At 35.3% G+C, this 72,089-nt stretch overlaps 5 protein-coding genes and 1 long non-coding RNA gene across 9 annotated transcripts; 4 read left to right on the top strand and 2 right to left on the bottom strand.

Annotated features, from left to right (window-relative positions):
- Positions 1-4,978: 4,978 nt before the first annotated feature.
- LOC108345435 (SNF1-related protein kinase regulatory subunit gamma-1) lies at positions 4,979-6,318 on the top strand. The gene is made up of 4 exons (XM_017584033.2): positions 4,979-5,119; positions 5,230-5,346; positions 5,744-5,910; positions 6,021-6,318. Exons 1-4 carry the CDS (start codon positions 4,979-4,981, stop codon positions 6,316-6,318), a joined length of 723 nt encoding a protein of 240 aa, XP_017439522.2.
- Positions 6,319-21,231: 14,913 nt separating this feature from the next.
- On the top strand, positions 21,232-23,641 carry LOC108343885 (pentatricopeptide repeat-containing protein At4g11690). The gene is made up of 2 exons (XM_017582315.2): positions 21,232-23,032; positions 23,180-23,641. Exon 1 carries the CDS (start codon positions 21,279-21,281, stop codon positions 22,971-22,973), a length of 1,695 nt encoding a protein of 564 aa, XP_017437804.2. The 5' UTR covers positions 21,232-21,278; the 3' UTR covers positions 22,974-23,032; positions 23,180-23,641.
- A 287-nt stretch (positions 23,642-23,928) lies between these two features.
- LOC128193622 (ATP-dependent (S)-NAD(P)H-hydrate dehydratase-like) lies at positions 23,929-26,632 on the top strand. Of its 4 annotated transcripts, none has more exons than XM_052867550.1 (7): positions 23,929-24,068; positions 24,246-24,308; positions 24,422-24,585; positions 24,981-25,042; positions 25,364-25,430; positions 26,109-26,303; positions 26,380-26,632. In XM_052867550.1, exons 2-7 carry the CDS (start codon positions 24,264-24,266, stop codon positions 26,405-26,407), a joined length of 561 nt encoding a protein of 186 aa, XP_052723510.1. In that variant the 5' UTR covers positions 23,929-24,068; positions 24,246-24,263; the 3' UTR covers positions 26,408-26,632. The 4 variants fall into 4 exon arrangements, with proteins under 4 accessions (XP_052723510.1, XP_052723513.1, XP_052723511.1 ...); XM_052867551.1 differs by having other exon boundaries at positions 23,963-24,102; XM_052867552.1 differs by having other exon boundaries at positions 23,981-24,111.
- Positions 26,633-28,364: 1,732 nt separating this feature from the next.
- LOC108344409 (stem-specific protein TSJT1) lies at positions 28,365-30,521 on the bottom strand. The gene is made up of 5 exons (XM_052867592.1): positions 30,252-30,521; positions 29,046-29,282; positions 28,847-28,971; positions 28,637-28,746; positions 28,365-28,542 (listed from the first exon to the last, which is right to left on the bottom strand). Exons 1-5 carry the CDS (start codon positions 30,452-30,454, stop codon positions 28,507-28,509), a joined length of 711 nt encoding a protein of 236 aa, XP_052723552.1. The 5' UTR covers positions 30,455-30,521; the 3' UTR covers positions 28,365-28,506.
- A 1,098-nt stretch (positions 30,522-31,619) lies between these two features.
- Positions 31,620-32,010, top strand: LOC128193811 (uncharacterized). Its single transcript, XR_008245112.1, has 2 exons — positions 31,620-31,715; positions 31,797-32,010. It is a non-coding gene; the product is annotated as an uncharacterized LOC128193811 (long non-coding RNA).
- A 13,654-nt stretch (positions 32,011-45,664) lies between these two features.
- LOC108345482 (putative UPF0481 protein At3g02645) lies at positions 45,665-52,475 on the bottom strand. The gene is made up of 4 exons (XM_017584067.2): positions 52,388-52,475; positions 46,334-47,612; positions 45,946-46,250; positions 45,665-45,864 (listed from the first exon to the last, which is right to left on the bottom strand). The coding sequence occupies exons 2-3, from the start codon at positions 47,598-47,600 to the stop codon at positions 46,243-46,245; spliced, it is 1,275 nt and encodes a 424-aa protein (XP_017439556.2). The 5' UTR covers positions 47,601-47,612; positions 52,388-52,475; the 3' UTR covers positions 45,665-45,864; positions 45,946-46,242.
- Positions 52,476-72,089: the final 19,614 nt, after the last annotated feature.

Below are 72,089 nucleotides of genomic sequence, written 5' to 3' on the forward strand. Positions count from 1 at the left end.
TTCACTACACCAGTCAGGTTATTTGCCAGACTTCTGCCATCTTACACTTAAAAGCACTGATACTTTAAATCGATCATCGTGATGATATTTGATTGATTGAGGCATGTTGACCACTCATCAAATTCTTTGGAATACTTCTAACCTTTAAATTTTAGTAGACGTTTGTTATTATCAGAATTAGATAACTAGGACATTAAAACATTAATCTATTACTATTAATGATTAAGACACATGGTATTATAAGGTTTATTTTCTCTAAATTTATATCTATTAAATATTTCTTTAGCCAAGTGTAACAACCTTAAACAGAAAACGAAATAGGAAAGAGGGAAAGTTCAATAATCTTCGTATATTCGATATAGTTTTTAGAATTTGATTTAATCATATTCGGAATTGTTTCATTTGACTTATCTTTCGTAGTGTTTACAGTCATGTTTCCTAAATCTTACTTGAAAAGGAATAAATTAGTTACGCAGTGCCAGAGTAATATATCTTTTCTGAATTCACACATTTTCTGCTTCACACATTTAGATAATTAGAAAACATGGTTCAGTTAAGATGAGATGTAGTGTATGTAGTCTATGTAGATACCTGATAAACGGGGCATATTCTTCCGTATTTGTGGACGTGATCATAAAATACCATGTCTGCTTTGTTTTCTGCAATCCTTCGCATTGGAACTTCAAATGCTCCCAACCTGACCAAGCGTTAGATGAGTCTCCAAGGGGATCACGAGCTGAAAAGATTAACCATGGTTGTTGCTTTCTATCAACTGTTGCAATAACATGCTCAATTATTTGTATTCTTCTGTTCCTTCATTTTAATCATGCTCACTCTGCTATACAGGAACAGAAAAATGCCATAATCTGCTGCATAACTACATATTTCCAAATTTTATCTTTGGTTATTATTATTATTTTTTTTTATAAAAAGTGATCCTAATTGAATAGTGGGTTAACGTTCTTATTGAGCTTAGAAGTGTATTTTTTCATGTTGTTTTTTTATATTGATTTGTAGTTGTTTTTGGAAATATCAATCATGACAATGTATAAATGTTTCTATTCGATTGTTGTTACTTACGCTTGATATTGAAACCGTGTTATTTACATGTGTAAATTTTCAATTTTGAATATTAAAATTAATTTAATACTATTGATTAATAATAGATTAATGTTGATATTTAAAACTGAAATTTAAAATTTAGGAATAGTAAAAGTTTGAAGCACAAATTAATTATTTTAGTTCTACAACTGACTTAATTATTAAGTCAATATTTGCTTATAGTTTTAGAGATTAAGTTATAGATAACTTATAGAATATATTTTAGAAAAATTATACGAACAAAATGTAGTTTAGATTGATTATAGAAGTAAGATGTATTGTGGTATGTTTGGATGATATTGTATAATTTTGTTGTACTAAATTTCTTTACATTAGGTATTACTCATCATGAAAGTCTAATAATGAATAATGGAAGGAGGTTCATGAAGAGGACTGACACTTAAGGAGGCAAACATAAATAGCTCACAATAACTTTCTCGTCGAGAGCCAACAGAGGTGGCACTTAGTGCTGTAATTCACTGCCAACATTGAGTTTTGCTTATAACCTTTTCCACATACCTCTAAATGAATGGATTTTTTTTTATTAGAAACTAGAATTTTGCATTGGAAATAAGACTTATGGAACTTTAATTTCACTACAAAAGCTTAATTTTTGGACTTTGAGAAACATATATGTATCGTATGAAATATTGAACGAGCGGTTATTGAATAAGGTCGATCGGTCTATCTGTCATTGGTCAAATGATTTGGGTCGTAATTGGGCCTACAGTGCTAATAAGCTACTTCAAATGGTAATTGGGCCAACGCTTAAGTTGTTACTAGGCCAATAGTCCAGTGGATGATAAAATAATTAAAGATATCAGGTTAAAGATATTTGACAAACCAAATCCAAAATATTTGGTTGAAGATATTGATAAAGCCGTTTTTGGGTAACCAACCGGATCTCCAGGTAAGGTTGTTTATATTTGATCTATGAAACAATTATAAATATATTGACAGGGCCAGAAGCCAGGTACAAAAGCCAAGTACGTTCCACTTACATTCTACTGACACTTGATTCACTCTCCAATACTCTCAAATACTCAAACAGTGCCAACCATTCACTGAGTGTTTCATTAAGAGCTAAAGCTCTTCAACAACATGCCTAACTTGAGCATCAGAGTGCCTTTTGCAGGTACATCCTCCCTCGTCAAGAAGGAGACCGATCGGTTCGCATTAATACCGAACGGTCAGTAGTAAGGGATTGAAGGTGACCGAGCGGTCCACACTGAAGACCGAGCGATCCCGGCTGAAGGAAGGTAGGCGATCTAGGCGTTCGGAAGCGGGAAAGACACGTCAGAAGGTTAGGGTCTCGGTCCTGAAAATATCTATCGAAACATTTTGGTGTCCACCGTGGGGCCGAGAGCAAGCAGAAGAAGCCCGATGGTAACCACAAGGAGTATGTCAGATCAGCAAAGCACCAGATGATTGATAGAGCAAGTGCAAGCGCAAGCACTAACACTGTAGGAGCAAATACAGGCTCAGATGCAAGCACAAGCGCATGCCATATAAGAACAATTGCAGGCGCAGGCGCAAGCTCAACAGGAGATGCAGCAGAAACATGAAGACGAAATAGCGATGCTAAGAACCGGACGGTATAACTGACCACCATCTGAGCAGTTCTCAGTATCGTCAGCCCATTATGGTCAAACTGACAACGGTAACCCGAACGGAAACCCGAACAGTAACCCGAACAGAAACCCAAACGGTAACCCGAACAGTAACCCGAATGGCAATCGAATGGTAACCGGAACGGTAATCCCAATGGTGGCCCGCACGGCAATCCCGTAGGAGAAGATCCCATCGAGTTACTACCATTCACGACAACAATCATGCAGGCTCCAATGCCCGAGAGAACTCCTCCAGTAATGGAAAAATATGATGGATCCACTGATCCTAATGATCACATCAGGGCCTTCCTCAACTCAATGACGTTTTACACAAGCAGTGACCCAGTTAAATGTCGGGCCTTTTCATTATCACTAATGGGTAGAGGCACTGTCGTGGTACAACACTCTTCCTCCCGACATAATAGATTGTTTTGCCACTGTAAAATCCCTCTTTAGGAGCCAGTATGCATCCAGCCGGGTGCAAGACCTAACACCCGCAGAACTCGTCAATACCAAGCAGAGAAGGACAAATCTCTACGAGCCTTCATGAGGAGATATAATGAAACTGCTCGGCAGATTAGGGACATTGGCCACACCTTCATCATCAACAATCTACCCTCTTGCCTGAGAGCGGGATATTTCTCAGAAGATCTATATGTAGAACCTCCCAAAACTATGGAGGAACTCTAGGAGAGGGTGGCAAAATTTATTCGCATACAGGACATAAGGTAGTCGTTGAAGAAGCAGCAACAAGAGGTTGCGGGTGGAAGCAAAAAGGAGGGAAAACAACCATTCCACGGCAACGGAGACCATCCCCAAAAAAGTTTCCCTCGCGCTCCCCGTTCAACCACTATACGACCCTTAATGCACCCCTAACAAAGGTTCTAGAAGAAGCCCTTACTGCCGATTTGATCACACTCCGGCGGAAGTCTTCTCCTAAAGACGCTGACGAAGTAAAAACCTGTCAATATCATCTAAATAAGGGCCACACCACAGAAGAATGTACCACGTTAAAAAACAAAATCGAGAGGCTCATCCAAGAGGGCCATCTACAAAAATTCATAAAGGAAAAGGATACCAGGAGGAGAAGCCCAACCAAAGAAAGGTCGCGACACAGGCATACCGAACGGTCTTATGAAAGACCCAAACGGTCTTATGAAAGATCCGAACGGTCTTATGAAAGATCCGAACGGTTCTCTGAAAGAACCAAACGGAAGCGAAGGCACAGTCACACTCGCGAACGCGACCGATCGATCATCAGGCGGATCAATACCATTTCGGGCGGTTTTGCTGGAGGAGGAGCATCCTCTTCAGTAAGGAAGAGACATCTGAGGAGCCTAAAGACCGTCTACATGGTGGATAGGAAACCTCGATCCATGCCACCCATTGTCTTCAATGATGAAGACTTTCACGCCCCTAACCCTGATCAAGATGATCCCATGGTCATCACGGTCGAGATATCTCGGTGTCTCATTAGCAAGGTGCTGGTTGATCAGGGCAGCTCGATCAACATTTTGTATTGGTAGACGTTCCCAAAAATGACCTTGTCCGAGGACCTAATAGCCCCCTTCAATGAACAAATTGTAGGGTTCGCAGGAGAAAGGGTTGGTACCCGAGGATATTTAGACTTGAGAACTTGGCTTGTAACGGGAAAAGACACAAGAGAACTCAGAGTCAAATTCTTACTAGTAGAAGCAAATACTTCATATAATGCATTATTGGGGTTCCCTTGCCTAAATGCGTTCGGAGCTATAGTGTCCACCCCTCACCTAACCATGAAGTTTCCATCAGAACGGGGAACCATATGTACCATTCGGGCAGATCAGCTAACTGCTCGACAGTGTTATGTTGCAAGATTAAAACTCACTCCTTTTGTCCCCCAGCGACCACCTAGAAGGCAAGAAACTGCTGTGATCGATCTGGACCCGCGATCTAACACTAATGATTGCATACAACCCCTGGGAGATACCAAGCCGTCTGTGCTCGGTAATAATGAATCATAGGTGACGTCCATAGGAGACTGATCAGCAAAACCGACCAAGATTGATGAAAGTCTTGAAAACCAATGCAGATCTGTTTGCCTGGACGGCTTCGGACATGCTTGGGATTCATCCAAGCGTCATGACTCACAAGTTGGCTACCTTTAGAGAAGCATGACCGGTTGCTCAAAAGAAGCGAAGATTCAGTGAGGAAAAGAGAAACGCCATACACGATGAAGTCACTAAACTCCAGAAGGCCGGATTTATAAGGGAAATAACCTACACCACATGGCTAGCCAACGTGGTTATGGTCAAGAAACCGAACGACCAATGGAGAATGTGCGTGGACTTCACGGACCTAAACAAAGCATGCCCCAAGGATTCATATCCCCTACCAAGCGTAGAATGTCTAGTAGATGGGGCCTCAAGGCATGCAGTGTTAAGTTTCCTTGATGCATATTTGGGATACAACGAGATTCCCATGTATGCACCCGATCAGGATAAAACGACATTCATAACCGAACGGTCCAACTACACAGTCTTATGTAATTCACATGTTGGCAGAATGTGTTGGTCTTCAGTGGTTTGAGAGTTGGGGAACCAAGAAGCTGTCTCAAGTTGGTCTTCCCATGGTGACACATAATCATATTATAAAGGTGGATAATTGTCTTATGTTTAATTTCTGATTCATGGTGGAAAATTATGAATTTCAGCTTATACTTTCCATGTTGTATACGTCTGCTACAACATTACTCTATGATATACTAACAAAGTCTTACTAAAACATGTCACAATATATCAACTACAATCCATTCCATTATGCCTTCTACCATCACCATACACCCAGGCTTGTTTGGATAACTTTTTCATAAACATGTTTTATAAGAGTAGAAAATAATAAGATAAAATAAATTGAGCTATCTGCATTAGTTAAAATCTACGTATCCGGAATTAAATTTTGTAGAAGTTATTTTCATTTAACTTCAATAAAAGCTAAAGTCGAAGGGTTGATTTTATATTTACCAACTTTCTAACAGGTTTAGTTGTTTTCAGGTCTATGAAGATGAACCAGTGCTTCAAGCATTTAAATTGATGAGGAAAAAGAGAATTGGGGGGTTGCCAATGATGAAAAGAGGTGGTGGCAGCAGGGCAATTGGTAACATAAGCCTGCAAGATGTTCAATTCCTCCTAACTGCTCCAGAAATCTACCATGACTATAGGTTTGTCATCACATTTCTGATAGACAGGAACTAGGAACTTCTTTATTCCCCATATTTCTTTGCTGTTCTATATCCGTGGCATGCTAATTTATAAGTTCTCCCTATGATAGGTCTATTACAGCAAAAGACTTCCTGACAGCCGTTAGAAGCTACATAGAGAAGCATGAAGGGACCTTTCCAATGTCAGATGAACTGATTACATGCAATACGGACTGCACAATCAAAGAACTGATTCAACTGCTTGACAATGAGAAGATTCATAGGGTCTACGTTGCTGACAATGATGGGAATCTTAAAGGACTGATCACGCTAAGAGATATCATCTCAAGGCTAGTACATGAGCCCCGTGGCTATTTTGGTGATTTCTTAGATGGGGTTCTCCCGATGCGTCCTAACAGCAGGGTTTGACATTCATTCGACAAGAATGACTTATAATGAATCAGTAACAAATTGATCTATTTCTGCTAAATGGGACCGGGGAAACCTCCTGCTACCTCCGTCCGGAAACACTCCTCCTCCTCCGATCGGTCTTTCTTTTCTTGCCTCCTCTGCACTCGGTATCAGTGTAAATGGGTTGACCTGCAGCAAACACTCCGACGATCAAGTCAGAATGGGCTCTCGCAAGTCTATAATTATCAAAAGAACAGAGCATTTACCTTTCCCTTTGACTTCTATTTATACAACTACAGGGAATATTATTCATTAATTTACCTTTTAATGGCTTTCAATGCTCACTTTAAGTACTCGACAAGGACCGTTACCTCATTAACCACGCATTCATGAACATTTAACGGTTGTCTGCAATCTCCTTTCCTCGTGCTTACCCGATTGGTTATGTTATCAAACACCCAATCGGTGGCCTACCCTCGGTAATAATAATAATAAATATAAAAGTAATAAAATTTTCTAGTATTTTAAGTTGTTAAATGTAAGACCTTGGAAAATTAACCCAAAAACCCACCTGTCAAATCAACATTAATGCACTAAAACCCTGCTCAGACATTTAAAACGCACTTAGAAAACCCTTTGAGCGCTCGCCAGGTGTCAAAAATGGAACGTTCGAAAATCAGTAGTGGAAGACAGGTGTCAGTAAGAGAGTGCGCGTTCGTTTTGCCTGGGAAAGAAAAATGATTTTTCTGAAACACTTCTTTCCACTCTCTGCATGCACCCTTCTTCCTCCTGAAACCTGACTTTTCATTTTCTCATCCTTCTCTCTAGAAAGATTCCATCTTCTCTCTACTGTAACTCACCACTCTTTTCTCCGATCAACATTCAGAAACCGTAGGATCGTTCCCTTAGTCGTGAGCTTTAATTTGGACCGAACAGTTTCAGAATCTGAAGCTGGTAAGTTCCTTCCCTTAGCTGTTCGTTCTTAGGTTTCATGCAACACCAAGTTTTGGCTGCATGCAAGGGTATAGTCTAAGTATTTCAATTTTCATGTGTTTAGATTAAGTTGGAATTGTTAAGTGATCGTGTGGATAGAAAGCTGTGAGCGGACGAACCAAAACCTTGCATATTGAACGTTTCAGTCACGAATCCTGGTAAGGGGAGCTTATTTGATTTATTTCATATTTTGTTTTTGTATGAATGATCGCTGTTTGATTGAACGAATATGGTGTATGCTGGTTGATCTGTATGATAATGTTTGATCTTTATGGATGTGAATATGAAGCATCACTTTGAAGTATGAAAAGATAATGTGAATTCTGAAGTATGTAAATTGATATTTTAATATGAAGTTATAAAGTATGAGCTGATATGTTAAATCTGGAATTTTGATAATATGGACTATGATAAGAAATACCCCTTAAGATTGTGTACGTATGTTACTGGACGGTCTTTGACCGTTCGGTCTTCCAGTGAAAATGATTTGGTAAGGGATTCTTTCATTCGGAAAGAATCCTAGATGAGGACGAACGCCCTCTTGTATTAATCCTACGTTTGAGCGTTCGGCCGAGCGTAGATATCCGAGTGTGATGTAAGGAGTTGAAAAACTTATAATTATACCTTTGGACATTTAGTCATTTCTACATTCTATCTTCACCATCTAGTATTACCTTGAATTCCATTTGCTATTTTGAATACAAGTCTGCGATGGGTCTCGACACAAAGCGTTCGTTATGAGTGGCGCTCGGTCTTATACCGAAACGCTCGTCCTAGTAGTAAATTACCAAATTGGTGGAAATAGCGTTCGTCCAAATTTCAGTAAATCCGTATACCGCGTTCGGTCATTGACTGGCAGTCGGTTTTTTTTTTTAAAATTAAACTATTCTCGGTATGGTCAGCTAAACGTCTTGAAGGACTTTATCTATTTTGGATTCGGCCTGGAGCCTTCCTACTTAAATTATTCTTTGATTAATGATTTGAATTCGTCCTAGAGTCAGTTCATTTAACTGATTCGATTAGGAAATAACGTTCGGTAAATCTGATGTGTCAGTTGTATTCGTTCCTGAAACGAGAACCTCTCGGTCTACTCTTTCCCGTTCGTCCTCGTTATGAAGAGGGCTGAACGCTCGTTATTTTATGGAATTGAAATGGAGGATGAAAATGAGTTTAAAGTGAAGAATGATAATGAACGAACCATATATGAGATGAAATAATGAATGTGGAATTTGAACGAGCGTTCCAGGAAGGAACGACTCATGTATGAAAGAATATAGAATTGTTGTAAAGTATGACTGTGGGCATGCTAATGCTGGCTGTCCATCCTGATGTTCCATGGGTACTCGTCCTCACGTAGAGGAGGGTAGGTCATGTGTGGGAACGGCAGGAGGTCCTAGTCCGTAGGGGTACTTCGGATAGGGCTAACCTCAGGTGGCAGCTGATGTGATATTCCAGTTACTACATCACCCGGGTGCAAGGGACGCCTGTAGCTACACAAATTCATACAGTCCGGACGGTCTGTCTAGTAATTAGTTTTTGGATGATTATGCATGTTGAAATATTTTGGTGTGTTTGAAATGTTAAATTTCTATGTTGATGTATGAATTAAATTACATAAGCTTACCCTTCGTTTTCCTTGTGTTGTCTCTCGTCCTTGTACGTTCGTCTTGTCTTTGCAATGATCATCTGTGTGGATGTGAGCAGATGGAAGTGCGCTACTTGAAGAGGCACTGGAAGAAGAAAATTTGGAAGATGTGAATCTGGTAGACGTGGAAGTCAAGGCCGAGCCCTAGAGCGTTCGTTGGTTTAGATCTTAGTTGTTTAGTTTTGATTACTGGGACGTTCGGTTATTTTGGTTTTGTAAAACCGTTCGTCCCTGACTCTTATTCAGTAGTACTGTAGTAGATTTCTATACTTAAGCCGTGTTGGTTTATGAACTCTGATCTTAGTGTAAAGACTGCCTTGTTTATTTATGAAATGTAATTAATTCTAATTTATGGTTATTACTGTATTTTGGGATGTTACATTAAACAAACTAAGTGATTTGTCCTCTGTCTAAATATTAAAATATTGGCTTAATTAGGGTGAATACATAATAAATTTTTGAAAGTATTAATTGAACACTTATAAATTGCATTTTTTTTGTTAATTATAAAATTATAAAATTGCAAAATTACAAAATTATAAAATTATAAAATTACAAATTTCAAAATTACAAAATTACAAAATTAATAAATTATAAAATTATAAAATTATAAAATTATAAAATTATAAAATTATAAAATTATAAAATTATAAAATCATAAAATCATAAAATCATAAAATCATAAAATCATAAAATCATAAAATCATAAAATCATAAAATCATAAAATCATAAAATCATAAAATCATAAAATCATAAAATCATAAAATCATAAAATCATAAAATCATAAAATCATAAAATCATAAAATCATAAAATCATAAAATCATAAAATCATAAAATCATAAAATCATAAAATCATAAAATCATAAAATCATAAAATCATAAAATCATAAAATCATAAAATCATAAAATCATAAAATCATAAAATCATAAAATTATAAAATTATAAAATTATAAAATTATAAAATTATAAAATTATAAAATTATTAAATTATTAAATTATTAAATTATTAAATTATTAAATTATAAAATTATAAAATTATAAAATTATAAAATTATAAAATTATAAAATTATAAAATTATTAAATTATTAAATTATTAAATTATAAAATTATAAAATTATAAAATTATAAAATTATAAAATTATAAAATTATAAAATTATAAAATTATAAAATTATAAAATTATAAAATTATTAAATTATTAAATTATTAAATTATTAAATTATTAAATTATAAAATTATAAAATTATAAAATTATAAAATTATAAAATTATAAAATTATAAAATTATAAAATTATAAAATTATAAAATTATAAAATTATAAAATTATAAAATTATAAAATTATAAAATTATAAAATTATAAAATTATAAAATTATAAAATTATAAAATTATAAAATTATAAAATTATAAAATTATAAAATTATAAAATTATAAAATTATAAAATTATAAAATTATAAAATTATAAAATTATAAAATTATAAAATTATAAAATTATAAAATTATAAAATTATAAAATTATAAAATTATAAAATTATAAAATTATAAAATTATAAAATTATAAAATTATAAAATTATAAAATTATAAAATTATAAAATTATAAAATTATAAAATTATAAAATTATAAAATTATAAAATTATAAAATTATAAAATTATAAAATTATTAAATTATAAAATTATTAAATTATAAAATTATAAAATTATTAAATTATAAAATTATTAAATTATAAAATTATAAAATTATAAAATTATAAAATTATTAAATTATAAAATTATAAAATTATAAAATTATAAAATTATTAAATTATTAAATTATAAAATTATAAAATTATAAAATTATAAAATTATAAAATTATTAAATTATTAAATTATAAAATTATAAAATTATTAAATTATAAAATTATAAAATTATAAAATTATAAAATTATAAAATTATAAAATTATAAAATTATAAAATTATAAAATTATAAAATTATAAAATTATAAAATTATAAAATTATAAAAGTATTAAATTATTAAATTATAAAATTATTAAATTATTAAATTATTAAAGTATTAAATTATTAAATTATTAAATTATTAAATTATTAAATTATAAAATTATAAAATTATAAAATTATAAAATTATAAACTTATAAAATTATTAAATTATAAAATTATAAAATTATAAAATTATATATTTAACCAATAATCTTTATCTAAACTAAGTATATTTATTTATTTTAAGCATTACTAAATAGTTATAATTATAATAATTATAATAATTATTTAAAATAAAAACATTATTAATTTACTATAGAATTTTCATAATAGTTGTTATAAAAATAAATAATTAATTATAGATTTTTTTATTTTACATTATTTTTTATTAAATTAATTATTTAAATTTAAGAAAATAGATATTTAAAAGATATATAAAAAAATTGCGTACCAATAAAAAAGATAGTTAAAAGTAGATATTAGTAAAACCTCTTGGCCTAATTAGCCCGACCCATCATTGAGTCCCTCTCTATCCATTGAGAAATTCCCAAACAGAAAACCTTCTAAAATACATTGAAACACAAACGCCTAGTGCGCGCCCCTCGGTTTTGAATCCCTCAAACTGACAGTAACTCTGCCATGCCACCGAGCGATCTACGCCGTCCGTTCAAGCGACTGCCGATATCTGATCAAGAGAAGTGCAGGGTAGAGTCTCTTCTCCGCCAGGCACAGAATCGCCAAGACGCCCAGCGCCATACGCGTTTCTTAGTCAGCACGGTCCTCACTCTCCCCTCCCAATCCTACGTACCAGAATCCCAACCCGAACCCAAACCAGAACTCGAACTTACCGAATCCGTTTCCTCCTCCGGCTCGAACTCGATCGAGAACCTCGACGTCGTCGGAGCCTCGAAAAGTTGACAGAGTTGTACATTTGCGAAATAGTGAGATTGCATGATATACCTGATAGCATTGTCTCAGATCGAAATCCAAGGTTTACATCAAGGTTCTGACAGATGTTACAAGAAGCTTTGGGTTCAAGGTTGAGGATGAGCTCAGCATATCATCCTCAAACGGATGGACAGACTGAGAGGACTATTCAGTCATTAGAAGATTTGTTGAGAGCTTGCGTGTTGGATCATCTGGGAGGTTGGAGCGAGGTCCTACCATTGGTGGAGTTTACATACAATAATAGTTATCACTCTAGCATAGGGATGTCGCCTTTTGAAGCTTTGTATGGGCGAAGATGTAGAACTCCTTTGTGTTGGTTTCAAGATGGAGAATCTATAGTGGTGGGCCCTGAGTTGTTACAACAAACTACTGAGAAAGTGAAGCTTATTCAAGAAAGAATGAGAGCAACTCAAAGCAGGCAGAAGTCGTACGCAGATCAGAGAAGAAGACCGCTTGAGTTCAACGAAGGAGATCACGTATTTCTACGTGTGACACCGATGACCGGCGTAGGTAGAGTTATCAAGTCAAGGAAGTTATCACCAAAGTTTCTTGGTCCTTATGATATTATTAGGAAGATTGGACTAGTAGCAAACCTGCATAATGTGTTTCACGTATCGCAGCTAAGGAAGTACGTTTATGATCCAACTCATGTATTGGAGGAAGACAACATTCAAGTTCGTGAAGATCTTACTTTTGAAGTCGGACCAGTAAGAGTGTTAGAAGTACAAACGAAGGAGTTGCTGGGGAAAGAGATTCGCACGGTGAAAGTACTCTGGAATGAGAAAACTCAAGAGATAACTTGGGAGCTAGAAGATTTTATGAGAAAAGAGTACCCACACTTATTTGAGTAATATCTTAATTTTCGAGGCCGAAAATTTTAAAAGTCGGGGAGAATGTAAGACCTGTGTAAAATAAAAATATACTTTTATTTTACTATATTTTGTGTTACTAAATAATTAATTATGATATGTATTTGTGTAATGAAAATATTAAGAAAGTGAATAAAATAAATTAATTAGAACTAATTTTATCTTAATTTTCGAAAATTGTTTGAAAGAATAGTTAAGTAATGTTTCCTAGTTGTTTTATTTTCATTGGTGGGGAGGTGTGGGTCTTATAGTGATAAAAATAAAATAAAGGTGAGAAGGCTTTGTTGGGTAGAGCACGTGAAAGTGTAAGAGGCTTGAAGGGAATTTTCTAAAGTTTTTATGCTTTTGGCTTTTCATGTTTATGATAGGAGAGAGAACATAGATTTATACTTGTGCTTCCTCTTTTTGCATGATTCGAGTTTCTGAAGGTGACATTGTCGGCAGTAGGTGTTGAAATATTTTTCCATAGCTTGGCTTCTTTTGTTTTGTAGGGTTTTGGATAGATTATAGAGTTAAGTAAAAGAAACATATAGTTAAGTTGCATGGTGCGTACAAAACATGAGCAGGACTTAATGAGAACCCTACCATCTTATATAAACCATATTATGTGTGAGAGAGTGGGAAAAATCTACTAAATAGTAGGCTTGGAGGATAGTTTTGGACGAGTGGAGAACATTGTTACTACGCAAGGGAAGGAAGGCATCTTGGTGGTCTTTGCTTTGAAACTCAAAGGATTTTGGAAACTCACTGGAACTAGAGGTAAGGGGGGAAACTAGGATTTATATAACTGTATGCATGTTGGGGTGGCTTTTGCACCAAAGTAGGCAAATATGCCTTCTTTATTACCAAAATAGGCAAAATTTGACCGAAAGTGAAGTCGTGGGGGGCCAAAACGACTTCAAAAGAAGAAGTCGTGCCCCCCCTGCACGACTTCACACTGTTCATAGGTACAATGTTGAAGTCGTGCACCCCAAAAACGACTTCTGGGTCCTGTAATCGATTACATTGATTTGGTAATCGATTACAGAGTGTTGAAATGGTGACCAGGCAGAAAACGTACTGGTAATCGATTACGACATTTCGGTAATCGATTACCAGCTTGATTGTGTAGCAAGAAGCACTCTGCGCTCTGAGCGAGCAGTGGACGCTCGTCAAGCGAGCAGAAGAGGATGCTCGTCCAGCAAAGACGCGCAGTGGACGCTCGTCTTGCAAGCAGAAGTGGACGCTCGTCCAGCGAAGACGCACGAGAGGACGCTCGTCCAGCGAGAAGAGAACGCTCGCCCTATGGACGCAAGAGAGGACGCTCGTCCAGCTAAAAGAGGGGCGCCGGGCGCCAGTTTTTGCGAGAAGCTCGCGCCCGGGCGTCATGTAGGGTGGTCACGATTTCAACACTCTGTAATCGATTACCGTTACGTTGTAATCGATTACCGTCGTCAGAAGTCGTTTTTGGGGTGCACGACTTCAACACTGTTTATATCAACAGTGTGAAGTCGTGTAGGGGGGGCACGACTTCTTCAATTGAAGTCGTTTGGGCCCCCCACGACTTCCCCATTTTCGTAATATAGTTTGAATTTGCCCATTTTGGTAATATTAGAGGCATATTTGCCTATTTTTGAATTTCCCCACTACTTCAAATTTGTCGATGTCTCTCGGCCTCTCTCTAGGTCACACTCTCCCTCTCAACCTTCGTGCTTCTCTCTCTACAATTCTTCCAAAAATGAATTTCAAATTTGAAAGGCACGTCTTGAAAACCCTGCCCACCCCCTTTCCACGTCAGATTTCATTTTCAAATTGATTTTCCACGTGGACCACTCCCATTTAGACACCTGTCCCGTGTCTAAATGTTGTAAAAGAGGTTGTTCAAGTATCATTTTCCGAATTATTATGATGAAAACCATGGGTGACCCTATGTGTTTTCTATGGATTGTAACAGCAACTTGAGACTAAATTAAGAAGGTCGTGTTTGATTAGCATTAATCTAATCATATAATATTTTAACACTTATTGATGAGACATCGACAAATAGTTTAAAATAAAATTTTACTTTTGATTTTAAATAAGAAATAAAAAATAGTTTTGAACAAAAGTAATACAGGTTTACAATTGAAATTAATTTAAATATATATTTAAGGTTTAGTGTCTCAGTCCTTATTTTATCCAGAATTTTAAATAGGTTCCTTTCTTTTTCGGCATCTCAATTGAGTCCTTATTTTTGTAAAATTGAATCAAATAGGACTTTTCTGTCAAATTGAAATGATGCCGTTAAACCTCCACTGCAGTGAAATGTCTTAACGGCGTTATTTCAAATTGACGGAAAGGGCATATTTGATTCAATTTTATAAAAGTAAGGACTCAATTGAGATGCCGAAAAAGAAAGAGATCTATTTGAAATTTTGGGTAAAAATAGGGACCTATAGAGACATTAAACCTATATTTAATCATCTGTAATTGTTTAAAGAGACATTAAACGTATATTTAATCATCTATAATTGTTTAAAGATGACTTTTCTTTTAAAATTATAGAAATAGATGTATTTAATTGGAGAATCTGAATGACGTAGTTGAGTGAAGGTTGAAAAAGTAGAATAATAGTTGGAATAAAAAAAGTAAGAAAGTGACGTGGAGGTTGTTCTTTGTGGATAAACACACCTTGTTTTCTGTTCCTTTAATAATCTAACTAACCCCACGCCCACCGTTTTATCACACGCCCACAGATTTAATCTTCTCCAATTTAATTCTTCAATATTTCTTTAACCTCTGCTTTCGTTTTTATACATTCTTTATCATATGCTATCTTCATGACAAAATAACTTATAACCACTAAAATTAAATAAGGATTAAAATAAATAAAAAGTCATTTTTTTATAAAATGTAAATTAGAAAATATTTTTTCTTTAAAGATCTTGGGAGGAACAAAATCATTAATTTTTGCACAATTATTTATAAAATGTTTAACTATTATGAATCAAGTCTAAGTTAATGTAAATCAATTTTACTGTAAAATCTCATTATGTTTTTGTAAATAACTATCAAGAAAAATACATTACTTGTTTTATAAACATTTATTTCAAACTTTAAAGAAACTTAACATTGATGTTAATTTTAGAGAAATTTTTTTCAGTCATTTAAATTTGTATTTGTCTAATTATTTCAGAAGAATAAAATAGACATTATAAACTTTGTTACGCTTTTATAGATTTAACTAAAGGCAGCTACATAATTTAGGATTAGATGTAGTGATAATTAATACGCTTTAGAATGAAGTGTATTTGTTTATAATTTCATCCCTTTTACTCGAATTTTCTTTTTCAATTTTGTTTCGATTGAATCCGTGAGGACCCTGTTAAAACACGTTTGTTTGTCGGAGACCAGACGAACGATCACGAACGGTAGAGACTGGCGGACGAGCAACGAAACTGCTACGGACCGAGCGGATGTCTGGTCGATGGACGGACGCTTTCTCGCAAGCTGAAACAGACCGAGCGGCTCTGTCTCCAGTGGCTCTAGGCGCTGCTGAAAACCGGACGGACACAAGTCGAGCGGCTTTGGCGCTCGGTGGCACTTGGAGCTGGCGAGAGCTGGGCGGACGCTGCTGAATCCCACGAGCTGAAGAAGGCCGGACCAAAACTGGACGGACGGTCACCTCTCTGCCGAGGATTGGACGCGCTGTGTAGGGTTTCTCCCTATGTGCTCCAGATGGTCACCCTCCTACTCCAAGCCGGGTGGTCGGGTACCTGCCAAAGGCACTCCGACGCTCAAGTCAGTTATATGACAGAGCATTCTATAATGCATGCATATGTTGCGTTCTAAGCAATCTGTCCAGAACTCATACCTGAAACCTTTATTTATACTGATTGTAATGGGCTTTTACCTTTCGTGGGCCTGATAACGGCCCAATCATACCTTAATCTTCATTAAGGGCTTTAATGAGTCATTAACGTTTAACCATGTAGTCGACAAGGTGCGAGTCGGTTGGGAAGGATGGTCGGCCAGGGATGTCAACCTGGGTGGGCGTCCATCTGGTTCTGCTGTCTGGTCACACTAGACGAACGCTCGGCCCTGATTGCCATCTTGGGCGGACGCTCGGTTCATGAATGGCGGGACGCTCGGTCCTGATTGCCGTCTTGGGCGGACGCTCGTTTCATGAATGGCTGGACGCTCGGTCCTGACTGCCATCTTGGGCGGACGCTCGGTTCCTGAATGGTGGACGCTCGGTCCTGATTGCACACCTGGGTGGACGCTCGGTTTATTACGGGAGGACCTGTCGGTACAAATTTGTTTTCTTATTTATAAATTTTCAATTTGAAATCCTATTATCTTTTAATTACGATATTTGAAAATCCATTTAAAATTGGAATACATTAAACTGCAATTAAAAGTCTCGTATTTTTCTAGAAGTTATAATAGAACTTGTCAGGACTAAAAAAAAAAAAAAAAAAAAAAAAAACGTGCGCTAGTGGAGTCAACGTGGCGATCGCAGAACGAGCCACCTCAGCCGCGTACGTGGAGACAGCAGCGCCTGTCGGATGCCAGGGTGTGAACGTGCGTCCGGCAGTAGTGGATTACACGTGTCCGTCTCAGAGTGGACGACCGTCCGACATGGGCTGTCAGAAACGTAGTGGAGTGCGCTGGCAGAATGGGAACGTGACTGCCAGAGTGTAGCGTGCGCTGGAGAGTGGGGACGTGCGCTGGCAGTGAGAACTTCTGAAGTATTCTCCCCCTCTGGCCGCGCCTTCCTGTTTCATTCCTGAGAAATCATTCTTTCCGCCTTCTCTCTACCTTCTCTGCACCTTCTCTCTAAAGGAACCACCGTTCACCTCCTCCGTTCTGTATTCCGGTACCATAGAAGGACGCACGACGTCCAGGACTTCCAGAAGAACCGTTCGGTTTGTGAAGCTTGACGGGTAAGTCCTTCCCCGTTCTCTGTCGTTCGTTTTCATGCATGCAAACTCAGTTCCGAGTTCGTATGTTCGTCATCCTTCTTAGAAATGCTTAGATCTTATTTGGTGTTGAGGCTCGTTCGTTGTAGTCTGAATTAACGAGCGGAAGACCTGTAGTGGAAGAGAGTGTTTGTGTGTCTGTGGACGTCCGGTCATCTAAGAGGTAAGGGAAACTTATTTAATTTAACTGGTTTGATGTATGCTGTATAAACGTTCGTTATTTACATGAATATGATGCATGATGTTACTGTGATTAAGTTGCATGAACGTTCGTTGTTGAATGAGTGAAAATGAAATATGATTGAATTTATTTATGAAGCATGAAATACATGAGATTTTGATCTGGATCGTATGAGATATGGAATTTGATTTTGGTATGAACGCATGAAATCTATGAATATGAATGACAAAAGATGAACTGGAATATAAAAGAAATTGACTAAGAAACTTTCCCTATGGTCATATGCGTTCGTTGCTGAACGGTCCTTGACCGTTCGGTTTTCCTGATAAACATAGTGGAAGTGGGATTTTGTCATTTGGATAGATTCCTTGTTGAGGACGAGCGTCCTCGTGTCAAAAGACTATGCTTGAGCGTTCGGCCAAGCATTGTTGTATATGGTATTCTTTGATAAACTCCGTTCTTTTACATTTGTATATATATATATATATATATATATATATATATATATATATATATATATATATATGGAATAGTATATTTCCCGTTCGTAAACTCTGCTTCGAAAACCCCTTAGTATATTTATCCATTATTTTAAGGTGATTAACATTCGGTCTCACACCTTACGTTCGTACTTATTGACGTTCGGTCTCCAACCTAACGTTCGTTCTGTGTAGCGTTCGGTCTTTACCTTGCGCTTGCTCTAAATTGTGCTCGGTCTTATACTGAGCGCTCGCTCTAAATTGTGCTCGGTCTTATACTGAGCGCTCGCTCTAAAGTGATTTGAGTGTCAAAATATCTTCTATAGATCATTCCTAACCTATCGGTTATTAAAACAAAGAGTTGAACGAATGTTCAGCAGAAACAACACACAGGCGCAGAGACAAAAACAACACACAGGCAGTATCTCGTCTCAATTAAGCATAAACAATTTTATTTTAAAAAATATCTACAATAGAGCATTTCAAATTATGGTGAGGCTAATCTAGATATTTAGTTCCTATATTTAAATTATGGAACACTTAATTCACGTCCACACAGAAGCTAAGGTTATGCGTTCTTCTTCAAATGTCGCATGATGTACATTAGACCTCCACTTTAATATTGCTTTGAAAATCAACATGCTTGCATCATAGGAAAAAAAAATATAATATATACGAAAACTACATCCACGGACATTGATGTCGACACAACAAATACTTTAAATTTTTATAAAATGACATGAGAGGAGATATCCTGTGGACAACGAATTGTAGTACCCATTTAAAATAATATTTAAAATAATTTAAATGTGAGTTAAAGTCTTACATTAAATACAAACAATTAAAGTTAAATATTATATAAAATAGAAATTTTATAAATTTATTTTTGTAATAATTTAAGTTAAATATATGTTAATTTTTTATATAAATTGTAGCTGAGTGGAGGGGACCAGAATTATGATTTATCGCCGTCCTTCCAGGGTGTATGGAAGAAAATCTCTGGCATGTCGTTGGTTTCGATCACTCTTCATTCTTCTTTTTTTTTTTATTTTTGCACTTTTATTTTTCTTATATTTTCTTCTCCATGCACAAGTAAACATCGACTTTTAGATAGTGTATTTATCATGGAAGGCAATATTCTTTCATTTTCAAATTAAAAATATCTATAGTTTTATATGTGAAAAAAATAAGTGTTTATACCTAACGAAAGATACGCAAATGTCTTAACAAAGTTTTATAATTAAGAATTAAATTAAGTTTTTATTGAAAAGTAAATCGTAATCAACGTAGTCAAGATTGTTGAACCGCACATGGTGCAAGAATTTATATAATTACGAAGACAACGTCAAATGTCACTTACCTAAACAAGCTCATTTATTGGAAGATAGCTTCAAATTGAGATGACAACGATATCATTCATGAAAAAGTTAGGCCAAACATTGATGTTTAACTGAGAAATCAAGTTACATGTTTGGCTTTTGTGATTCTTAAATCATATTAATACAACAAAATACTAAATAATTAGACAAGTTGGTTGAAAATTAGTGAAACCTAATTTAATACTCATTATAGAAATGTCTATCGTCAAACTTAAAAAATGTCACACTAGTTTATCAGAAACAAACACTAGAACGCATATTACTTATTGATGTTTTTATCAACCTAATAAACTTAAAAAATTATAACATATTTAAAGTTAATTGCTACATATTTAAAGTTGGTTTGAAATGATGTTGAGTGTGATGCGTGAGATATACATGAATATGTGCAAGAAAAGATAAGAAGCGTAGCTAAAGACTGTTTTAAAAGCAAAAACGTAAATGAAGAAGGGAATCGAAAACTCGAGAGGAAAGCGTAACTTGAGTCACGGGTTTGGATTATTTGAAGGGTCCATGCTACATCAAATTTTGAATTATTTAAATACTCAATCCTTCTTTAATCGTTTGAAACGTTTTTTAAAAATTAAAAAAAATTCAAAGTTTAAAACATACAACATATTAAATATAATTTTTTATTCTAATAATGTTATTTCAATGAATTTGAAATTGAAATATAAAATAAATATGATTAAAATATTTGAAAAACAAATATATAATTTTTAACAAAATTGTTAAATTAGATGTGTGGGATTTAAGAATTTGCATTTCAATTCGACGGTTGCTTCCTTGAGAGTTTAAAATTTTAATTCAACATACCTTATAAATTGTATAAAAATTTCCCATATAGGTTTTCTAACGTATTTATGTAATTTGGATCGAAATTTAAACCCAACCACGATTTAAAGAATATAAAGATACCATCCTATACAAAAAAAATTCATTTAAAATTGGAAGAAATAAATCTCTCATAAGTAAAAAAAAAAAAAAACATTACCATATAATAACTAGATTACTCATTTCTCCCCATAAAAAGCAATTTCAAAAAATGAAGAGTAGTATCACGAGTGCATTGAACAATTTGGGTCTGGGACATATGTTCGTTATAGAACAACCCTGCCCATTTTTTTTGACAAAATAATCTCATTCGATCTCAAATACAAAACTAAAGCGGCTTTTGTTCTTGCACCCCCAAAATTTCTAATCGCATTCCCATACTTTTTAAAATGACCCGTGTTTCAGATTACTTGTTATGAAAGTCTTATAGAATAAGCTCTCAATAATTTTTTAAACATGTATTTTAAAATTGGATTTTCAGAACATAATTTCTGAAAAAATAATTCTAAAATATGATTTTGAAATAAGTTTTTCAAAGCATATAAAATATATTTTGGAAAAAGCATTCTGGAATAAAATTATCGGAACAAGCTTTCTTGAACATATATTTACGTACCTTTAGGTAAAATGGGTTAGATTAGATTGGTCTCTGAATTTAAAACAGGTTGAACTTTATAATTTAGCTTAGTTCAGTGATGTTTTGAGACGTAGGAAGGGTTGGAGAAAGATGTCTCAGTCTCATGAAAAAACTCTAATACTGATCCAAAAAATGGTGAAAGTGCCCCCACCAAAAGCACTTTTGTTGTTCAATTCCTCAACCTATGAGGGCCTTCATCACACTCCTCACTCTATCTCTTTCATCTTAAACCATCTCCTATCCCATGATGACATGCTACCCCAAGCTCAATCTCTTATCTTGCGTCTAATCTCTGGTCGAATCCCCTTCTACACATTCTCTCCCTCCTCCTTAATACCTCAACTAACACAAGCCCATTTCACCTGTTCTTCAACTTATGCTCCTCTCTGTGAAACAATTGTCAATGCTTATGTTCATTCTCACTCCCCTGATCAGGCCCTCACTTTTCTACACCAGATGATTCACAAGGGTCATCTTCCTACATCAAACACCTTCAACAATCTTCTGTGCTCGCTCATTAGGTCAAACTGTTTCGATAAAGCTTGGTGGGTTTTTAACCAATTCAAGATTAAAGTTGTTATGGATGTCTACACATTTGGGATTATGATCAAGGGTTGTTGTGAGGTTGGTGACTTAATGAAAGGGTTTCGGCTTGTGACCATGTTGGAGGAGTTTGGTTTGTCTCCTAATGTTGTTATATACACTACGTTGATTGACGGGTGCTGCAAGAATGGAGATGTCATGCTGGCGAAGAAGTTGTTTTGCAAGATGGATAGGTTGGGTGTAGTTGCTAATCAACATACTTATAGTGTCTTAATGAACGGGTTTTTCAAACAAGGACTTCAAAGGGAAGGGTTTCAAATGTATGAGAATATGAAGCAAAGTGGAATAGTGCCAAATGTTTATTCCTACAGCTGTGTGATTGGAGAATATTGTAATGGTGGGATGGTGGATAAAGCTTTTAAGGTGTTTGGTGAAATGCGTGAGAAAGGTGTTATGTGTGGGGTTATGACATATAACATTTTAATAGGTGGGCTGTGTCGAGGGAAGATGTTCGGTGAAGCAATAAAGTTAGTTCATCGATTGAGCAAAGTTGGCCTCAGTCCTAACATTGTTACATACAATATACTGATCAACGGTTTTTGTGGTGTTGGAAAAATAGACACTGCTATTAGATTATTCAGTCAATTGAAGTCAAATGGACTTTCACCAACTTTAGTAACCTATAATACTCTGATTGCAGGGTATTGTAAGGTTGAGAATTTAACTGGAGCTCTTAGCTTGGTCAAGGAAATGGAAGAGAGATGTTTTGCTCCTTCCAAAGTGACATATACCATTCTGATTGATGCTTTTGCAAGACTAAATCATATGGAAAAAGCACGCAAAATGCATGCTTTAATGGAGAAGTCTGGTTTGGTTCCAGACGTAAACACATACAGTGTCTTAATACATGGGTTATGTAAAACTGGTAACATGAAAGAAGCCTCAAAACTATTCAAATCATTGGGGGAGCTGCATTTCGAACCAAACAATGTTATATATAACACGATGATTCATGGTTACTGCAAAGAAGGAAGCTCTTACAGGGCTTTTAGGCTACTCAATGAAATGGTTCACAATGGAATGGTCCCTAATGTGGCCAGTTTTTGCTCAACCATAGGGCTTCTTTGCAATGATGGAAAGTGGAAGGAAGCAGAGTTTCTCTTAGAAAAGATGATAAATTCAGGACTAAAGCCAACGGTTTCTTTATACAATATGGTTTACAAAGAAAAGATCAACGTTTAGAATGCCGAACATGGTTTAGATCGTCAGGGCCTGTCCCCGAAGGCCACTACTTTAACTGGGTTAGTAATGACATAGTGCTGTGTACTCTTTTATAGCAGGCTAAACTTTCTACATCCCGCAAATGTATTCATTCATCTTGGAATGCATCTTTTACATTTAAAAGAAGTTCATTTCAAAATAACTGAAAATACTCAAAAAATTGATAGAGCTCTGGAAAAAACACCCTTTATAGCATGTCAGCCATATGTTCTACACCACAATTGGCCTAGGAACTCCCCAAAACAACACGGATCTAGCCATTGATCTTGGAGGAGAGAACCTCTGGCACGACTGCAGCACAAAATGCTATAATTCTTCCTCCAACCGTAAAGTTGTTTGTGAGTCAAAGAAATGCCCCAAAAACGCTTCATCCATTGCCACTGGCTGCATTGACACTTATAAACCAGGTTGTGCAATCAACGATTTTGTTATGACAATGAGCAACTCATAGTGAAATGTTGTATTCTTTACTGTTTTTAGTGTTTGGATTTGTTTTTAGATTTCTCTTAGCATTTCAAATTTGCTTAGATAGTTGTTTTTCCTTTTTAGTTTACTAATGATATTTTGTTGATTCCTAGTTGATTATAGTTTTTATGTGCGTTTTTATATTACCTGCTGCTTTAGTTATCCTTGATTTTAGTTTTCTCGTTTTTAAAAGTTGTAGAGCTGTTTTTAGGATCCATTTTCTATTTTAAGAGTAGTTTAAAGTCCTCATTCTATTTTAGCAATATAGTTTAAGTAGTAGTAGAGCTTACGTTACTTTCAGTTTAGTCTTGTTATTTGTAGCTTTAATTCTAGACAATATGTAGAATATTTTGTTAATAAACTTTGATGTGCAAGTTCATGGTAGTGATTTGGTGCTGTTTTGAGTTGTGCAGTGCACTTGAGAGAGCAATTGGCTTCAATATGAGCTGGATGAGATGATTGGCAGAATTGGAGAAAGTGCAGCTGCTGTGAAGGCTTGCAAGCCTGCTGCCACGCTGGATAACTGAAGTCAAAGCTGTCTATTTGTATTGTGCTTAGCTGTCAAGCTTACCACATTTGGCTTAAAATGTGGTAAGGCATAATTCTTGAAACTTAATGCTAATTGGTACTGAAGGTTTTCTCCTTAACTTGTGCTGTAGACAATATATTTTTCTTATTTCAGTTCTATGTATTGTTTTATATGCTTTCACGGCATTCTTTCAGCTTCTGTCCACCATCTTTAATTCAACATTTGCTCAATATTGTCAGGATTGTGTGAGTGAACTCATGAGACATGCAAGACAGTCAAATATCCCAATAGTTATAGATGGGGTAGGTATATTGAGTTTTAGATATCTAGCCCAAGGTTGACTAACATGTGAATCCTCTCATTTTTTTCACTTTTATGTTTGAGCATTCTCATTAAATTTCTGGGTGTTGTTCAGGATGGTCTTTTTCTTGTTACAAATAATCTTGACCTTGTTCGTGGCTATCCCTTAGCTGTTCTAACACCAAATGTCAATGAATATAAGCGTCTTGTTCAGAAAGTACTGAGTTCTGAAGTAAATGATGTAGATGCTCCTCAACAACTGCTATCTCTTGCCAAAAAGTAAGTTCCTCGATTCAACTTACTAGATTTTTTTTATGTCAATGCTGTCAGACAATTGCTCTTTGTGTTATGATGTTTATGAAACATGTATCCAGACAACGAGTGAGTTGTAAAATTCTGTGCATCCACACATGTACTTGGACTAACAGAGTAGTAAAAAAGCATCTGTTAGTTTTCACTCGAGTCTGTGTAATATGTAAAAGCAGTATATAATCCTTCTGATTGATTTTGCTAAAAGAAAATTAATATCTTTTAACAATGAAGGGAGTTAGATAATAGCGTAATGCTTAAATAGTTTGCTTTGATCCCCAATGTGTAGTTATTTCTCACTATTATCTATGTTGTGATTCAATGCTCCACTTTATTTACAATTATGGAGTGTTGTTAATGAACAGGATTGTCGGTGTTACTATCCTAAGGAAACGAAATTCTGATCTTGTAAGTGATGGTGACACAGGTAGTTCTTTCACCAATATAAGTCTTATTTTGTTCTTTATTTTGGAGGAGGGGGATCAAAGATTTTGCTTGAATAACAATATTCTGCAATGGCAACAAAGAAGTCTTTCATTTTAAATTAGTCTGTTTCGGTGCACGTGTTGGGTGTCTCCTATGGCTATATTAATTTAGCAGGTTTTGGAACTCAAAAATTTTCTATCCATGATTAGTCATGGTACAAACGACTCCAGTGGATAAATTGTATCCGCATAAAGAATATTAATAGAGATTTGCAAATGCTAAGAAGTCGTTTGTGATTGTGGTATTATTTTCATTTATGCAGTCAAATCAGTGAGCATATATGGTTCTCCTAGACGTTGCGGTGGCCAAGGTGATATCCTTTCTGGAAGGCAAGTCCTCTGTTCTTGTTTCAAAATTCTCGTGTGCTATATTATGTTTGGGTGGTTCTTCTCTGTGAGATGGAAATTTCTTTATTTTCCGTAGTTGATTTTTCTAGTGCCAAATTTGCTGATGAACTTTCAAGTAGAATATTGATTTCCTGTTTAAATGAATAAATCATATCCTCATCTTTTTGGCTGGAACACAACTATATCTAATACTTAAAAGTACTTCTGGAAGGAGATTATTTCGGTAATGCTGTTTAGACATTCTTCATTAGTTCTTCTGAGAATTGAAGTAAAGTGACTCAATTACTGATTGGTGGCAGGAAGTATTTACTTATATGCTGTTGGCTAATCTTTTTATTGATGGGAAGAAAATGGAATGACATTACTATCCTCATTACTTGAGTTTTTCAAAATTAAGATAAAATAAAATAAAACATGGTAGAATCCATTCCATCCGACGCTTCTGACCTCCCAAATGTTTTTGGGGATTATGGAATCCACTTACACTTTATTTAATATGATTTAAAATCTTTACTCCAGTCCTCGTTGGACATCGAGTGATATCTTTAACCCATTTCTTGACATCCTACTCCATTGCAGACGTTTTTTTAGCTCCATTGATATCATTAATTGTGCAGTTGGAACATGAAGTTTTTTTTATGCTTATCTTAAGTGGTGCAGTGTGGCTGTCTTCTTATCATGGGCACGTCAACATATCTTGGCTGCTGATTCAAACTCGAATCTCAGTTGTAAAAATCCAACAGTTTTGGGATGCATTGCTGGGTCTGCTATATTGAGGAAGGCTGCATCACTTGCTTTTCTAAAGAAGAAAAGATCCACAGTCACTGGTGACATCATTGAATGCTTGGGACAAAGGTAGTGTATTATAGGACGAAATTGTTTGTGGGATTGTGACCAAATATTTTTTAAGCTTTTGCATTCTTTGTTGCAGTTTGGAAGACATTTCTCCTGCCAGTTAATTCACTCTAGATGCTCACCGTTGGCAACCAAGTTTACTTATCCTGCAATAATATTTTCTTTCTTTGTTGAGTTTTCTTCTTTCTTGTCTTTATTTCTCCCATTTTGGTCTGCTTTTTTTATTTTGAATATTTAAAACATGTCTGCCTGTTTTGCAATGATAGCCAAAGTGTGTGGAACAGAGTTTGGCTAAAACTTAACGTTAAACGTGCACATGTGAAACTTAAGTTTACTACGTTTTTTGAGCTGCCAAACATTTATTGCACTTTTCAAGACACCAAACAGAAAAGCACCTACATTTTCATGCACTTGATAAAAAGTTGAAACTTAAGTTTTTAAGTTTGCAAAAGCTACCCAAACCCAAACTGAGTTTATGGACAAAGTTTTATTCTTTACTAAATTTTGCAGTGTTTTTATTTATTTTTTAAATTTGTTCATTTTTTTACTGGAGAAATTATTTTTGTAAATTAATTAATTTAATGAATATTAGACAAAATTATTATTTATTTATTTTTATTTTTTTAATTTAAAACTATTGTTGCATTAAAATACTTTATAACTTTTATTGTATGTAATTTTTTCATAACACTGTATGAAAGCTTAGATACAAATTTTGTTTTAATTTGAATTGCACAAAAAAAGTAACTTAATAAAAACTAACAAATTGAGTCTCTGTAATATTAAAATGAGGTTTATTTCTGTAAAATAAAAAAATTAAAAATAATAAGAAAATATATTAAATGAGAAAAACTAATAAAAAGATTAAATAAATTAAAATTTACTGTAATTTATCGAGTACCAAACATACTCCTTGTAATAATGTGTACTATAAAAATAATCATTGAATTCATTACCTAATTTATCACTCTCCAACTATGAATTGCATCTTCTACAGTAGTCTTTGAAGATTACATCAATATGATTTTCAAGGATAATAAATCAATATTACCAGCATGCATAGTTAATTTTAAAATAAAATAAGTTAATGTTTGATTAACACAAGTTCTAATAGTTTATATACACATATACATACATATATATAAAATAAGTAACACTGTTATATTATTCAAAATTCAATCTATTAAATATTAAAACAAGTTCTAAAAGTAACACAAGTTATGAGATATGTACTTTTTAAAAGTATAATATTGAATCGTAGTAAGACAACTCTAGTCAATTCTAAAATTACATTAGGTCTAACGTTAAAATAATATGTCATAATTATTCTCGCAGAAAGACTACTAGTGATTTACGATAATACTTTATTTGAGTTTATATTTTACAGAATAATTTTAAAAAAAATTATAAAAAAATAAAGTAAAATAGAAATACTCGCATATATAACGTAATTTTTCTTTTAATAAATATCCCAAAAGAAATAAATGAATAATAGACAAAATCTTTCAGACAAAATGGATAGAGAATATTTATTACTATTAAAAGAATACTTAGATAAAATATTCTTTTTTATTCAAAAGGTAAAGTAAGAAAAAAAAAAATAAAGAAATATGGAAATTAATTAGGCATTTTTAGGAGAAAGAGAGAAATAAAAAAGTGAGTCAGACTTATTTTTACTTCCTCCCAAATTGGTAGAAAGGAGTAATAATTACTTTAAACAACATAATCCCTCTTTAACACCTAATAATTAATCATCTTATTTTGTAATTTTCTACTTCTTTCTTATTTTTCATGAATCAAATACTCCTATTTTTACTTTCTTCATTGCCATATTCGTGTGTCCTGTTTTGTTCCGTTTTTAAAACGAAACCAAATATGGAATGGAACTTTAATATCACGTTGTGCTGCGTTCTCGCCTGCAGAAAACTCGAATCTCTTCACGTGCTAAAAAGAGTAGCAAAAGTGAAGGATACTAAGTTCAATTTGTATTGTTCAGTGGCAATGCTATGGAATTGATTTTTTTGTAGTTTTGAAATTTTGAAATAGAATGGTCGAAGGAAATTTAGAAGCAGAGGAGTTTTTATTAGATTGACAAGCGTTACTGTACACTGATAGAACCAAGTGCTGATAAGAAAAATACTGATAGAACTAAGGTACTCCATTCATATGCCTCATTGCAGTGGTTATTTCTCCAAAGGAACCTCTATTGTCTGGCTGCAACAACTGCTGGCCCTTCCACCTGATGTATATATATCATTCAACCAGTTCATCAAAGGAGATCAAAAGACACTAACACTGATCTAAAGAATAATGTATTTGTTTCATTTTGTTACCTTGAAGGTTGCACCCCAGATTTCCTCCTCCTTAGCAGGAACTGCAGTGATCTTATTCTTAGGATTTTCATAACACATCAATCCTCCAACAGCTGTGGAGTAGAAACATCCTGTCCAATTAGAGAGCAAGAGTTTGAGCAATGAGAGAAAATGTTTTATTCTTAACATATTGAGAACAAATTAATGGGAATGGTGATACAAGTTAAGCACCTTGAGGGAAAGAAGCAAGTGACTTGCCACAAGCACCTTTAAGCAATTCTGCATCATCAGCAAATGCTACATAGCCATCAGCAGTAATTCCCCAATACAGAGGTACCTTACCATATTGATCCTGCCAAAAATAATAAAATCAAAATGAGGAAGAAATGACAAGTTACAGTGTATGCTGTGGGAGTGTGATTACTGACAGGCCAAAAACAGGGTGGAAGTGGATTTGTCAAACAGTATGAACGCAAAGCTCCCACTGAGATGGCCAACAACGTGATTAACAGGGTAAGGTGCTCGGTCACGCAAAGCTTTGTAAGCCTCAATCACCAACAATACTTCATTGGCTGACTTCCCCAGTCCATACTGTTGTCTCAAGTGCCCCAAATTCTCAAGGACTCCCTCAAACAAACAGAATACCTCATCCTTCACTACAAAAGATCTGCATTTTCCACTCAATACTTAGTTAGACAAACCAAACTAACCTTTCTTCTTATTCGTATACATAAAAAGAAAAAAACTTTTAACTTTTCATTGCCCAATTCCTGCGACTAATCTCCGGTTTTGACTGCAAAAACCTATTAACCGTTTCGATAAGACATAGGTTTACTTGGTACAGACAAAAAATATTCTGAACGATCGTAGAATGTTCAGATTTAGATTTACGGAGAAATAATCAGATCCGGTACGCTTGATTAAACTCGTTGGGCCATCATGGAACCATGGAGCCTATTGGGCCGTCCAATTGCCCCATGTAAAATCAGAACATATAAAATAATCAGATCCATTCAACCATACTTTCACTTATCACAGTCACAGACAATCACTTGGAATATTCTCTTCGGGGACGATAGAAGCAATAAACTACGTAGAGGTTTAAAAAATGGAATTTAAAGTCTCTAAATAAAATTTAAACCTATTCGTATATTATAGTTTCATTTTTCAAGCAATCATTCGATACTTGATTATAAATGCTTTTAATAAAATTTGAAATCAATCTTACACATTATCGTATTATTATATTATTTCATATTATAAAGAAATACGAAAACATATTTTTCATTTTAAGGAATTAAAAATAAACAAATTCATACGGTATTAACAAGAAACTTGAGTTTTGTAAGTTGAAATTAGCAATTACCTTTACCTATTTATTCAAACAAAACCATTTTAAAAATAAAAAATAAAAAGTAAATCTGACAACTTTTCCAATGTGTCGCAAGAACCAACCACGGTAACCAGTAACTACAGTTATTTCACTCACTAACTCGTCGTGTGTGAGTCACGACGATCAGATTTGGCACCATCAACCATACGATCATTTTACGATTACCTTTTTTTTTCCTAGAGTTTATAATTAATATTTTTGAAGTTGAATGATTAAGGAAGGAGCAGCGGTGGTTTATTTTACCTGGGTTGAAACGGCGACTCGTTGTGATGGGTATAAGCTAGGTGGACATGCTCTCCGATCTCCACCGACACTGTGGAAGCGTTTTTCTCCTGGAACCGCTTCCACAGCGCCGCCGCCGTCGTCTTCGGCGACGCGGTTCGGCTGCCGGCGGCCACGAGCTCGTCCGGCGGCGAAACGATGGAGCTGCTGAATACACCCAACATTTTACACCCCTAAACTGTTTATTTTCCTTTTCTACGCATTCACCAGAATCTTCTTACAGAATGGGATGGGAAGAAGGAGCGCGTGTTCATTGGCTTTATAGAGGGAGCCGGAAGGGTAGTTTAGTCATTTAATTTTAAGAGTATCTAATAATGATGCTAATTGATGAGTTTAGACAGGTCACACGTGGGACCCAAATCGGCGTTACTGCAATCCGACAACATCAGCGAATGGATCCCACAGCCTGATTCAATGCGACTTTCATCCTACGACTCATATTGCTGCCACGTCCTCCCCTAACATTTCATGATATAACAGTTCAACCCATTTCGTCGTGCTAATTTTGGAAAGGAAAAGGTTTATTCGACAACATATTTTTGACAATAATTTAACAATGATACGTGTCACATTATCATTGGTTGTTTTTATCAAATTTTTTTAAAAGTTTCATTTTCTCTTCGAGGACATCTTTGGAAAGAATGTTCAGAAACATTTTGGTACCTTTCACTTTCTGAAACAATATTCAGAAGAAAAACCTATTCCTCTCTTCGAAACTCTCTCACCGCCTTCGACATTCCTCATTCGAATCTCCGCCACCGAAATGCTGTGTTTATCCACTGTTGTTCGTTCGTTGCTTGGGTCCACCGTTATCTCCGGAGGAAGTCGTCTCTCTCTGTCCGCCATTGAAGTGTTGTCTTTGTATCGCTCGTGCTATTGTTCCTTCGTCGGTTGGAATAAAGTTTCTCTTAACATGGCCTTTTCTTGGGGTAAGTTGTTGTCTATTGGCTTCTTGGTTGGGGTATTGAAATTATCAAATGTGTTAGTAATCTTTATATCTGTTAGTTCTTTTTGCTTTTGGAAAATTATATTATTTTTTTAATTATTTCTCTATATTTACATATTTGGAATTTTTGCAGCCCAATTTTTTGGTTCTTGATTTGAGATATTTGTTTTGCCAGAGAAAGGTAAAGTATGTAATCTTTTTTATAGACTTTTGTAATAACTAATTTATTAGGAGCCTTGGTGATTGAGAACATTAGGTATTATGCTCATCAAACATATGATTTGTTGATGTTTGATAATAGATGTTTCAAATATAATTTGTTGATGTGATTAACTAGTAGGTGTGTTATACTTTTTTTTTGTTTTTTTGCATTTCCCAGGCACAAAACCTTGAGTTATTTTTTGGTATGTTGTTAAAAAATTGAACTGTGGGATGATGTTCTCAATTACAATGAGAAAAGTATGCTTGATTACAACAATGTAAGTATCAGTAACTTTGTTAAAAGACTAGATGATTTTGGTATTGTGTTAATTTTTTAAAGTGACTTGTGTTGATTTCAGGAGCAGTTGCAAGTATTTAGACAAAAATATATATGGACTGGATTCTAGACAATGACAACGTGTGAAGAGAACAAGTGCTGCAACACTTAGGATTTTATAGGTTTTCAATTATATGTTGATTAGTTGCCTAGATATTTACATTGTATGAGCCTTGTACATGTTTTTTGTAAACAAAAGATTATGATTATAAATGTTGGGTAATATGTACTGATAATATATTATATAAATAAAATTTCAATTTTGATAGAGTACCATACGTTTTCTCCCAGTGTTGTTCGACCATATATATTGAAACCTTTTTTTGGGGAGCAGTGTTCATCTAGCTGGGGAGTACCGTTGAAGTTTCTGTACAAATTACCCTTTTTCCTCTGGTAATCTATTAATCGATTACCAGAGGAAAAAGGGTAATTTGTACAGAAACTTCAACGGTACTCCCCAGCTAGATGAACATTGCACCCCAACTCTGTTTTTCTGACCTTTGCTACTTGTTTTGTTCTTAACTTTCTCCACCAAACTCTAAATTACTTGATTCTTGTTTTGTTGGAATCTAGACTCAAAGAGCTTTCCAACAAAACAAGAATCAACTCATTTGGAGTTCGGTGGAGAAAGTTATGAGCAAAACAACCAGCAAAGATGAGAGGTGGTAGAAATATATAAAACGTTAACTTTAAGGAATTAACTGCACCTTCTCAGATGTCCAAAAATTATAAATTAGTAGTCATTGGAAATATTTTTGAGTCTACTTTCTAATAAAAAAAGAATCACATCATTTGGAGGTCTGTGAAAAAAGGTTATGATTAAAATAGTCAGCAAAGGTCAAAGTTGACAGCATGGATTATGCACCTCACCTCAATTGGAGAAAACCACCTAAATGGACATTTTTATTTTGAAGAAATCAATGACCTAACCTCATTATTGGTGCAGGGAGCACACCCAATAACATTGAACTCACTCACCCATCTCAAAAAAGGAAAAATTCAACAAAAATAGAGAATGGGGAGCATTGTTCATCTAGCTCGGGAGTACAGTTGAAGTTTCTGTACAAATTACCCTTTTTCCTCTGGTAATCGATTATAGGGGTCTTGTAATCGATTACTACAGGAAAAAGGGTAATTTGTACAGAAACTTCAACTGTACTCCCCAACTAGATGAACATTGCTCCCCAAAGTCGTTTTTTGTCCCCAAAGTCGTTTTTCATTACTCAATACCCTTCATTATTTCGTTTATATTTGTTTAATATTGAAGTATTCCAACTTGAAGTGTTCCATTAATGATCCATCGACAAAACTTTCAAAAGACAATCATAACGAATCCAAAATATTCCTGGGGAGTAGTGTTCATCTAGCTAGGGAGTACAGCTGAAGTTTCTGTACAAATTACCCATTTTCCTTTAGTAATCGATTACAGGGGTCTTGTAATCGATTACCAGAGGAAAAAGGGTAATTTTTACAGAAACTTCAACTATACTCCCGAGCTAGATGAACACTACTCCCCAACTTTATTTTTCTGACCTTTGCTACTTATTTTGTTCTTAAATTTGTCCACCGAACTCGAAATAACTTGATTCTTGTTTTGTTGGAATCTAGACTCAAAGAGCTTTCCAACAAAACAAGAATGAACTCATTTGGAGTTCGGTGAAGAAAGTTATGATCAAAACAACCAGCAAAGATGAGAGGTGGTAGAAATATATAAAACGTTAACTTTAAGGAATTAACTGCACCTTCTCAGATGTACAAAAATTATAAATTAGTAGTCATTGGAAAGATTTTTGAGTCTACTTTCTAATAAAAAAAGAATCACATCATTTGGAGGTCTGTGGAAAACGTTATGATTAAAATTGTCAACAAAGGTCAAAGTTGACAGCATGTTATCTTATATGTATAGCTTTCCCTCTTATTGACATATGTATTATTTATTGAAAATGCCTTTTAAAATATTTGCATTGTAACAACATTAGATGACATATTTCTTAATTAATAAAACGAAAAAAATTTTCCTATGAGACTCCGAGAAGGAGTGTTACAACAATGGTCATGCACCTCACCTCAGTTGGAGAAAACCACCTAAATGGACATTTTTTTTGAAGAAATCAATGACCTAACTCATTATTGGTGCATGGAGCACACCCAATAAGATTTAACTCACTCACCCATCTCAAAAAATGAAAAATTCAACAAAAATAAAGCATGGGGAGTACTGTTCATCCAGGTGGGGAGTACTGTTGAAGTTTCTGTACAAATGACAATTTTTTCTCTGGTAATCGATTACAAGACCCCTCCAGAGAAAAAATTGTCATTTGTACATAAACTTTAACTGTACTCCCCACCTGGATGAACAACACTCCCCAGGGTCATTTTTCTGTCCTTATGGGTGATTTTTTTCTATTTATGTCCCTGTAATTGATTGCCAGGGGCCTTTATAGGTTTTTAAACCAAGGTAGTTCAACTGCACTCCCCATGATGGTTTTGCCTGGCTTTTTTCTATTTATGTCCCTGTAATTGGTTCAATCCATGAATATTAACATTGAAAAAACATGTTGTGAATTGAAAATGTTCAATACAATCCATTACAATAATTTTTTAAAATATTAACGTCAACATGATTGGAAAGTGGACATTCCATAATTTTATCAAGTAGACATTCCTCTCCTCATGAGTCAATCTTCCATTCAAAACATCAACAAACTTGGTTTTGAAAGAATGTTGCACACACAACTGCATAAAATAAATTCATGTTAGAACAATCCAAAAAATAATTAACAAAACAAGAATCACAAATTGGCAAAGAGGAAAGGGGAAAGGCTAAATGGAAAATGGGAAAGAGGAAGTGGAAAAGGGGAAAGGGAAAACGCGAAAGGGGAAAAGGAATAGTGGAGATATCTTGCTCTCATCACCGAAGTCACCGGAGTTTTCCATTTCCCACAACAAAATCAATATAAATGAGAACATGTTTCTCGCTGGGTTGCTTCGCCGAAAAAGATGCAGCTAAAATAAAGAGAAACGAAAGAGAAAAAAGAAAGCTTGAAGGGAGAAAGGAGAGAGCTTGAAGAGAGAAATGAGTGAGCTTTAAGAGAGAAAGGAGAAAGCTTGAAGAGAGAAAGGAGAGGGAACGATGAAAGAGGTAGAGAGAGGATGAAAATAGAGTAAGGGAAAAGGAAAAAAGGGGAAAGGGAAAATGGGAAATGAAAAATGGGAAACGGAAAATGGAAAGGGAAAAGAAAATACCTTGTTACCGAAGCTTTCCATTGTTTCACCGGAGTCTCGCCGGAGAAGATGAAGCTTCCTTCGTGAGAGAGAAAGAGAGAAAGAAAGAAAGAGAGAAAGGAGAGAAAACACACACAAAATGAAAACCAAAATGCAACAGTGGAGGAGAATGAAAACAAAAATGAAAGGGACATTTTCGGAAACCAAATTCATTGTCAACTTTAACGAAAAAAAAAATATTTTAAATGATCCAATAGCCTTTTGACATGTAACGTTGTCAATTTTTTGTCAAAACTGCGTTGTTAGAATATCGCGTTGAACCAGCTGAAGCGGACAAGGTGCTTGAACTTATTAGTATACTCAGAAACCGACATTCCACCTTGAACCAGCTGTAGAAACTCTACTTCCTTCGCAAAACGGACGCTGTCAGGGAAGTACTCCTCATAAAACTTGCTGCGAAATACTTCCCAGGTGATAGGACGCTGAGCGTCTGCCAGAATAGCTCTTGTGCTCGTCCACTGATAACAGTTGAAAAACTGTTATTTTCATGCTTAAAATTGATACTAAAAGCAACCTTTAGACTTAGAAACTAGCTTGAAATCATACTTTTATCCATATTTTCAGAAATAAGAGAGCTGGACAGGTTTATGCTTGATTTCAGTGTTTTTGTGCAGATTTTAAGATGAACAATGAAAGAATGAAAGAATAAACCCTAAAAAGGTGAAGAGGTAGCCTGAGCATCCAAGATCCTCCTTCAAAGGGGTGGAAGAGAGAGTGTTTGCCTCGTTTCTGCCAAAGATACCTAACCCTAGGAAACCCTAAAGCTTAAATACCATTCGTAAATTACAAAAAGTCAAGCCCAAGCCCATTAAAGTGCCGCTCAGTGGTAAAATACCGCTCAGCGGTGATTGCGCGTCTCGTTTTCTCCCCTCAGCGGCCATTTTGCCCCTCAGCGGACCTCCCGCAACCTCTTGAGTGCCGCTCAGCGGTAAAATGCCGCTGAGCGGTGACTTCGACTTCTTCTTTTTGCACTCTTCGATTCCTTTTCTAGACACCTCTTAGCGTTGAAAATTCTCTCCATATCTCTCCATATCTCGTAACCATTGATCTGCCTCGTCAGGGAACGCCAAACGGTTCTCATCTGGACACCTCTTAGCGTTGAAAATTCTCTCCATATCTCGTAACCATTGATCTGCCTCGTCAGGGAGGCCCTTCCCACTGAACTTAGCCGGATGGTGTTGGAGGAAACTCTCCAAGCTCCACTCCGCAGGAGGCTGGGCAGCGTTGGAAGAGGATGCCCCTGGAGTGTGTCTGGTTGCTGCTAAAATTTCCATTAATTGTCTTTGGGTCGTTTTAGAGTTGGCACGAGAGGCCTCCAAACTCTGCATAGCGTTCTGATTCTGCTGCATCAGGGTGGCGTTCTGCTCCATTAACGTGGTATTTTGCTGCTGTAGTCTGTCGATCACTGTTTCCAACAACCTAGCGTTGTTGGGCGCATCTTGGTCAGTAGGTTGTGGTGGAGGAGGGAGTCTAGGTGCCATTTGTTCTCTGAACACAGAGAAAAACGAACGTTAGTCAGGTTCAAAGAGTTGGAAAAATATAACTCATTTAAACACATGATAAGCACACAGCAAAAACACAGTGCACTCATAACCTACAGTGTCCTTTAATAGAACAAAACTGCTCTGATACCACTAATGTAACATCCCAAAATACAGTAATTACCATAATCATAATTAATTACATTTAATCAGTAAAACAGTGCAGTCTTTACAATACTAACGAGGTTCAAAAAGCCGAACGGCTTAAAGTACAAAAATATGCGAACGTAACAGAAACAAGAGTTCAGGGACGAACGGTCTTACAAAACCTTGACCGAACGTCCATAATAAAACTAAAAGACTAATAAAAGGAAAACACGCGAGCGCTCTAAGGCTCGGCTTTAACTTCCACTTCCACCAGATTAGCGTCTTCCAAATTTTCTTCTTCTAGCATCTCTTCAAGTGACGCATCTCCATCTGCTCACATCCACACGGATGATCATTGCAATGACAGGACGAACGTACATAGACAATAGACAACACAAGGAAAACGAAAGGGTAAGCTTAAGTAATTTAATTTATACATCAACATATACACTAACATTTCAATTCACACAAGCACATAACTCAACATATAACATCATCCGAAATATATATATATATTCTAGACCGACCGTCCGGACTGTATGAATCTGCGTAGTTACAAGCGTCCTTGCACCCGAGTGATGTAGTAACTGGGATACACCAAACAGCTGCCACTCGAGGTCAGTCCGTTCTTACGTCGCCCATGTTAACTTATGGACTAAGGACCTCCTGCCGTTCCCACACATGACATACTTCCTCTACATGAGGATAGTACTCACGGAACATCAGGATGGACAGCGAGTCTTAACTTATCCACAGTCATACTTTACCAAATTTAATATTCAATATAAGCAAGAGTCGTTCCTCCCTGGAACGCTCGTTCAAATTCCATAATCGTATAATCATTCGATATAGTGTTCACACTTCAACAACTTATAATTTATCATCATCTTTATCTTCAGTTTTAAAAGTATAAAATAACGAACGTTCATACTTCTGAAGAACGAAGACGAACGCTACAGAATAGATTTAGGAGACTCGTTGTCAAACAGAATAAGACCGCACATACTTATATGAAGAACGTGACTGCTACTCGAATCAGTTGAATGAACCGACTCTTAGAGATATAAAATCAATGTTCAGAATAATTTAGGTACAAAAAAACTCTAGACCGAATCCAAATGGATAAAGGTTCAACAAGACAATTATTTAATTATACTGAGAACAATTTGTTTAAAAAGATCGACTGCCAGTCAATGACCGAACGCGATGATATACATATACTAATAATTTGGACGAACGCTGTTTACGTTCATTCCGAAATCAAAGGTACGGACGAGCGTTCGGTATAAGACCGAACACTTCTTAGGACGAACGCTAGGTAGATGACCGAGCACTAATTAGGACGAACGCTTAGTCTAAGACCGAGAGCTCATTAGGACGAACGCTAGGTATACGACCGAGCACTAATTTGGACGAACACTAGGTATAAGACCGAGTGTTCCTGATTTTAAAGTATAAAGTTATTCGTATACTGCTAAGCTGAACCGAGCGCTCAAACATAGCATTTCACAAGAGGACGCTCGTTCTCGATCAGAGTTCTTTCCGAAAGAAAGAATTCCATTTTAAGTCATTTACTAGGAAACCGAACGATATAAGACCGTTCAACGACGAGCGTACATTATCAAGGTAAGAATTATCATATTCAGATTTTTCATCTATTCTAACTAAACATTTCTCATACGATTCATAATCTTATAATTTCATATTCATCATTAATTCACATACTTTATAGAATTCATATTAACAACTCATACTATACAATAATCATCCATTTTCCAATTCATACGTATCAACCAACACATACCATATTCATTCATGCATAACAGCGATCGTTCAGGCATACTCAATCAGCATACATCTCATACATTCAGTTCATATCATGCTTGCATACAACATCCAAGTATAAATTAAATTAATAAGCTTCCCTTACCTGGATAGCAATGTACGTCCTAAGAGTGTGATTTTTGACTCGTCCAACTATGGCTTTCTACCTTCAACTTTTTTCCTTAAGTTCCCCAACTAAATCTAACCAAAAGAAAACGCAGAAGAGTTTAATTTATACCCTTGCATGCAACTGAATCTTAGTTTGCATGTAACTCAGAAGCAAGCGTCCCGAGTCGAGTGACTTACCGGTTACAGAACTTGGATCTGTTCGGTTCAGGTTGAAGCTCACGGCGCAGGGAACGTTCCTACGGTTCTGAATGTTGAACGGAGAAGAGATGGGTGAGTAGCAGTAGAGAGAAGTTGAAGGATTCTAGAGAGAGGTTGGAGGAGAAGAAAAGTCAGGTCTTGGTGGAGAAGAAGATTCATGCAGAGAGTGGGAGAAGTGTTTTCAGAAAATTTAGTTTTCTTCCCCAAGGTCAAACGGACGTGCACTCTCATGCGGACACCTGTTTTCCACTACAGATTCAGAAGGTTCTAAAGTGACACTTGGCAGGCGTGCATCAGTGTGTGTGAGTGCGTTTTAATGAGACTGAGTGTGTGTCGCGGTGCATTAATGGAAGCTGACAGGTGACTCAGCAGTGCATTAATTTGATTAGACATAAGGCTTACGATTTAATTTTCCAAGGCCTCACATTCCTCCTAACTACAAAAATTTTCGTCCTCGAAAATTAAAGACTTACCCGGAAATAGACTAGGGTACAAGTCCTTCATGGCACTCTCAACTTCCCACGTTGAATCACCAGTCTTAGCGTGCCACACCATTTTCACCAAACGAACGTCTTTTCCTTTGTAATACTTGGTGCGGCTATCCTCTACACGGACTGGTTGCAACTCCAGCGTTCGGTCTGGACGAAGTTGAACGTCCTCCAATTCTAGTACGTGAGATGGGTTCGCTATGTACTTCCGAAGTTGGGAAACGTGGAAGACTGGGTGAAGGTTCGATAGTTGAGGCGGCAATGCAAGCTCGTATGCTACTGGTCCGATCTTTCTCAAAATTTGATACGGTCCAATGAATTTGGGAGACAGCTTCTTTGGACGAACGACTCGGCCTACTCCGGTGATTGGGTTGAGTCGAAGAAACACATGGTCTCCTGCAGCGAACTCCAAAGGTCTTCTTCTCTTATCCGCATAAGATTTCTGCCTGCTCAGGGACGTCTTCAATCTTTCCTGGATTAGCTTTACTTTCTCGGTCGTCTGCTGGATAAGTTCGGGTCCAGTTAGCACGTGCTCTCCTTCTTGAAACCAACAAAGTGGCGTTCGACATTTTCTCCCATAAAGAGCTTCAAACAGCGCCATTCCAATGCTAGCCTGAAAGCTGTTGTTATACGTGAATTCCACTAGCGGCAAGACTTCATCCCAAGCGCCTAAGTGGTCTAGGACGCACGTCCTCAGTAAATCTTCCAGCGTCTGGATCGTCCTCTCAGATTGGCCGTCCGTTTGAGGGTGATAAGCTGAACTCATCTGCAACTTGCTTCCCAATTCACTTTGCTGAGATTGCCAAAACCGAGATGTGAATCTCGTGTCTCGGTCAGAAATTATGCTTGAGGGAACTCCATGCAAACGAACGATCTCCTTGATATACAACTTAGCCAAGTTGGTCATCGACATCTTCAAATTAACTGCTAGGAAGTGGGCGCTCTTCGTTAGCCTATCCACGATCACCCAGATTGAGTCATGATTTCTGACCGTGCGTGGTAGATGGGTCACGAAATCCATGGATATGCTGTCCCATTTCTATTCGGGAATTTCCAACTGCTGAAGTAAACCGCCCGGCCTCTGATGCTCTGCCTTCGCACGTTGACACGTCAAACAGGATGCTACAAAACGAGCAATGTCATTCTTCATTCCTGGCCACCAAAAGGATTTCCGGAGGTCTTGAAACTCAGGATTTTGGAAACTCACTGGAACTAGAGGTAAGGGGGGAAAATAGGATTTATATAACTGTATGCATGTTGGGGTAGTTAAAAACTAGACTATATATGTATGTTTGATGGTGCATGTATATTGTATGATGGGTAGAAGGTAAGGGAAGCTAGATTTATTTCTTTGATTGTTGAAATAATCTGTATTTGATGCAAATCTGGGAAGAAGGGGATGAAATTGGGGTTTCTGGAAATCTGGTGCGATTCTGCAGAATTCTGCAGAACGCGCATTCGTCCAAATGGCTCGCCCAATTAGTGGTCGGCCAAAATACTTGAGCGTTCGGTTTTATTTTCTGATGTACCAGCGTTAGCGTTCATCCTTGGATTAAAGTTAGTAACATATTAGACGTTCGTCCCAACAGTGCTCGACAATAGTGGTCGGCCAAATAACCGTTCGGTCTTGTATCCTCCAGTAACGAGTGTTAGCGTTCGTTCTGGGCTTGTTTCGGTGAGCGTTCGGCGATCGGTCTTCGTGTATGGGTGACTGTAGTGTTCGGCTGAATTTAGTATTATCAGGCTGGAATCCTGAGTGTTCGGTATTAGTGAGTATAAGCGTTCGTAGTTCTATCAAGAATCAAAACGTTCGTCCAAATGGTGTCCGGATTAATAGTGTTGATTTTGAGTGTTCGGTATTAGTGAGTATAAGCGTTCGTTCTTAACTTGGAATTCTTGGGTAGCAATCTTGAGCGTTCGGCCTTAAGTTGGTATTCTTAGGTTTGAATCTTGAACGTTTGGCCTTAGTTTAATTGTGATTGTGAGCGTTCGTTCTCGATGATGTTAATCCTCAGGAGGTACTCGTCAAAGGTAGTGTTCGAACTAGGTATAATCTTTGAACGTTCGTCCGAATAGTGCTCGGTTTTAACGTTCGGCCTGATAGTGTTGAGTCCAGCAAAGTGTTTGGTTTAGTGTTCGTCCGAATAGTACTTAATCTGTGGTGCTCGTTTTTAGCGTTCGGCCAAATAAAGCTCAATCTATTATGGTGCTCGGTTTGTAGCGTTCGGCCTGATTATGCTTGATCTTATAGCGTCCGTCCAAGTGGCATTCGGTGAATAGTGTTCGACCAAATAGCGTTTGGTAAATAGTGCCCGTCCAAATAGCGTTCGGCGATAATGTATGAATCCGTAATTTCTTTGGTAGTATTTTAAAACAATTATTGAGAATTGTTGGTTATTTACTTGATCTAATATTGGTTTATTTATACATGTTATTGAGCTGCTAAATCTTGATCTTGACCAGTACCTATAACATATATATGTTCATCAATGTTACTGTGAATATTTGGCAGATTTTGAAGAATAGAAATTTAAATACAAACCTGGGAGGGATTTTTAACAAGTATTTGAAAGCCTCATCGTTAAGCTGTTTAATATTTCTCATTTCTGCTTCCCATGCTTGTGGATGGGTTGCTGTAGCTACCTTCCACATCAAACGCTTGAGTTGTTTTGCAAGGAATTTCTTTCTAAAATTAGCGTATAAGTGCCTCAATTCTTTCTTCTAAAATAGGTTCAACAACCATACCCCCAACTTCCTCTTCACCTTCACCCATAACCATACCTACAGGTTCAACTTCTACTTCATCTGTATTTTGAGGAATATATTCTAACATATTTATCACCTCAGGTTCAGAGACATTGTGAACAACAAATAGATGAACCTCACCATTAAGCCTGGGTAAGGTAATCATGTGCATGGCTCCTATGTCATCCAACAAAGGTTCCAACCTATTTTCCAAAACAGAACCACCACCAACGCAGTACAACAACTCCTTAAACCCATCATAACCTAGACCTTTTACTACACTGACTACAAGGAAATAGCTCCACATGTCTGGGTCAAAGGATAAACTTGTACTCTCCCCCTCATACTTAAGTTTTCCTTCATTTATGAACTTTCCACCATGGTGAAAAACAACTTCAAAATTTCCTTCCATTACGTACAACACAACAATTATATTTTAACCTATAAAGTAAGAAACGACTTTAACAATGGGGGACCACATTGCAACAGACCACAAAAAAAAGCATTAACAATATATACAAACCACAACCCACTGAAAAAGACAGTCAAACAACGCTTTAATAACGAGGGACCACGTTGCAATCGAAAACGAAACAATATACAATATACAACATACAACAGGTTACGACAACCATAAAGGACAAAATCATCACAAAATTCAATCAAAAGCACATTTACTAACCTGAACACGTGGTTCACTTCGAACACTTTCACCACTGCTTTCCATGTGCTTCACCGCCAACACCTTCTTGATTCTACCGAAATACCACCGATAGATCACTCGCAAATCTAGAAACGATACCTATTGTCCGCCAAATTGGAACCACAAAAGACAACCCTCGACAAAACCCTCATCAATTTAGGGATTCCTCCTTCTCATAAAACGTTCGCTGTTTATGTTAAAAATCAAAACGTTGCGTTTTGATTTACAAATTTCACTTTTTTAAATCTAAAAAACTCACCATTAAGTCAGGTCAATGCCACGTCAGTAACATTTCGTCATCTCAGCATCCCACTCATCAATTTTTTTAACGCCGTCCAGCCAACTTAACGGGAAGGACTCAATTGATCTCAATTTTCAAAATTAAGGACCATTTTGATACACTTTAGAAAATGAGGACCTATCTGAGACATTCCTACACAAATAGGGATGTCGAAAAGGATTAAACCAATTTATAAATTATAATATATTTGTTTAACTCATATTTTTGTGAGTAAAAATATCCTGCACAGGAAGGTTCAGTCCTACGTTCAACTTTGACAGGTTCACTTTTCATTATTATTTATAAATTATAATATATTTGTTTAACTCATATTTTTGTGAGTAAAAATATCCTGCACAGGAAGGTTTCTACGTTCAACCTTGACAGGTTCCACTTTTGATTATAATTTATAAATTATAAAATATTTGTTTAACTCATATTTTTGTGAGTAAAAATATCCGCACAGGAAGGTTCAGTCCTACGTTCAACCTTGACAAGTTCATTATAATTTATAAATTATAATATATTTGTTTAACTCATATTTTTGTGACTAAAAATATTCTCCATAGGACGGTTCAGTCCTACGTTCAACCTTGACAGGTTCCACTTTTGATTATAATTATAAATTGTAATATATTTGTTTAGCTCATATTTTTGTGAGTAAAAATATCCTACATAGGAAGGTTCAGTGCTACGTTAAACCTTGACAGGTTCGACTTTAGATTATAAATTATAAATTATAATATATTTGTTTAACTCATATTTTTGTGAGTAAAAATATCATGCACAGGAAGGTCCAGACTTACGTTCAACCTTATCAGGAAGGTCCAAACTTACGTTCAACCATGGTCTTCTAGTGACTAGCTCACTAGCAATCCTGGGCGGACAAGTGACCATCTCACTTGTGTCTTCTAGTGATCTACTCACTAGCAATCATGGGCGGCCATACAAAGACATTCAACTATGGTCTTCTGGTGACCAGCTCACTAGCAATCTTGGGCGTCCGAGTGATCAACTCACTTGTGTCTTCTAGTGATCTACTCACTAGCAATCCGAGACGACCAAGTGATCAACTCACTTGTGTCTTCTAGTGATCTACTCACTAGCAATCCCGGGCAGCCATACAAAGACATTCAACTATGGTCTTCTAGTGACCATCTCACTAGCAATCCTGGACGGCCAAGTGATCAGCTCACTTGTGTCTTCTAGTGATCTACTCACTAGTAATCCCAAGCGACCATACGAAGACATTCAACTATGGTCTCCTAGTGACCAGCTCAAACCGCTGCTACCACGACTCAACTACAAAATGTTAAACCCCTTTGCATCTGCAAACAATTGCTTGGGGCTTGGGGGGCCTTAATGTACTATACATGGGTAGCCGACCGTCCTAGGAGAGAACCATCTACATCGACCGATAATTCAATGATTGTGAGTCAGGTAACATGGATGTCGTTAATGACCAATTAATACACTTGTTGACCATATCAGTGGGAAATATACGGTATTTATGGGCAGTTAGCAAGTATATTATTAAATATTAATGGTTTGATTGCCATATAAAATATGAATATACGACATTATTGCCATATTTAATATGAATTAATGAGCTTGATTGCCATAAGCCCTATAAATATAGGGTTAATGTCCAAGTAAAGACATCTTAATCTATTACAATAAAATATAAACCTCTTTATGAAACATATCTAACTGGAGGGTCGGAGTGTCTTCTGTAGGTTAACAACTCATCAAAGTGGATTGCATTCTCGTAGAGGATTGAAGATCAAAAGAGAGCAGAGCAAGGAAGGAAGACCGACCCTCAGACCAATTCTACCGAAACAATATGGATTTTGCTTGGATATAGAAACCATTTAGCTGGAAACATATATTTTACTTTTTATAAATGTTCAGAGGTTTCAATGAATTACATCTTTTATTAAATAGTCGTGACTTTTATGTTTTTCATTATTTTCCCTTCTAAGCATTACTAAGATGCCAACACTAATGAAAGAAATAAAAGAAAAATGCATATAAATTTACGTGTAAAGTAATTCCATAATTCATAGGTATTAACACCAGAATAGCACTGCCAAAGAAAATCTTATTAAAGTGAAGTGTGGTCTAGCATCCACATTATCATTTAGCACCGATTAAGCAAAGGAAAAACAAATTAAAGTGCAGAGGATTTTATTTGGCAATACTCCGTCGAAAGGCCACAAAACACTTAAAAGTAGTGGTTGCACCCGTTTGAAGAGGAATAAACACTTGAATCCAAAAGAGGCACGGTACAACAAAACTCCAACACCTAAGGCCACCTATGGTTTATTATAGCCAATTTCACTGCATCATTTGATGGTTTAAGGAAGGTAACATAGCTATTAATATTAAGAAAAGAAATATGCACCGTCCACAAATTTCTGACTCAATTCTTACACAACCAACTTTTTTAGAAAAATTATCTTTTATGAATAATCGGACTCACTTTTATGATGTATTTCACGTAAATAAGACATTACAATTTGTAAGCTTTTACATTTAGATTTGGCTTTTCATCTCCAAATCATAATGTCTACCAATTATTACAAATTATGACATTATAATGCCCATTAATAGCCAAAGGAACACACTAAATTCTTGATTTTGCTTTTCTAAAACATCAAAATATAACTACTCATAGTAACTCTCATATTAAGTTTACCTGCAAGGTTCTCTTACAATTACAACCAAGACGACAAGATACAATCGTCAACGTCTGCTTCCCTTAAGTGGCTTTTCTTGTTCCTTATTTAACAATTCATCTACTTATTTACCTGCACATTTGACATTGCTATTTTTATCAGTTCTAACTCATTTCATAGCAGTAGTTAAGTATACATGTAATGATTTCTTACCACGAATTACTGAGATGATTGAACATACGGTCTGAATAAACATGAGCAAAAGTAGCAGAGTTGCAGCAGTAGTAGATGCTATTTTGGAAGGAGTGTTGAAGTACTCGTGTATGAAGATAGACTTGTACTTGTTGCAAGGATGTTCACAGAATTCATTTAAAGAAAGAGATATTATAGTCATCAACAACACAGTATATAACATCACAAAGTTTTCCTTATACTAAGACACTCAAATACAATAATCAAATACTTTCCTACCAAGTGACTTCCTTTTTTCTTATTTAATGAATCCTCTCTTCAATTACCTGCACATTTAACATAACAATTTTATCAGTTTGATCTGTCCCATGCCATTTGTTTCAGTATTGAACTGGTCATGATTTCTTACTTTGAACCACTGAGAAGATTGAACATACAGTCTGAATAAACGTGAGCAAAAGTAGCACAATTGCAGCCGTAGTAGATGCTATTTTCCAAGGAGTGTTGAAGTACTCGTGTATGAAGATAGCCTTGTACTTGTTGCCAGGATTTTCATAGAATTCATTTAAGATATTACAGATGGAGAAATAATGTGAATTGAAATCTGGGATGCTAAGTTGTGAGGTTAGATTATTAAACATAGTAGCCACCTTTTTAGCATCACCGGTCCAATTGACAATAATTTTCTTTTCAACAAGTAGGTTCACATCTTTTTCAGTATTGATAAGAAAAGCTAGAATCACTACATATTGAGTAATGATGTTTGTAGCAGAAAGGTGGCAATGTTCATAAGCCATCATATTCCTGAACAACAGTTCTGTATTGTCATGTATATTCAAGAGTGGCATGCTCAACACTCCATGTTTAGAATATGTCAAGTCAATAAAGCTTTTATATGGACTAACCTCAAACTCAAGACCTGCCTCCATTAGTTGGCTTGCACTGTATACATGTTTAACTTCTTTGCATCGCTCCAGTTTTTCAAGACCAAGTTTTGATGATGATATTATAGAAGATCTTAACAAATCAGTGAAGTGTTTTGGATTCTCTCTTGGACGCACGTCTCCGAAAAGTCTGTTCTCAAAATAGTTTAAAGTGATGTCAAGAAATTTCTCATTCATATCAGTGAGCTTGTGAAGTTGTTCAAGAACACAAAAAGGAAGTTGATTTTCCAATAATAGCAAGTCAAGCTCAATATAGCCTAGCATCCGTGGTTTTTGAATCAAAGGGTCTTTTTCCTTCCAGTCACTTTTTCTATTCGATCTTAGAAAAAGCTCAATTATGAAGCAAGCATCAACTAAAATCATCTTTAAGAAATTATCATTACATTCAATAGTGTCTGCATAACAGGTTCGAATAATATTACTTTCTTCCATCTCTTTAATTTTGTCAACAAATACTCTCATAGGTAGTTGTGTTCGATTCAGAAATCCCTTCAGATATTTGAGTTTAAGCTTTTTCATTGCCTCTAAATTGTTGTGATGATAAGGGCCAATTGTAAAAATTAGAGGTGTGTAGACTTTGGGATTATTTTGACGAATATTTGCTGGTACCCTATAAATGCTTTGCATATCGATTTCATCTACCTCTGGAGGTTTCACATTTTGAACCATCTTAATCCATTCTCTCTCTAAACGTTCTATTTCAATCGCTACATTACTCGATTCTCCCTCCATTCGGTTAAAACCCTGTAACAAAAAATTTATACAATTACTTAAATATTAGTATTTTGGAATCAATTTTTAAAATACCTATGCCATAATTTAAAAGAATATATTTAATATTTATATAAAACCATTAGTTTAAAGGTTACTTCAGAGAAAAGAAAGTCTTACTAACAACCAAATTAATGGTTTGTTTATAAATTTCTTTAAAATTTGCAGAGGAGACAAATATTATAAAAAGATTTAAATATAATAGAACAAAAGGACATTGAATATAATAGATTTTAAATATTATAGGGTATATAGCGCAGCTTGGACTGTGTAAAATAAAGGTAATTTTGATAATGAAAAAACGAGACTCGATAACAAAATATGGATCAAGGTAGCAACAAAGCCATTGAGATGTCTTCACCTTATACCACATCTTTTCTCTAACTTATTTCCATTACATTCTTTATTTTACTTTGCCTGCATATCATATTTATGTATTAATATTTAGGTTTCTTCTTTCTAGAATTGTTTCACACACCATCACAAAGGTCTATTAAATAATAATTTCTTTAGCCTTGATCATCATGAAGAACAATGAATACCCTTATGGTAGTGATTTAAGATATAAAACATCCCGCTGTTTAATCACATTTTCCATTTATTTCAAGTCCATCTACTTTACTTTAACATGGTCTACTATAATGGAAAAAGGTGCAGCAGAGACCTAAGCATGAAACTTAAATTAAAAAAAATTTCCGCAGCAAAGCATCTCATAAGCTATTAGAAATGTTTAGAGATACATGTATTGTAGGAGAACACCCTTATTAGAAGGGGAGTACATATGAACACTAGTAAAAAAAAAAGGCTTTCTAACGCGTCTAATAGGTCTCGGTTTGAACAGACCCAAAGCAAATATAAATGCGGTGGTAGAATTGCAATTTGTGTGAACTTATAGGCCTCGGTTCAACAGGAACCGAGGCATAATAAACATATTAAATCGGTTAAAAACTGTCCGGAGCGTATAATCTGCGTATAGGCACCGATTGGAGGAAGAACCGAGGCAGTAAAAGTAAATTACTTCGGTTAAAGAAACAACCGAGTCAATTTACCCTACCTACCTGCTCTTCTCTCTGCTTCTCTTCTCTGTGCTTCTCTTCTCTCTGCTGCCATCGAAGAAATTCTTCTCTCGCGACTGCCATCCAAACACTGCTCGCACCTCCCCGCTGCTGCTCCCTCACTGCCGCGACCTCCCCGTTGCTGCCTCGCCGTCGCGTGGTCAACCACTGCCTCGTCGTCGAGCTCCCGTTCGTCTACCGCTCTTCTCTCTCCTTCTCTTCTCTCTGCTGCCATCCAAGAAATTCTTCTCTCCCGCTGCCATCCAACCACTGCTCGCGCCTCCCCGCTGCTGCTCCTCATCGCCGCGGCCTCCTTGTTGCTGCCTCGTCGTCGCGTGGTCAACCACTGCCTCGTCGTCGAGCTCCCGTTCGTCTACCGCTCTTCTCTCTGTTGCCATCCAAGAAATTCTTCTCTCCCGCTACCATCCAACCACTGCTCGCGCCTCCCCGCTGCTGCTCCCTCACCGTCGCGGCCTCCCCGTTGCTGCCTCGCCGTCGCGTGGTCACCAGCTTCGTCCAGATCTGCTCCAGATCCACTACAGATCCGCTCCAGATCCGCTCCAGATCCATTCCAGATCTGCTCCAGATCCGCTTCAAATCCGCTCCAGATCCGCTCCACAACGTCACCGCCGCTGCCTCCCCCACTACTGCCTTGTCGTCGCGTGGTGAAGACAGTGTTGCCGCCGCATTGCCGCCATCGTCGCGTGGTCTTCCTGGGTTGTTACTGCATCGCCGCGTTGTCTCTGATGGACGAAGATGATGATGGACAAAGGTGGTGTTTTGGGTGGTCCGATGTGAGAAAGACGGTGGTGTTTGGAGGCGTGTGGTGTTTGGCAACGTGTGGTGAAACCTGGAAGAAGATACTGCCTCGGTTCCCTTTGAACCGAGTTCTAATCGTATATTGTTTTGCCTCGGTTCACAGCCAACCGAGGCATAAAAGTGCAGATCTTTTACCTCGTCTAGATATGCTTCGAGTCAATAACCGGTGTCTATAGACTAAAATAACCGGTGTCATAACCTCTGACTACACTAGTGGAAACTCATTGCTAGCACATTGAAATTTGCCATATTACTGCAACAAATATGCTACCGTCCAAAAAAATAAGACTAGATTAGAAAAGGGTGGTATTCTACATACAGATGGTTTAGTTACCACTCATGAGCATGTCATTCATATAATACAAATCTTCATTCATTTCCTATCAATTGTGATATAAGTTATGTACTTCGAAATTGATATATATATATATATATATATATATATATATATATATATAACTTCTATAATTTTACAAGAAGTAGAGCTAGGATGGGTTTCTATGTTGATAAGGGGTTTCAACAAACGCATCTACGTAAGGAAGGAATCTAGTTAGTTTATTGATGAGAGATCGTGAAGGACATATGTAAGGAAACTATTTTGCAAACTTGATACTTGTATTATTTTGTTCCTTTCAAACATTCTCGTTGTACTCACACTTTGCATATTCTTTAACAATAATTTTTTTTACTAAACTCTCAAAGGTCACATTTAAGCAAGGATCATGGTCTTCTGATTATGCATCACACACAAATATTGATGATGAAGGCATCATCAGGACATAGTGTTGGTGAACTTCGGTGGTGGAAAAAATAAAGGACAAATATATTGGGCATGGCAACTTGTTGCCCATTACACTGTTGAAAGCACCAATCATCTACATCCAATAATGTTGCCTAGGGTTATGATGAGTTGGGATAACAATTGCAAGCTCGTGTCCAAGTTTATGATGATCTCAAATAAGAATTTGAGAATTTACTAAATTTGATCGTAAGGTCTAATAGCCTCAACCCACTCCAACACTGTCCCAACAACGACCCCCTCTAGCAACAACAACATGAAGAAGAAGAAAAAAATAACTCTGATGACAACTATATATGATGATTATTAGATGTTTAGTTAGTTATGTACATATTATAAGATTTGAAAACACTTCTATACGTTTGTATTTATGACATTATATTATGTTTTTAATAATATGGACTTCATTGTGACTAATGTATTGCTTTATTGATGTTTGGATGTATCTAGATTATGTGATTTTCAATGTGTGAGATTGTCTAAGTTTAATGTGGTGGAAACCAAATGATACCTATTATAATTGAATGTGTTTTGCCTATTACGAGCGGATCACTAGCAGATATACTCGCTGGTAAATATCGACATATTTACCGATAAATCATTTTGTGGATAACTACCGATGACCTATATTCATCGATAATAGTTTTCGACAAGAGCATTATCAATGGATTTGAGTCCGTCGATAATCTATCAAAAAATATGCAATACCGACAAATTATGAACATATTCAACAACTTATATTCGTCAGTAATTGTAAGTTTTTTTGTAGTTAACTTTTGTTCATCATATTTACAAAGAAGTCATCATGAGTCATGATACCATTTTAGAATTTTTTAAAGGAGTCGTAAGATTAATGACGACTTCAATTACAAAATTGTCCGGATTCATGACAACTTAATCTCTTAATTTGTAAATTTTATGTTAATCATTCCAATTTTGTAATTTATGGAATAAATTACTCTATATTTAAAAAAATTCCCAATAGAGAAAATAATTAGATAAAAAAAAGCCATTAAAAGAAAATAGAATTTATTCTGGTTAGTTAAATGATAACACTAACAAATATTTTAAATAATGATTGAATGCATTATCATTATAAATTTTATGATTTTAATTATAAACTAATAATTAAAAACTAATACCGTAATTCAACTTAATGGATTGTCATAAATATTATAAACCATAATTATATTAAGGTTTAAACATTCGGTTCACTTCTAATATTTCATCGAGAATTTCAATTATGTTATTAGATTTTAATCGGTGGTTTTCGAAAATGTGATAAATTTTGTTATTTTTGTTAGCATAATACTAATTACGTTAACTCATATATTACATATAAATTTTTCATTTTTTTTACTTTTTATATTTTTTTATTTATACTTAGTTTTAATCTCATAAAAAAAAACACGGATTAGTAAAACATGAGTTAATAATATATAATAATGTAATATATAGAAAAATCATTTTTAATAAAAATATCAATATAATATTATACAAATAATAAGTTTTGTCTTAATTTAAAAAGGAACAGTATTGTTTTATTTTTGTAAGAAATTGGAACTAATATAAATAAGAAAAATATATATAAGTAATAAATTGAAATCAAATAAAGACATTTAACACTAATATTAATACATGATAATACACTATCACGTTACGTTATCACGTGTCATGCTAGAAACCTGACACGTGGCAACAAATACTTTTACATTTCTTTTAAATTTAAAAAAATAGAAAAATAAAAAATCACATATTAACACTGATATATTTTTAGCGTCATTAATAATTTTTTATCAAAAACAACTTAATTGAGGTACTTCTAAAATATTATAACGTAATTAAAAAAATTTTAAAAGTAGAGACCAACTTAATACACATGCCCACCAAACCAAAATGAGAACATATGAGAAATTAAACTTAAATTTGTGTTTGTTAAAAGGTGATAAAAAGAGTTTCTCTGATAATAATTTCTCAATAATGCTATAGGTATTGAAACTTTCAAAATTGATATTAAAGCATAAGTAGATACTTCATAGAAAAGATAAAAACTAAATAGAAGAAAGGAGAAGAACCTCAGATGGTGATTGGATTAATGTTCAGCAGTTAAATCACCTGAACAAGCAAAGCCCCGGTGTTCCACAACAGAAAACTGCTTCTGATACATCTGATACAATGAGTCATGCTTTTATATAAAAATTCCTCAAGCTAAAACCATTTTTTTAAAGTCAACACCATTGTATGAACACTAATCCAATCTAATGCGCAAATTGCACTTCATTAATATATTATTTTAGAAAATGATATTGCAAGGTTATATCTCGTTTACGGATTAATTTTATGGATCTGTCGTCATAGATATTATAAAAAGAATTTGAATATAATATAACAGAAAGAGCTTGAATACAATAGATTTTAAATATTGTAGGGTATACCGTAGTTAGTACAAGGCATATAAAATAAATGTAATTTTGGTAAGTAAACGAAACTATATAATAAAATATTGACAAAACCGACTACTAGCATTATTAAAATATCAGCCAATAATATATAACCTTTGACTAATTTATTTATGATAACTATCTTGTTCATCTACGTATTGGCATTCAAAAATTAAGAGGTAAATAAGCAATTGGCGAAGGATTTGACGAATTAAACAAGATCCCAAATTGTTAGAACAGTTTATAGAATAGAGAAAATACGCAGATAGTAGAATGTGAAAATAGTAGTTGGAAGAAATGTATTTTGTAGTTGTGTTAGATATTGTCTTATATCAAATAGTATAGTACGTGAGTGTTTATAAACCTATAGATTATTCTAAAAAATGCTAGCACTAGTAAAAAAAGTAGTTTCTAACGTGCCATATACGCTTCGGTTACGCAAAAACCGAAGCGTACAAAGCTATATACCTCGGTTACATCTTGACCCGAGGTGGAATGGTGGTATTGCCTCGGTTAGTAGAAGACCCGAGACCTATACCTCACTGCAAATCAGACCTTTCTGTCTAACAACGTTTTGAAAAGCCCTATTGCCTCGGTTTGCTAGGCAACCGATGCCTATACACCTGTGCAAGTCAGGTTTTTCCCTGAACCCTGAAAGTCCTCTACAAGTTAGGCTTTTCACCTGAAGCACTGACAAATGCTATGTTGGCTGCTACGCCAGGCCTAAGGCATCAGTTCTTCGAGGAACCGAGGTCATTGATTGTCACTTTATACCTCATGTTTTGCTTTTAACCGGTGCCATATAATGGTATTACCTCGGGTTTTTCAGTAACCGAGGTAGTAGCTCCATTCATTTTCTGAACTTAACCTATACACGTTTCATTTGCGCCGAACAACTTCTTCTTCCTCTCCTGCTCTCTCATTCCTCTAAGTAGCTTCTTCTTCCTCGTGCTCTCACATTCTTCCTCTGCGGTTGCATCCACCACTGCCACTCCTTGCCCTTGTCGCGTCGCCCCCTGTGTTGCCAGTGGTCTTGCCTGCCTCCTTCTTGCCAGTGCTCGCGCCTTCCGCTGCTAGTTGCTGTTCTTGGCCACGCCTCCTCCCTTTGTCGTCCCGCCATTGGTGCCCCGCCGCTGCTGCCTGCGGTGCCTCCAACGAGTCCACTCTTTTGTCACCGTTGTAGCCTCCACCACTGCTGCCTCCGCCACTACTGCATCCGCCACTGCTGCCTCCGCCACTACTGCCTCCGCCGCTACTACCTCCGCCGCTGCTGCCTCCACTGCTGTTTCAATCTTGCTGCCAGCATTGAGGTTCGTTGATTGTGTTTTTGTTGATAATAATTGGTGGAGGCAGAAAGAGAAGCAAATTTTATGTTTGGGTAGTTTTCATTTGTTAATGTTTGGGTAGTTTTCATTTGCTGTGTTTGATAATAATTGCTGCTTGGCAGGTTTTATAGAGGTGTTTGCTTGACTGCTTGGCTGTTTTCATTTGTTGTTAATTTTTTTAGGAATTGAACTTGTGCTGTTATTGCTTGATACAGTGTGGCTTATTGCAGTAAAGAGTATGAATACATGTAGTTACCTTGATGCTAATACCATTTATTTTTCTGAGATGACAATATTTTGTCTTAGATAGTATAGGCTCTTGTTTATTTAGTCTGAACACCGAAATTCTTCCATCAATGTATTAATAAGCTTCAAATTTGTTTCCTTATCAAATATTTTTTATTATAAGTTACTTTGAAAGCAAAATAAACTAGTTTTAACATGGACAATGCACTTAGGATAAACTAGTTTTAAACTAGATCTTAAGACAAAAATTGTTAGTTGCAATTGAGAAGAAAATTAGTATAGATAAAAATAAGGAAAAATAGAAAAAAAAAGTTAATTTTGGATAGTTTAGTTTAGAAGAAATAAAAGGAAAGAAATTAAAAAAAAAAGACTTGTTGGGTTTTAGATGGAAGGAAGGGAGATACGTTATACCATAATGAAAAAGATATTACTTTAACCTTAACTCATTGTATAACATTAGATGCATTTAGACAATCATAGCAAACAACATAATTGTGAAAACCAACATATAGACAAGTATGAAAAACACAAACAATTATCAAAGGCAAGATGGGAGAAGCATAAATAGTGACAATCATGTAATCTTTTAAAAAACACAGTTTGGCTTAGTACACTGGACAATCACGTAATTGTTGTTGTGAAATTGATATATTGATTATTGTTATTTGATGATAAGATTATAAGCTAAACAATATTGAAATAAGGTTTGAGAAAATGAAATAAACAAGTGAAATAAACTCAAGTATCTAAACCCTAAAGTTAATTGAAATGACATTATTTACTCTTGGTTGAATATATTGTTTGTTTGACAATTAGCCTTAGTTTCCCATTTGAGATTCAATACAAAAATTATTTACTATCTCCAGATTTTTTTGAACAAACGTACTATTTACAAATGAATACAGGAGATGGTAATAATAATTTACAAGTATTGAATCTTGAATTGTCCGGTTGGACAGTTTAAGAAGAGTAATAAATTTTTCATAGTTTATTAATACATATCTATTTTAATATACATGTCATAAATTTCATGAAATTTTCCAGTTGTGTTTTGTATTGATCTTCGGGTGCATATTTGATTGTGATTTATAATCACTTTCATTTCGTGTAACCTGAAGACCAATGCGAAATGCTGGCAAAATTTCGTGAAATTTTAGATATGTTGTTTATAATTGATATGTTTAATAAACTAACAAAAATGAATCTTCTTGAATGGGATAGGGTCACACTTTGAATATGAAAACGATCAAAGTGATCATTCAAGATTATTGAAATTGTGTAAACAATTTCAGTAAACATGTGTACAAATCAGGGGTGGATTAATTTACCATGCATCAGCGCTGAGTACGAGAGAGGGGTAGAAGAATTTATAGAGTTTGCGCAACATAATGCGAGTACAAGTGGTGATGATGAAGTCAAGTTCAGATGTCCCTGTGTGAACTGTTTGAATGAGAGGAAGTTGAACGCAAATGATATTAGGGAACATCTTATCTGTGATGGTTTCATACGAAGTTATACAACATGGATATGACACGGCGAATTAACAGACTTTCCAACTATCTCTCCAACTGAAAATGTATATGATTCCACCATGGATATGGAAGATCGACCAGAAGAAGACAACTTAGAGGAAATGATCCGCAATGTTGGCGCAGAAGCTTTTGCCCAAGCGCATGTGTATGAAACGATGTCCACTGATGCAGAGACTCCTTTGTATGTCGGTTCAACTAATTTCACACGGTTGTCAGTGGTGTTAAGGCTCATGAATTTAAAGGGGACTAATGGATGGACTGATAAGAGTTTTATAGAATTGTTGTCGTTGTTGAATGAAATGTTGCCAGATGGAAATACATTACCCACTCGTAATTATGATGCAAAAAAAATTCTTTGTCTGATGGGTATGGAGTATAAACGGATACATGCATGGCCAAATGATTGAATATTATATAGGAATGAGAATAAAATTTTAATAAAGTGTCCAAAATGTGGGTTATCACGATACAAGTCAAGAAACAACAGTGAAGATAGTGGTCACACAGAAAAGAATGGTTCTTCTTTGAAAGTAGTTTGGTACCTTCCACTCGTGGCTAGACTTAAACTTTTGTTTGCGAATCCCAAAGACGCTAAAAACCTAAGATGGCATGCAGATGAGAGAACAATTGATGGGCTGCTTCGTCATCTAGCTGATTTAAAGCAATGGAAAAATATTGATCAAGAATTCCCTCAATTTGGTCAAGAATGTAGAAATCTTAAGTTTGGCTTAGCTACTGGTGGAATGAACCCATTTGGTAATTTAAGTACCAATCATAGTTGTTGGCCCGTTATACTGATAATTTACAATTTATCTCCTGGATTGTGCATGAAAAGAAAGTACATGATGTTGTCAATGTTGATATTTGGTCCAAAGTAGCCTGAAAATGACATAGATGTTTATCTCAGGCCACTAGTTGAAGACTTGAAGTTGTTGTGGGTTGATGAGGTTGAAATATTTGATGCCTTTGCTTCAGAAACTTTCATGATGCATGTCATGTTATTTTGCACCATTAATGACTTCCCAGCTTACGGTAATTTGTCGGGGTACAGTGTGAAGGGTTATAAAGCATGTCGTATACGTGAAGAAAACACTGCAGTTCATCAATTAAAACATGGAAGGAAGACAGTGTAAAGAAAGCATTCAATGGAAAACAAGAGAAAGACAATGCACTCATTCCACTTACTGGACTTGAAGTTCTTGAAAAAGTTAATAGAGTACATCATGTATTTGGGAAAATGTCCAAGAAGTCTTTTGTAACGACCCCTTGGAAGAAGAAATCAATATTCTTTGATCTTCCATATTGGTCAAAGTTAGACATTATACATTGCATAGATGTCATGCATGTAGAGAAGAGTGTTTGTGATAGCTTGATTGGTATACTACTAAACATCATGGGAAAAACAAAAGATAAAGTGAATGAACATTTAGATTTGGTTGACATGAAGATCCGAGAAGAGTTGGCATCAAGAGAGATTGGTAAACGTACTTATTTTCCCCCTGTATGTTACACAATGTCCAGACAAGAGAAAATAAGTTTTTGTCTTTGTTTAAAGAGTATCAAGGTACCACAAGGATACTCTTCAAATATCAAGAGCTTAGTGTCAATGCAGGACTTAAAGCTTGTTGGACTCAAGTCTCACGATTGCCACGTCTTAATGCAACAATTGTTACCGGTGGCAATTCGTGGAATTTTGCCCAAAAAGGTTAGGCAGACCATAACTCGATTGTGCTCATTTTTCTCGTCAATTTGTAGAAAAGTCATCGATCCTACAAAGTTAGATGAACTTCAAAGCGAAATTATCATCATCTTGTGTCAGCTAGAAATGTTTTTCCCTCCATCCCTTTTTGACATCATGGTGCATGTACTTGTTCATTTGGTTTGAGAAGTAAAGTTGTGTGGGCCAATATACTTAAGATGGATGTACCCTATTGAGTGTTATATGAAGATTTTGAAAGGGTATGTCAAAAATCAATATCGTCTAGAAGGTTCAATGATTGAAAGATATATTGCTGAAGAAAGTATCGAGTTTTGCTTTGATTATATGACTAAAGCAAATCCGATAGGAGTCCCTCGGACATCATGGTTGAATAGATATTCTACAAGTAAAAGCATCCAAGGTGTGAATGTGGTGACAAAAAGTCGTGAAGAATTGATGCAAGCACATCTGTACATATTAAACAACACAGATGAAGTGATCCCATTTTTGGAAGCACACAAAGCCGTTGTAAAGGACAAGTATCCAAGACAAATAGAGAAATGGCAGTTGATGGAGCATAACAGAACATTCTTGTCCTGGTTCAAATATGAATTTTTGAAAGAATCACGGTCTTCTGAGACTTTGTTGTGGCTAGCAAATGGTTTGAAGTTTGATTTTGTATGTTGTACAGGCTATGAAATTAATAATTGCACATTCTATACAAAGACTTTGGATGATAAAAGCACAGTACAAAATAGTGGCGTTAGTCTAGAAGCTGAGTCGCTACAATTTTCCACATCCAAAGATCAAAATCCTGTAATTGGATCCATGAGATATTATGGTAGAATTGAAGAGATATGAGAGGTTGATTACACTAAGTTTTCCGTTGCACTCTTCAAATGTAAGTGGGTCGACAATAAGAGTGGTGTCAAAATAGACGAATCTGGTATGACACTTGTTCATTTTCGAAAGGTTGGTTATGGAGACGAACCATTTATCATGGCATATCAAGCAAGTAAGGTTTTTTATGTCAAAGATCCTATGTCTGACCATTGGTATGTTGCTCTTCAAGGAAAAAGACAAATTGAAGATAACGAAGAGAATCTAAGTAATCTTCATATTGCTGACAACCATTCCTCTAAAAAGACAATAAATTTGGATAACGACCCTCTAATTGATTATATACAAGCAATTCGGGAAGATCACAATGAGGGAATATACATATGACCAATCCATATGATTATGTATGAATTTCATGTTTGTGTAAATATTTATGGCTTTTGTTAAATAATATATGTTATTTTATAAGTGTTTTATTTTTCTTTCATCTTATTTATTGTGACAGATATATGGCTGAGTCACCTCATTCGTCAGGGGATGAAGTCCCCACCACTTCTAGACGGACGAGAGGAGCGACGAGGTTACAACAGCTTATACTTAGAAGAAATGCAGGTGAGAGGACACCTATCATTATTGACATTGTCACTAGAGTTGCATCTGGCCCAAATGCAGATGTATTTAGGTCTTACCTTGGAGTACTAGCACGTGATCGTATCTCTATACTTACTCCATCCTTTGACCTTGGAGTACTAGCACGTGATCGTACTAGCATGTGATCTTACCTTGGAATCTCATCTGGCAAGATCTATTGGTAAGTTAAACAATATTGCTCCAAATTCTAGATTCATTATATTGATAAATTTGTATTGATATAAGGTTATTACTTTCTTTGTTGTAGATGACATTTGATATGCCAAATGTCAAGAGCTTAAGGAATAGGTGTTTATCTGCAATTGCAGAAAGATTTCGAGGGTTTAAGACAAAATTGACGTCCAGATATATATTTGGACCAAAAAGTAATGAAACTCCATGTTCCAAATATTCAGCAATTGTCGAAGAAACATGGCGTCAGTTTGTAGAGTTTCGTTCATCCGAGACATGGCAGGTAAGTGTAGGTAAAATCATTCAATTCATCATTCATAATTCTTTTTTATGACAATTGTTTCATTTTGTCACAGAAAAAAAGGTCAAAAGCATAGGGAATAAGTGCTTAGAATAAAAATCCACACCTACTGTGTCGTGGTGGATATTGGAAGCTTGAGGAAAAAATAATGAAGCAGAAGTCAGATAGTAGACTTCCACTTTCTGAGGGTGGTGACCCTCCTCCTCCTCCTTCACCACCATCTCGGCACGAGAAGTGGAAGTTAGCTCGTATAAGACCATCGAGCTCCTACACTTTCGACTATGCCAGAGAGATATCTGAAAGAATTGTAAGATGTCATTTCTCATATTTTTACAACATTTTTGTTATATATATTACATAGATCTTTCAAATGATTTTGAAGTTTTGTTATGTTACAAGACTCCTTGGTTGAGCAGAGCTCCCAAGGTCAATTCACACAAGAAGGTCGTCAGGATATTCTTGCCACAACTATTGGACGACCTGAGCACCTAGGACGGGTGCGTGCTGCTGGGACTAGCATAGGCATACGACAGTTCTTTGAGTCTTCCTCGCGTCCATCTTCATCTGGATTAAGTAAAGAGTATGAACAAAAGCTGAAGGAGGAAATAAGAAAAGAGATTACGCAGGAGATCACAAAGAAGGTTCAGGCAGAGTTGTAGGATGAAGTTGCTGAAATGGTTGCGCGCCAGCTCCAGCAGCATTATGAGGATTATGGCAATTGTCCTCCGTCATCTCCTGTAGCAGAACATGTTGTGCCCCCTACAGGTAAACTTAATCATTTTTTTTCATTAATTTACCTTTTGTATAACCTAACATTTAATTTGACAAGTAGAAGTGGTAAAGGAAGTTGCTCAGCTGCCGGTGCCCCATGGGACGACATGGATGACACTCGTCCATGCTAGTTATATATTCTCTCTGATATCGGGACCATGCATGGTGTACAGCTAGCAGAAGATGAGGTCAAGGTCACGGTGGATGAAGTTGTCGTACCAGATGTCGTTCTTCCTGTGCCTACAGATGAGTTCTTCATTGTGGAAGAGGAATTTAAGTCCTTTGTCGCCTAGCCTAGACATTTCATTGATGATGTATCTGATCCCCCGGTAAACACTCGTACTATATACTTCTCAATTTTAATATTTACTTCTAATTGACGTTATAACATAACAATTTTTTCATGTAACAGCAGATAGGTCAAGAGGGAAGTCCTACACCGAAGAAGACTCATTTATCATAGGACGACCCTCTTGGTGCGTTAGACGAGCTTGCTAAAATCATTTCAGATGTGCCGATGATTGTACACTGGGATTCTACTACATTTGGAAGAGAAGCTCAGACCCATTGTACTTGCATCAGCAAAATGTTAGGGAGCTTGCGTCGGGGAGAGAAGAAATTAAGTTTATGAGAACTTTTTTATATAATTATTTTTTATCAAGTTACTTATATCAGATTATTTCTTCATTTTAGGTATATGGGTTCATTGACCCCTCTATGACTCATGAAAGAAATAAATTTGATGATATCCAAACATACATCACCACCTGCTTTGGAATGGGAAGGAGATATATTTTCTCCCTTATATACTTGGGTAAGTGAAGTTTCTTAACTTCAAAGTTTCATTTATTAATTTTGGTATATGACAATTAAATTATTACCAATTTCAGGTGTCATTGGCAGCTACTTGTGATCTCCATACCGGGAAACACTACTGTCTGGTTTTGTTCATTGCACAAGTCTCTTCCCAGCCCTCTTATACATGCAGTAGATTGGTAAGAACGTCAATGTTTCAACTTTCTTTGTTATATAAATGTATGCTAAAGCAATTTTTTTTAATAGTTCCCTTGCAACACTTATGATGTTATTTGAGAGATCTACTGCTACAGCTAAAAAGCTTGCATGGGTTGCCCTTAAGGTTTGGTATTTTAGTCCATACTTTGTTACATTTGGTTCCATTTCAATGATGTTACTTATCATTTTAGAATTATGATGATATATTGTAGTGTAATAGACAAACGGGATCATATGAATGTGGTTACTACGCCATGTTTTAGATGATGACCATTATTCGTGCACAGTACACCAGTGGATGGCAAACGGTAATATTTAGGTTTGAATTTTATTTTTGTCAGAATAATGTGTACCGTTATAGAGTCGCGCAGCGGAATAAGTTAAGATAGCGAAAAGCGTGTTCGATCAAACTCGTATTAAGATTGTCTGGTTTAGAAAGTCAATTTTCTTAGAGAAAATTTATCAAACAGTTTATGAGCATAAAATGTAAAGAGTGTAGGAGTAGAAAAATTCAACACAGAATTTTTATCCTGGTTCGATTCAAAAGAATCTACGTCCAATTGTTAATCACTATAAAAAGTGATTAACGTTTTCACTAAAATCAATTTCACAGATTTACAATAGAGTGAATGAAACAATAAGATAAAATCTTCCTTCGACAAACGAACCAGAAGGATGCTTCCTTCGACCAATGAATCGGAAGCGATCAATCTACACTTTCCTTCGACCAACGAACCGGAACAGTGCAGAAACAGTCTTCCTTCGACCAACGAACTGGAAGAATAGCAACGTTGCCAACTCGAAGAAAACCGCTCTGACCTTTGACCCACAAAGCGCGAGCTTCTCCTATTCACGAGACCAGGCAATGCAAAGAACTAGCTTTTTGGAACTTCCTCAGATCACACTGTATTCTCAAAAAGTTCAGATCACACTGTATTCTCTTCCAAGTGTAAATTTAGCTAGTGTGCTAGTTATATATTTAATTTTCTTAGCATGAGCATGACAATCCTTACAATTTTTTTCTACAATCTTAATTTCAGTTTTAACATTTGCAGCAGATTGTAAAGCAAGATCAAGTTCATTTTTTAGCCTGTCATTTTCATCCACAAGGTTCTGTATTCTATACTCAAAATATAGTCTCTTAGAGTTTAATCGATTAACCTTTTTAGCCTGTCATTTTCATACACAAAACAAAGATGCATAGAAAAATAGTCTAATCGATTTCACTGTTAACACAATCGGTTAAAGTATGTGAAAACTATTTTTTAAACAATTTTGTATAGTAGACAAGCAGACAACATTCATACACATTAATTACACATTTATAAACAGAAACAATGATGCATGAAGGCATGAATTGACAATAGATGTTACCATAGAATACTACTCAAGAGATATAGATATGTTCCATTGAAATTCATCCTTGAGTATTGTCTACTGCTTGATTAACTTACTTCCCTGCAAAACATTCAAACGGTTTTGTTGGAAGTACCCAGATGAACTTGGGGCCTTTCTTGTTAGTTACAGGAGGTTGTTCTTTGGGAATCCATTTGTATTTTCCCTTTGAAACACCTACCTTTCTATAATAACAGTTTTTTACAGTGTGCCCAATAGTATTACAATAGGGACATGTATTGGATACAGGTTTTCTCAATTCAATGAATCTTTTAGAATTGAGTCTTTCATTTTTAACTTTATAATCAATTCTCTGCCTATTTATTGTTCTGCCATGTGATCTCAGCATAACTTCTAAATTTTCTCTTCCAAGTGTAAATTTAGCTAGTGTGCTAGTTATATATTTAATTTTCTTAGCATGAGCATGACAATCCTTACAATTTTTTTCTACAATCTTAATTTCAGTTTTAACATTTGCAGCAGATTGTAAAGCAAGATCAAGTTCATTTTTTAGCCTGTCATTTTCATCCACAAGGTTCTGTATTCTATACTCAAAATATAGTCTCTTAGAGTTTAATCGATGAACCTTGTATTGTAGTCTCCTGAAAAGTGTCCAGTAGTTGATCATATCTGACCTCAATTGGCTCATTCTCAAAGTCGTTGTCATTGTTTTCAGAGCATACAGATCCAGCCATGAAGCATAAGTTTGACTCTTCTTTAATGCTTTGATCATCATCACTATATGAGTCTTCATCACTGTTCTTTACCTAGGGAATGTAGGCTTTCTTTTGTTTGTTCCTTCTCTTGTCCTGAGTGTACTTTACATCACCCTTCTGCTTGATCTTCAAGTCTGGACAATCAGGCTTGATGTGTCCTTCCTTTCCACACTCGTAGCATGTGACAAAAGTGTTCTTTGCATTTCTTTTTCCTCCTTTAGAGTTGCCTGCAAAGTCAGATACAAAATTTCTATTTTTTATAAATTTAGTAAATTTCTTTATCATCAAATTCATTACTTCCTTCTATGAAATGTCTGCATTAGAATCTGCATCTGATTCAATTCTTCTAGAGGTTTTCTTGTTGGTATCTTTGAGGGCAATTGACTGTTTCTGCTCAGTCTCCTCTTCATCCTTCAGTCTTCCCAACTCCAGGTCATGTTCCCAAAGCTTACCAAACAGTGTAGCCATATTTATAGTTGTTAAATCTCTGGATTCAGATATGGTTGTTACCTTTGGTTGCCAACTCCTGTTGAGACTTTTCAATATCTTAATATTGATTTCCTCCTTTTCAAAGACCTTTTCGAGAGTAATCAAATGATTGACAATGTGTGTAAATCTTTTGTACACATCGTAGATGGTTTCTCCTGTCTTCATTTTAAACATCTCGTATTCTTGCACCAAGGAGTTCTTTCTAGCTCACTTTACTTCATTCGTGCCTTCATAGGTTACTTCAAGTACTTCCCAAATTTCTTTAGCACTTTCATGTTGATACCCTAAAAAACTCATCAATAGTAAAAGCAGAAGATATAACTTCTCTAGCCTTAATATCATATTGTGCTCTTCTGTTTTCCTCTTGACTCCACTTAGAAAAGTTCAAAATGGATTTTCCATCAACTAGTTTAGTGGGTTCAAACGGACCATTTAGAACAGCATCCCATAGACCTTAATCTACTGACTCAAGAAAGATTTTCATTCTAATTTTCCAAAGAGTAGTTTTTACCAGTAAACAGAGTTGGTTTGTTTGTAGATGCACCTTCACCGAAGCCTTGAGAACCAGAAGCCATTACATGATCAAATAATCAATTTCGCAAAAAGGTAATCGATTTGTTTTTCAAATAAGTTTTGAAAACCAGCTCTAGTGCCAACTGTTAGAAATAAAGAAGCTTGTTTCTCCATACCAAGAGAATTGGGGATTTATAAAAATGTGCACTTTTCAAATCTTTTGGCAGAAATAGAATGATCTTTGAAACTTTATTGTGTTGTAAGTAAAGTGCGTATGCAATGAAATGCAAAGAGATAAATAAAGAAGACCAACCACTGATTGAAGGATATTTCACTATAATGATTGGAGAATTACACCAAAGGTTTTACAGTGAACACACCCTCACAATGTAAACACCTTTCTCACTCAAACAATCAAATATAGAAACTAATACACCTACGCACACAGAACCACATGTTCTTGCTGTAGAATCCCTTTGAGAATCCCCTCTCAAAGTCCAAGAGCTCCTCACTCTTCTTCCTGTTGCAGACGAACAGGGACACAACACAATCAACAAGTGCAAAAACCTTTTTTTATCATAGCAAGTACACCTTAGCAGTGAGGATACGATCAATTAGTCAAGCTCTCAAATTTCTTCTCAAGAGTCCTTCAAGTTTCATCAAGATCTTTGCTTCTTGATTCTTGGAGCATCAATGCAATCTGTAAAACTTGCAAGTTAAAAACTGTCAGATATGAAAATGTAAAATGATCAAGTGTTCTACAAAAATACAAGCAATGCGTCAATTTATAGTTTCTGTCATAACAGATGCAAGGTAATCGATTATGTTAGTAAAATAATCGGTTACATAATAAAAAATCATATGTAACAGAAATACAACTAACTCAGCTCTTAATTGAATGAAATATTTATGTAATCGATTCTCATTTAATGCAAGTCAAACATATTTAAAAAATATGACCTAAGATAATCGATTATAGCCTTCCCATAATCGATTATTGCACGAAGTTTTACGAAAAACATAGATTTGACATGAATTTTAATTCTAAGACATATCTAACACTTCCAAATCTCGTCTATGATCATAAAACCTATCCTTGGGTAATGCCTTAGTGAAAATATCAGCTAATTGATGCATTGTGTCAATGTATTATATTGTGCAATCACCTTTTTGGATGTGGTCTCTTAAGAAATGATGTCTAATTTCTATGTGTTTAGTTCTGGAATGCAGTATGGGATTCTTAGTCAAGTTAATTGCACTAGTGTTATCACATTTTAGAGGAATGTGATCAAGGAAGATATCAAAGTCTTCCATTTGTTGTTTCATCATAGAATTTGGGCACAACAGTTACCAGCAGCAATGTATTCTGCTTCTGTGGTAGACAAGGCTACACACCCTTCTTTCTTTGAGTGTCCAGACACCAAAGAACAGCCCAGAAAATGACATGTTCCATTAGCACTTTTCCTATCAATTTTACAGCCCCCATAATCAGCGTTAGAATAACGAATTAAACTAGGTGTTTCATCATAAGGATACCACAATCCAAAAGAAGTAGTTCCTTTAAGATATTTAAGAATTCTCTAAACAGATGTTAGGTGTGATTCTTTAGGATTGGCTTGGTAACTAGCACAAACAAATACACTTTGCATAATATCAGGTCTACTAGTTGTGAGATATAGTAATGAACCTATCACACCTCTAAACATGGTTTGGTTTACTACTACCCCAGATTCATCTTTATCTAAATAACAGGAAGTTGCCATAGGGGTGTTAGCTTCTTTAGAAGTGTCCATTCCAAATTTCTTAAGGACTTCCTACAATATTTGGTTTGGGAGATAAAGGTTCCCTTATCCATTTGTTTTATCTGTAGTCCTAAGAAGAATGTTAATTCCCCAATCATTGACTTTTCAAATTCTCCTTGCATTATATTAGAAAATCCCTCACATAGAGAATTATTAGTTGACCCAAAAATGATATCATCTACATATACTTGAACAAGCAAAATATGGCTTCCTACTTTCTTAATAAACAAGGTTGAATCGACCTTTCCTCTAGAGAAATCATTTTCAATCAAGAAAGTACTATGTCTCTCATACCAAGACCTAGATGCCTGTTTAAGACCATACAATGCTTTCTTCAATTTATAAACATGATCAAGAAATTTAAAATCCTCAAAACCAGGAGGTTGATTAACATACACTTCCTCCTTAATAAAACCATTCAGAAAAGAACTTTTCACATCCATTTGATATAATTTAAATTTCATTAATGATGCATAAGCAAGTAATAATCTAATTGCTTCTAACCTGGCTACTGGGGCATATGTCTCATCATAGTCTATACCTTCCTCTTGACAATAGCCTTTAGCAAATAGTCTTACTTTGTTCTTAGTGATGTTTCCTTCTTCATCCAACTTGTTTCTGAATACCTACTTTGTATCAATCAGTTGGTAATGCTCTTCTCTAGGAATGAGTTCCCAAACTTCATTCCTTTCAAATTGGTTAAGCTCTTCTTGCATAGCTATACACCATTTGTCATCTTGAAGAGCTTCACCTATGTTCTTGGGTTTTATTTGAGACAAAAAACCAACAGTTAAACAAAAATTATTTAAATTATGTCTAGTAGTTACCCCTTTTGAGATGTCTCCAATGATGTTGTCCAAAGAGAGGCCTTGTGGTTGTTGATAGCTTCTTTGTTAAATTTGTTGATGCACATTTGGAGCTTCAAAGGGAGCATTCTCATTTAAATACATTTCTTCAAGAGCTTCCCTTATGTAATCTTCATCACCTGCAATGGGTTTGTTTGACTCGAGAATTCTCCTCAAGGTCCACAATTTCATCAAAAATAACATGCACAAATTCTTCAATGATTAATGTTCTTCTATTAAATACCCTATAAGCTTTTCTAGTTAGTGAGTAACCTAAGAAAATTGCTTCATCAAATTTAGCATCAAATTTTCCTAAGTTGTCTTTATCGTTGTTCAAAACAAAGCATTTACTACCAAATATTTTTAAGTGAGATACATTTGGTTTTCTACCTTTAAACAATTCATAGGGAGTTAATTTTATAATTGGCCTAATGAGCATTCTATTCAACACATAACAAGCAGTACTAATTGCATCACCCAAAAATATTTTTGCACATTAAACTCATTGAGTAAAGTTCTAGCTAATTCTTTTAAGGATCTATTTTTCCTTTCAACAACCCCATTTTGTTGGGCAGTTCTAGGAGCAGAAAAGTTGTTAGTTATACCATGTTTATCATAGAATTTTTCAAAAGACTCATTTTGAAATTCTCCACCATGATCACTTCTTAAAGTTTTGATTTTCAAATCTTTTTTGTTTTGGACTCTTTTTACAAAAGTTTTGAAGGCTTTAAAAGCTTCACTTTTCAACTTTAAAAAGAAAGTCCAAGTAAATCTTTTGTAATCATCCACAATTACAAGTGCATAATAATTTTCGCCAAAACTCTTAATTCTAGAAGGACCAAATAAGTTCATATGCAATAGTTCTAAAGGTTTTGATGTAGAAATCATGTTTTTGGATGAAAAAGAAGATTTAGTTTGCTTTCCTTTTTTACAAGCAGCACATAGTTTGTATTTTTCAAATTTCAATTTAAGCAAACCAATCATAAAATCTTTAGAAATCAATTTATTCAAATGTTGCATATAAATGTGTGCATCCTTTTATGCCATAGCCAAGAATTTTCCTCTTTTGCAACTAAACATGTTATGCTATGACTAGATGCACTTTCAATGTCAATCAAATATATATTATTATGTCTAACACCATGTAATGCTATATCAGAAGAATCCTTAAAATAGAAAGTGCATTTATCACTTTCAAAGGTTACCCTGAGACTTTTGTCGCATAATTGACTTATGCTTAAGTGGTTGTGCTTTAGTCCTTCAACATACAACACATCTTTGATTGTCAATGTGTTTCCTCCTCCTATGTCTCCAGTTCCAATAATTTTTCCTTTATTGTTATCCCCATGGGTAACAAATCCTTACTTCTTTTTATGAAACGATATGAATCTCTTCTTGTCACCGGTCATGTATCTTGAACAACTACTGTCAAGATACCACAATGACTTCTTTGACTTTGAAGGTTTCTATTTTTTAGCTTTTAACATCATTAAAATTTCACAGTAACTTCAAGATATCAATGCTTTCTCATTGGTAACAATTAGGAGCTTTACTCCATCATACTAAGTTTGGAACAAATAAGCAAGATGGTACTTTTAATTACTTTATCCAATGTCATCTACAATCAAGGTCTTACCTTCTTCCCCCCTACAAAATTTTTCGCCCTTTGAAAATTGGACTACCTATATATCTATTCTTCAACCCTAAACTCTGTTATCTCCTAACCAAAAACTTTTCCAGTAAAAATTTCGATAAGTTCAACCCTCACATATCACAACAATAGCTACCTTCTAGTTATACAATAACAATATTTAACTATTGAAATACCACTGACGAACAAAACGAGTTAATCTTTAGTTGGTACTCAAAACTCCGTTTAAAAAAAAAATAATATTCTTATATAAATTAATTTTTAATATATATATTTTATTAATGTTTCTTAAAAGAATTATAAGTATTTTAATTTAATCACAACATTTTAGGTCATTCATAAACTTTAATATCAACCATTTACTTTGAATTTTTTATATGATTGGCAAACTAATTTATTAATCACTTAACTACATAGCATCTTGATTCTTTTATGATAACAACAAAAGTTACTCTAGAATGACCTCTCACCTAACAATTTTATCAGTGGATAATTTATCATGTTGTCTTGATTTAACTTTTGTAATATACTTGAAGTCCAATAAATTTCTTTAAAGAATAATTTATTTATTATTAATATTTTATCTCGTATGGTCAATTTGATTTTCATCAATACTGAAGTGGTAAAATTAAAATCTATAAATTCATATATTAAACAAAAAAAAAATGTCTACATTAATATCTATACTTTCCGTTTTATTTGTTTGAAAAAAAATTATAAATTTTAATCTAAACAAAAATAAAAATTTTCATAAATTCAAAGTTATTAATAAAAATCATAAAAGAAATGTCGATGTTAATGTTTATAAAAGGAAAATCTAACTCAATAACGCATGATTGTATAAATAGTCACAAATCATAATATCACAATCTCTTTTTCAGTCCAAACAAATTTTAATTCGAGGTTAAACACATTCATATATCATCACACATTAGCAACCAAGATATACAAAAGATAATAATCCACTCCAACTCCACTCTCACTAAATACCCTCTTCACTACTCCTCTCAACAACTAGTCAAGACATAAAGGACATCATCTATATAATATCAGAAACACATCCACATATTCATGATCAAACCAAAATCATTCCCATTAGTTATTTAAAGCAATCAATGTTTTAATAGCTAAAACCAACGCCAAACAGATTTGACAGTCCAGAAACGAAATCCTGGCAGATATGGAAACTGGAATGCATGAAATCATTCTCACCACATAATCCTTACCAACATATGCACTTAGGCCAACATAACAGCACCGAAATTACATACATTTTTAATTCCAATCTATATTACGTTTAGTCTATGTTGAATCCATTAACAACCCTCTTATAATCTATTCGGAAGTTTCAACCAGAAATGAAACAGACAAGACACTAAAGCATCATCAATTCTCATCTTTTTAGACGATTTAAATTCATTATAACATGTTATATTTTGTTTTGAAAGATCTAAGCGAAATGGAACAGAGCAAGGTACACAAACATCATCATGTATATGTTTCTTCATCCAGTTCAGTTAGCGCAACTTGTTAGGTAATTACAACCTTCACTATTTCACATGTATCATACAATTCAGTCTACAGTTTAAAATATGAAAAACAGATTCCTAGTTCAAGATTGAGTGTATCACTTGTTTTTAAGTTCCTTATACAACCGGTTTTCATCGTGCCCAGACCAAAGATATATATCTTCATACAATCTAGCAACCAATACAGACAGGTTTAGCCAAGCATTGGATTTGCTTTTTCTTCTAGGTTGAGTAGTTTTCTGGGTGGGAAAAACTGGGCTTAGGTCTTGCTAAATTTAACATTTTATATCAAAATACATTTAAACTATAAATATTTGTTATTAATTAATATTAATAATTCTCCAAAAACATTGTATATTCACAAACAAATTAGTCAGGTATACAATACCTTTCTAATTACTACAGATCACAGATTCAACCAATTAGTGATGCTATTTACTTGTATATATCTCAGTCTTCACCTATACAACTCATACTCAGACCAGATAAACACAAAAAAAAAAAAGTACCATGGTTCCGCAATTATCAACCAATATCATAATTCATCCCAACATTCACAGGTATTACAGAGTATATTTCATGCAGAACAGCATACAATTATCATTCTAACAGAGTCTAAATTTTCCCTTCAAAGCTAAATCATCATAATTTACCACTTTAACTTCATTCTAACACATAATGATTCATATTATCCTTGACCGAATCAGAACAGATGTCCAAAATCAATTTGTATATGTTATACCTAGATTAACTCAATCACTAACGTCCAGACAGTCATTCAAAATGCAAGCAGTTCAGATAACTAACTCCTAACTTCATAATCCGCATGCATTCACCAATTTCATACAACATGAACTCATAATCCTTATTTTACTATCTCAGATTTAATAGGTGAAACAGAGCATCTAACACATTCTTTCCAAAACCCAAATACCACTCACATACCAATTAATATACTGCACGGAATCAAATCACCAGCACCCTATTTTCGTTTCCACCGAACATACAATTATATCCTTCCCACATCACATTATACCCGAAGGAACATCAACAGGGAAAATGCATATCATACCACATACAAGCAATCAATCAAAACCAAAATAGCTTCCCATACTACACGAATATGCAGGAAGTCCACACATCAAATACATACTATCATAACATAGTCAAGATATGGCAATAGACCAGACAGTATTTATCATTCACAAGACCCAAGACGGTAAAGGTTCTCATTCGTAATAATTATCTAATTCCATAACAACCAGATCTTTATATCACATTGTAATCTGAATCCAATTCAAACACAAAACCAACCAGTGAGAAAATCAATTAACACTACTATCCAACCTTCATAACTAGAGTTAAACATCGGAAATAGGCGAACTCACTCTCCAAGACCTCAAATTTTTCGAAAACCAGAGTTTGATACCACAAATGTGACACCCAAAACATAAATAAGAGTTACTTATTGTAACACATATTAAGAAAAGTCCATATCGTAATAAAATTCAATATAACTATTACAACTTTAAATATTCATTATCCAAATCCAACAAACAGTTTGATACAAATCCTTAATCCTTTGCATAAAATAAGTAAAAGTCTAGATAAACTCCTATTGCAAACCCCTCTCTCGTCAATCACATTGCTCCAACAACAATTGCATACCTATCTGAGCTCCCCTATAACACCTATTATACGTTGCCACATACATAAACAAAACAAACAAATGTATGGGTGAGCTAACAAAATCAACCTTTAACACCAACACAACACTTATATCTCAGACGTTAAATCCTTATCACAACCCTATCACATGAAATAGTATTATCACATAGTAAGACTA

This window comes from Vigna angularis, chromosome 8 (genome assembly GCF_016808095.1).
Source record: "Vigna angularis cultivar LongXiaoDou No.4 chromosome 8, ASM1680809v1, whole genome shotgun sequence".
Lineage (NCBI taxonomy): Eukaryota > Viridiplantae > Streptophyta > Magnoliopsida > Fabales > Fabaceae > Vigna > Vigna angularis.

What these genes read in the sequence shown, in the direction of transcription:
- LOC108343885 (XM_017582315.2), top strand. Translation starts at nt 21,279, where the DNA reads ATGTCTCAGTCTCATGAAAAAACTCTAATACTGATCCAAAAAATGGTG.
- LOC108345435 (XM_017584033.2), top strand. Translation starts at nt 4,979, where the DNA reads ATGGCTAGCCAACGTGGTTATGGTCAAGAAACCGAACGACCAATGGAG. An exon ending in CTAGTAGATGGGGCCTCAAG is followed by an intron (nt 5,120 to 5,229) that starts GCATGCAGTGTT and finishes CCAACTACACAG; the next exon opens with TCTTATGTAATTCACATGTT. An exon ending in CACATAATCATATTATAAAG is followed by an intron (nt 5,347 to 5,743) that starts GTGGATAATTGT and finishes AGTTGTTTTCAG; the next exon opens with GTCTATGAAGATGAACCAGT.
- LOC128193622 (XM_052867550.1), top strand. Translation starts at nt 24,264, where the DNA reads ATGAGACATGCAAGACAGTCAAATATCCCAATAGTTATAGATGGG. An exon ending in TCCCAATAGTTATAGATGGG is followed by an intron (nt 24,309 to 24,421) that starts GTAGGTATATTG and finishes GGTGTTGTTCAG; the next exon opens with GATGGTCTTTTTCTTGTTAC. An exon ending in TGTAAGTGATGGTGACACAG is followed by an intron (nt 25,043 to 25,363) that starts GTAGTTCTTTCA and finishes TCATTTATGCAG; the next exon opens with TCAAATCAGTGAGCATATAT.
- LOC108344409 (XM_052867592.1), bottom strand. Translation starts at nt 30,454, where the DNA reads ATGTTGGGTGTATTCAGCAGCTCCATCGTTTCGCCGCCGGACGAGCTC. An exon ending in GAGTCGCCGTTTCAACCCAG is followed by an intron (nt 29,283 to 30,251) that starts GTAAAATAAACC and finishes TGGAAAATGCAG; the next exon opens with ATCTTTTGTAGTGAAGGATG. An exon ending in TCTGGGGTGCAACCTTCAAG is followed by an intron (nt 28,543 to 28,636) that starts GTAACAAAATGA and finishes TATATACATCAG; the next exon opens with GTGGAAGGGCCAGCAGTTGT.
- LOC108345482 (XM_017584067.2), bottom strand. Translation starts at nt 47,600, where the DNA reads ATGGAGGGAGAATCGAGTAATGTAGCGATTGAAATAGAACGTTTAGAG.